Below are 72,089 nucleotides of genomic sequence, written 5' to 3' on the forward strand. Positions count from 1 at the left end.
CCATAAAACATGTGTCACAGGCTGCGAATATCAGTTTTGATTTTCGGGGATATGTGCCTGCCCGGTTGACCTGACCTTGACCCTGACCTATGCTTGACTGACCCCTACATGGAGCTGACACTCTTGTAGGCCTTATATGATGGATTGTGCACCGTTTTGACAGAGTTTATGACGAGAGGCGCCCATTGCGAAGTCCTGAAGTCCATGCTACTGAAAGCCCGATTTCAGGTGTTTGACCTGACCTTGACCCGACCTGTGACCTCAAAATTCAACTTTAAAGTACTCATCTGAAGCGTCTCGTCGCGTTCTTTCGTTTGCCGCCTCGTGCGTTTCGCTGCGCGTATTGGTTCTCGAGTTATCGGCTGGGGGCGTTTAACGCCCCCCCCCCCCAGCAAACGGTGGGTGGCGAAATACCCCAGCAACTGCCGGGTTAAATGAAATTATTGCCTAAAAATGGAGTAAAATGCTACACAACATTCTTCAATCGTTCTCCAATTTCACATTGGACTCTCGCCACCCGAGGAGCGGTGATGTGTCTTTTACCTTCTCAGCTGCACCTGAAATGAAATAGCTAAAATAAATGTTTTCATTAGATATATAAATTCCTGGATATGATTGAAAAATGGTATGATCAACAGCTTGCTTGTTATCAAGTATAGCTAAAAAAAATAATTCCAGAGCATCGATTCCCCTCTCCCAAAAACGTCCCCGAAACTAACCTGCCTCGGGAGGCCTCTCATGCTGTGACGGGCGAGTGTGCGGCAGCTGAAATGCCGGACTGCCGGATTGGCTCCGGCGGTCGACGGCTCAGCTGCGCCAGAGCCGCACACCCGCCTCCGTCAACCTGCCGGTGTAGTAAATGGACAGATGATTATTCCAGCTGATGTATCTATGATATGATCGGCATGTTCCTAGTTGTATTTATTTATTTTTCACGTAAAGGGGACTAAATAAAAAAGGTACACGGGGACGGGACACGGGACGGAACACAGGACATTGACCCCGGGAAACATGTGTATATCATAAGCAGATTCCGCTGGTAAACTCACGCCCGCAGGTGGTGGGCTTGGTCCTGAGGCCGGCGGTGATGGTGGTGGTGCTGCCAAAGCTGGCAGGGGATCTGAAACACAATAGATAAATATTTAGCACTTGCAACATTTGTAGGTATACATCGTAACTCGAAGTTTTTTTTCTTTTGACGACATGACAACTGGCCCAGGTATATCGCTTGCAAGACTCCTCACAATATTTATGAGATGAAGGTAGAAATAAACTAATACTAAGCATACACAAAGCTGTTTGAGATAACTATCAAATCCATTATCAATGTATTGATAACACATACACAATTCATGCGTGCCTGTTCACTCTCAATACAATACTAAAACACTCACGGAAGCTGGTGGTGGTGATTCCGGAGCCGGTGGTGCTGGTGCTGGTGCTGGTGATGGCTGGTGGTGATGGTGGAACTAAAATAAATGGTAATTCTCATCAATACTTGATCACATTTTTATTTCTATTTGCTGAGGCTCTGTAGAAAACTTAACAGTCTGGAGATAAATGACCTCAGTTTTGACGTAACAGCCGAACATTTATGAGGATGTGTTTGTTTCATCGAACGAGCCTCAGCCTGCTAATAAAACAAACACGCAAACAAAGAAACAAATAATCAAATAAATAAACAAACAAACAAACAAACAAACAAACAAACAAACAAACACGCAATCGATATTTTAACCCTCGCCGGCCGAGGGGGGGAGGCGGGTGCCGCCCCCCCCCCCCATAGGGTTTTTTTCGCGATAGCTCCGAACACGCTGGCGATAGAGAGCTGAAACTTGGCATAGGTACCTGACCTTTGATCCAAGCCGGATCTTTTGACACCAACCGCATTTTTGGGTCAGGTCAGGTCACTGACCTATGATGTCATAAGTGAACCTCTGCACGGTTTTCAGATGTCGCAACTTCGCAACGCCCTCACTGCCAGAGGAGATGTCACAGGGAAATGAAACTTGCAGGATCTAGTATCCATTATGAGTCCCACATTTTGTATATCTCGGATTTTTCCTAAAGGTCATATGAGGTCAGGTCATTTTCGTGACCTCACCATTATAAGTCAATGGGGAGAAATGAAAACTGCTATTCTGGCGCCGGGAACAATCTCCACCTATATCAAGCACACAGAATCGTGATTTGCTGCACTCCCTGCCAGGTTAGATGCGTCACTTTTGCAATGTTGACCTTGCGTGACATCATTTATGACGTCATCAAGGTCATATTAGTTTTTCGTCAATAACTCTTGATCAAATTGAGCTAGCGAATCGGGAAAGCCACCAATGGACTCAGGAAGGCCTGCCGAATCGAATGATATGCGATATGTGGCCATTCTTATAAAGAAAAGAACGGAGGGACGCTCCGTCATTTCTGAGATTAGACGGAATTTGGTTATCATAAAAGGACGAAGACGAAAGACGGAACCCGTTAACCCGCGCCCTGCTGGGGGGGGGTGTTTGAACACCCCCCTTGTGGTTTTTCGCGAATATCTCAAAAACGGCGGCGCGGAGCGCCGCCGTTTTTGGTACACCTTATCGTACATCAATTCTACACATGTTGTGAAAATTTCAGACCAAGGTCATTCAAGGTCAGGTCACCAGGTCACTTGAAGTGACCTCACCTCATAAAAACTTTCAATGTCTGTCATAGCTACACCGAGTGACCGATCGCTTTGAAACTTTCAGCGATTGCTAAGAGCAATAGCATGTACAAAATGTATATCTCAGAATTTTGATATCGATGACCTAAGGTCAGGTCAATTTTGCGACCTCCCCATTATAAGTCAATGGGAGAAAATTGAAATGCGCCTCTTTTGGATGAAAGACATTATAGACACTCCCAAACACCGAATTACAAGTGGTTTAGACACACTGAACTTGAAAATGGTGTCCGTGACCCTTGTTTATGCCCTGAGGTCATCTTAGGTCACGAATGGTATCTAACAGTTTTTCGCAAATAACTTTTGATAGAGGCATGCTAGAGCGATGAAAACTCCTTAGATGTGTTCAGCTCGACGATACGGATCGACTGATATGCAACATGACCCTTTCCGGTCAGGTCATGACCTTGACCTGAGATCGAATTTTCAAGTTGACCTTTCAAGGTCAAGTTATAGTTCATTCGATGCGTCTTGACGAGAGGAACACGATGCCGGTAAAAGTAAGCTCGTACAAGGCTTGGGTCAAAAGTTATTGCAGAAAAACTGTTTTCGAAAAAATCTGTTATATTTGCAGTTTTTGCCCCCTGCAGGCAAAACCGTTGACGTTAGGTCAAATCTGAGAGAATTACTCAGAAAGGGCGTTAATAGGGCTATCGAATGCGCTTTTCCGCGGCGCTGTAGCTCTATTGGTTCCCGAGTTATGCGTTGGCTTCTTGGAAATTTTCGACATTCGACCTGGAAATCGGCGAAATTTTGCCTTCAATGACCTCTGGTGACCTGACCTTTGCCCTGACCAAAAAATTGACCGAAGTGATTTCGTCATTATTTTTGACGCTCTTTCGAACGCCGCCTTCCGCGTATCGCTACGTGGCCCAGGAGCCGAGTTACAAGGGGGGGTGTTCAAACACCCCCCCCCCCCCCAGCAGGGCGTGGAAATCCAGGACCCCCAGCAGGGCGCGGGTTAAAAGAACGAAGCCAGATTGACGCTACCCCCACCCAAAAGGACGCGTTTCCGTATCATAAAGAGACAAAGACGCCTCTGGTGACGTAAGACTTTGCGTTGTTCGTGAAAAATAACGCATCAGAAATAGCGCTGCTCTTCAGCAGCGCTTTTTTACGGCATTGATACGATATTTAGCTAGTTGCGAGAGCAACTTGTGCGAAATGTGTTTCAGGCTGCGTGCTAATCGATATGTGAACTGTATGACATTGGTCGGGAGTTATTTCACACGAAAATTAGTCAATTTCACATGCAGACCAAGTACCTATAGACCGCCACCTTATCGTTCTGCAGCTATCGTTGTTTATCGGGCATACACATTAACAGGCAGGATTGGACACCTTGAGATGCAATATCCAGTAAGTGGTAGGTGTTTACTGTTTGCAACTGCCTCCCAGTAGCTCCACCCTCACCTGGCCTGTGTCCTGTGTCCTCTGGCGCCTCGACTGGTATCACGGTTGGAGGTCTGAGTCACGTGGCACTACAACTTCTCGTTAGCACTTAAAGTTCTTGTTTGCACGCAGAGAAATTCGTATACACTCTACCACGCTCAAGCGCTCTCGCTGGACTGTCCTCGCTGTCCCCACACAGAGAAGATCCACAGGCCATTTCTTCCCCCGCTCCCCCTCCCCCCTCTTTAGCGTCAGTTCGTCAAAACAACACCTGCGCCCCCCGTCTCTCTCTCTCTCTCTCTACCTACTCCTTCCCTCTCTCCCTCCCTTTCATCCCGAGCCGCCGCGCGCGTTCGCCGCGCGCCGCGTCGTCCCCTTGAGCGAAAGATGCCTTATCAGTATCCCCTCCTCTTTTATCTCTACCGCTTGTCCCGAGCCGCCACGCTAACTCAGGGTGTCTGCGTTGTTCCCTTACCGCTTATTAGACATCCTATCACTGAGTAAGACATAGGCATTACCACATTTATACGCAAAAACAATCTTTGGTGGGTTTCAGCCTAGCAGGAAAGACTACAACATATTACATACTTCGCCTATCTATATTATCCTTGATCGTAGCCAAGGCCTCTGGCCAAGGCTATGTATCGTAGCAGACAACAGTCCCCGGTCCCATAAAAATTCAAATGTGATCCCAAATAATTGCAGGTTCTCATTTTATTATACCCATATAGCGATCACACAGTATTTTCTTAGTCTTATTGCATTCTTTGTGGCGAAATTTATAAGAAAATATTGCAGGAAATAATTCCTGTTTCATTTACTAAAGCTCTTGATCATTTAGACGAAAAACGCATCCTAGCAAAACAACGAAGGGGGAGGGGTAGAGGGACGGAACCTTTATGATAACCAAAAAGGACGGAATCGTTTAATTCATTGAGTTCTTTTTTCCTTCCGTCCCTCCGTCCTTTTTCTTTATAAGAATGGCCTCTGACCTCTTTCGACCAACTTCGTTACCTGGGGGTGCTGACCTGACCTTGACCTGAGGTCAACACCCCAAGTTGACCTGACCCGGACAAAAAGTATATCATTCGACGCGCCTGAGCGAGGCGAACACGATGCGACCAAAATCAACGCTCTGCGGCCGTTTTTCGAAGTTATTCACCAAAAACTGAACCGTACCTTGGGGCACTTGACCTGACCTCAGAGGTCACCGGTTGACCAAGGACCTTAAAATCGGGTACCAATCTCTGCGTCTCGTTACGGCGCATAAGCTCGTTTTTTCCGCGACGCGCTAGCTCCACCAGGGGCGAAACGGCGAGGGGGGGTCGTACCCGCCCCCCCCCCTCGGCCGGCGCGTATGTAGAAAACCAATAGGTCCGGCGAGGGTTAACGTTAGTTGAAACATACAAATTGAAACAACACAAAGGTCAAAGGTTTGGAAAAGGGGAATATTTCTGGCGCCGCACCTACCTGCTGGTGGTGGACTTGGTGCTGAAGCCGGTGGTGCTGGTGGTGCTGGTGGTGGATGGTCTGAAAGGAAAGAAATACAAATTAACCGCAAATAGATGCATCTGTTATAAAATACAATGGGTTCACCTCTGAACCCGTCTAATGGTCAGAAACAAAACATGCCGGAGTCCGTATTTCAATATTGGAGTGAGGATAGTACTGCAGTTCTTCCATTGCATTGATTATGAAGAAGAAATTACTGACAAAATATCATGTGCAGCATAGGAAAAATTAACAGTCTGGAGATAAATGACCTCAGTTTTACGTAACAGCCAAACATTTATGAGAATGTGTTTGTTTCGTCGTAACGAGTCTCAGCCTGCTATAAAAAAACAAACACGCAAACAAACAAGCAAGCCATCAAATAAATAAATAAATAAATAAATAAATAAATAAATAAATAAATAAATAAATAAATAAACAAATAAATAAATAAATAAACAAACAAACAAACAAACAAACAAACAAACACGCAATCGATATTTTAATGTTAGTTAACCCTCGCCCTGGCAGGGGGTTCGATGCGACCCCCCCTCTAAGGTTTTTCGAAGCCAAATTTGGCACAGCCTATGGGGCAACCTTTTTACAAATGATCTGAAAATTTCAGGCCCGGGTAACCTTGGGTCAGGTCACCAGGTCAGAAAAACCGGTACAAGGTCATGGTCAAATTTCAATTTTATTTTTGCACCTGTCCAACTCACAGTTTTGCACTGATTTCCTTCAAACTTTCAGGATTTGCTAAGTTCACCGAGTTGTATAACATATAGTTCGGTTTTTTTAAGTAACTGACCTGAGGTCAGTTAGAGGTCATTGCGTCGTAATGTTAAGCCTATGGGAAAATACTAAATTCGGAAAATACTGGAGATATCCGCTTCGTTCTATCACTTTTGTGCTTTGAAACCACATTACTTATCAGCAGGTCACTTGGTGCTTCTTTGTTTGGTGTACTTATCCATGGGTCAGGTCAAATGAGGTCAACTGAGGTCAAATGACGTTTTTGCCAATAACTTGGCACATAATGACGCTAGAGCTTAGACAATGGTATCATTGTGTTCCTGGTGATCAGCCAAATCGAATGATATGCGATATGATGCAATTTGATTAACTTGAACTTAATTTATTAATTTAAGTTTACTTAAAATTCAAGAAAAAACTTTAAGTACACTTAAGCAAGCTAAAAAGTATATCATTCAACGCACCTTGACGTGCTGAGTTCACTGGTGTTTTTCTTTTTGCTCTATCTTAATTAGATCAAAAGTTATAAGCGAAAAACTTTTGACCTGTTTTTAGCGAAATTTTTACATTTATACCCCCCAAAACCCCCCTAAATATTGACCTAGAGCAACCAAATTTGCACAGGGACAAGAACTCGAAGGGATCCACCTACCTACCAAAGTTGGTGTTTCTAGGTGCCATAGGAGCCAATCGGGAGGGGGGGGGGGTGTCGCATCGACCCCCCCTGCCAGGCCGTGTTATGAAAAATGCCCTGCCAGGGCGAGGGAACATACAAATGAAAACAACACAAAGGTCAAAGGTTTGGAAAAGGGGAGTATTTCTGGCGCCGCACCTACCTGCTGGTGGTGGACTTGGTGCTGGTGGTGGTGCTGGTGGTGGTGCTGGTGGTGGATGGTCTGAAAGGAAAGAAATACAAATTAACCGCAAATAGATGCAACTGTTATAAAATACAGTGGGTTCACCTCTGAACCAGTCTAATGGTCAGAAAAAAATCATGACGGGATCCGTTATCAATATTTGAGTGAGGATAGTACTGCAGTTTTTTAAAGGCATTGATTATGAAGAAGAAATTTCTGACAAAATATAATCAGCAGCATAGCAAAGAAAAAAATCAGTTTATCGTTTTCAGTTTCAATCAAAGATCACACACTCACGGAGGCTGATGGTGGACTTGATCCCGGAGCCGGTGGTGCTGGTGGAGGACTTGATCCCGGAGCCGGTGGTGCTGGTGGCGGTGCTGGTGATGGTGATGGTGCTGGTGATGGTGGCGGACCTGAAATAATACAAACGTTTCATTTATTAGGTACTTAGAGACCAATTAGCGCCGCATATAATACAGATATAGTAGAAATGCTAATCACACATCATTTTTTACTGAAATTGGTTTGACGTTACATGCGTAGGCCTAGGTATATTGTACCAATTTCTTCTTATATTTTGATAAAAATCCGGTAAAAAACAAAAAATGATAATTGTGGTTATTTGACGCAGAAACACAACCATTCATAACAAAATGAAAATTCAGAACTGATAGTCTTGCAGTTGAAAAAAAAATCATCTAAGATAAAACTTGTATTCTATCAACATTCATTACAATTGCCAAATATTTTATTTCCTATTGACGAGAACAGCGGGAGACAGTGTGCCCGCCGATATCGCGTCTGTACTCACGGAGGCTGGTGGCGGGCTTGGTGCTGAGGCCGGTGGTGCTGGTGGTGGTGCTGGGTTAATGATCTGAAAGGGAAGAAATACAAATTGATCGTAAACCGATGAAACTGTTATAAAATACAGTGGATTCACCTCTCAACCAGTCCAACGGTCAGCAAAATCCTGACGGAATCCTTTATCAGCGGATTATTATTATTATATTTTATCATTTCGGCGTTTTATTTTATTATACATGTATTCTTCCTATTGATCTGATTATGAAGAAGAAATTATCGACAAAGTATCATATGTAACATAGCATGTCATCCTAAAACACCTAACTACACTTCCATCTAGTTTCTGACCAATGATCGACCCTTTATATTCGGTCCTATATATCTGATGCATCGTGAGGAATATGATAGTCGCAAATCTATAATTTCACTTATGACGTCACTGTAACGTCATTTCAATTGAAATCGACACCAAATTTAGACACAACCTCGGCTAGGTACTCAGGAAGATGTGTGCAACATTTCGCTTCTCTATCTCCTCGCGTTGCGACGATATCGTCGCAGAAGTAAAGGGGGGGGCAACTACATGCCCCCCCCCCAGCAGCCGGCGGGTGGCACGGAGGCCCAGCGGCCGCCGGTTTAACAGGTTTTACGATTATTAGCATTCCTGATAGAATATTTGTAACAATACAATGTATAGCCTATCGTAATAGATTTGGTGATAAAAAAAACTAAAAATGTGCCTCGAACTTACGACCAAAATAAAATACCCCCAATTTCATAGTCAATTGACAATTTGTGATAAGACATTTACGGACGCTGGTGACGGGCTTGGTGCTGAGGCCGGTGGTGCTGGTGGTGGTGCTGGTTAATGATCTATAAGCGAAAACTACAAATTGACCGTAAACCGATGAAACTGTTGTAAAATACAGTGAATTCACCTCTCAACCAGTCCAACGGTCAGCAAAATCCTGACGGAATCCGTTGTCAGCGTTTTATTATTATATTTTATTATTAACCTTCGCCCCAGTGGGGGGGGGGGGGCATATGTTACCACCCTGTCGCGTTTTTTGCGTGTAAATAAAAAACCGCGGCGCGTAGCGCCGCGCCGCTTGGGGTAGCTTTTGGTACATCAATTTTGGACAATGTGTGAAATTTTTGACCCCAGGTCATGTCAGGTCAGGTCACCAGGTCAAGTTAACTGGCCAAGCCTAAAAAAAAGTTTGCAATCATGTCCAGCCAGCAGTGTTTGTCGGAAAGGTTTTAAACTTGGTGGATTGGATGATGTTATGGGCGCCTACAATTTGTATATCTCGGATTTTTTATATCCGTGACCTAAGGTCAGGTCAGTGGCGTGACCTTTCCATTACAAGTCAATGGAGAAAAATGAAAATGCCTCTAGATCCGTGTGTACGCATAGGAACAGTCCAACTATTTCAGAATCACAATGATTTGGACCACCCGTGATGACCAAGGTGTCATTTTTGCTGATAGCCTCTAGAAAGGTCATCCGAGGTCATTTGAGGCTACAAACAGTTTTTTGCCAATAACTCAAGATTAGAAAGAGATAGAACGCTGGGGATGGTCTCATTGTGTTTGTCTTGCCGAGACGCATCGACTGATATGCAACATGACCTTTTCCGGTCAGGTCATGACCTTGACCTGAGGTCAAATTTTCAAGTTGACCTTTCAAGGTCAACTTATAGTTCATTCGACGCGTCTCGGCGAGAGGAACACGATTCTGGCAATAGAAATTTTGTGGCTTTTTGTAGTAGAAAGTTATTGTCGAAAAACACTTTTCGTAAAAACAGCTATTTTTGGAGTTTTTGCCCTCTGGAGGCTAAACTGTTGACCTGAGGTCAATTTTGATAATGACCTTATCAAAAGAAGAGTTCAAAAGCTATCGATTGCTGTTCCATGCGTTTTTCTAGCTACCATAGTTCCTGAGATAACCGCATGTTTTCTGAAAAATATAATGACCATTGGCAAATTTTGACCTTTGATGACCTCTGGTGACCCCAATATTGCTCTAAGATGAAAAATGACCGAAATATTTTCAAACGTACGCATTGAGAGCTATCGACTGCTTTTTACCGCGTCTTTCTATCCCTCTTAGTTTTTGAGTTAGAGGTGGGTGGTAACATATGCCCCCCTCACTAGGGCGAAGTTGGCTGAGACCGCCACTGGGGCGCGGGTTAAAGCGTTTTATTTTATTATACATATTATTCTTCCTATTGATCTGATTAATAAGAAGAAATTACCGAAAAAAAATTTCCTATGTAACATAGCGAGAAGAAGAAGTTTTACGTTTTCAGGCTTCAATAAAAAAATCAGACACTCACGGAGGCTGGTGGCGGGCTTGATCCCGGAGCCGATGGTGCTGGTGGAGGTGCTGATGCTGGTGATGGTGATGCTGGGGACGGTGGTGATGGCGGACCTGAAAAAAATACAAGCGATTTATTTATTGTATTTGACATGATCACCTTATCATACAGACAGAGCGGTAGCAATGTCTACGGCAAAATGAACAAAATTGCTCTGACACTTAGGGGAAGTTGGGGCAATGCCGGAGTTGGGGCAAAGCCGAAATTCGAGATATTTCGAAAACCGTAAGACATGGATGCCACCTGTCAGTGATGCTCTGAAGCTTAAGTGACTACAATTATCGCATGTTTGTTACGAGTCGTCATTCGGAATACTTCGACTGTGAGGGCGCCAAGAGCGTTTTCAAGGTACGTTTCCCTTGTACTACATGCGCCTTTGAAGCTGTATTTTTTACTCATTATGCTACCGTTTGTCTGGCCAATTCGGTCAAGTAATCTTTAGCATGTCTTTGCATAAGTGTGCTGCCTATTTGAAATTTATACAGCACGTTGAAAAGTTATGGGCCTGCAAATGAAAGTATGGCTGGCTGGGGTAATGCCGAAAACGTGCGATTACGCACGTGTTAAAAGCACGCTACGTGGACTTTACTGCTGTAGAATAGCAACGCGTATTTTTAGTCACACAAATTACACTTTCAACCGACACAACGGCCTGTTACCTATAAGGAATGATTTACCTGGCATTTTCTTATTATATCACACAATTATAACTTCCAGTGTGCACCGCGTCCTCAAGCTCTTGAAACGTGTGTCAGCTTTGATGAATTCTGGATAAAGTTTGAGATAAAATGGCAAAACATCAATGTCGGGATTCCCCGTAGATCATTTCTCCCATTTTCGGCTTTCCCCGCAGTCCGGGGCAACGCCGAAAAAGTCACTTCTTTGATATTTTTAGTTTGTGCGCTTAACGGTATGCGAATTCATCAAATGCGCCTGGTATGTTTGAAAGGCAAAAGACTGGCCTCTCGAATGACGCCAACAAGAATAGCGTATGTTGTCTACCTTGCGTGCTACGGGCGTCAGAAAAAAAGTCTTCGGCGTTCCCCCAACTTCCCCTATATGCAATACAAACAGTTTCGACACAATATAACAAAACCGTAAAATTTGTAACTGAAAACACAGGTTCATGCTGTTTTTCACACAGATAGAGGACTATTAGAAACAGCAAAGAAGAGTCGCAATTTACAGTTAAGTATATCGAATCTTAAAAAGTGTATCCAACACAATGACGGATCAAATTATTCCATTTGTTTCGTCTGTGTATCAATTATTAACGTCAAGCGTTCCTTTGCTAGAAACTAGCCACGGGCGACAGTGTGCCCAATGACATCGTGTCCGAGCTCTCAGAGACCGGTGGTGGTCTTCCCTATGTATTTACTGAGACCTGCGGTACAGCAATCTTCAGGTGCTGTATGCCAGAGCCATCTGTTGTCGACATAAGAAACTACTGAGTCGTGCGGAACAGCATGCTTCAGGCGCCATATGCTAGAGCCATCTGTTGGCTAACACTGAAACTACTGAGTCGTGCGATACAGCATGCTTCAGGCGCTGTATGCCAGAGCCATCTGTTGCCGACATAAGAAACTACTGAGTCGTGCGGTACAGCATGCTTCAGGTGCTGTATGCCGGAGCCATCTGTTGTCGAGATGACCAACTACTGAGTCGAGCGGCACAGCATGCTTCAGGCGCCTTATGCCAGAGCCATCTGTTGGCTAGCATTGAAACTACTGAGTCGTACGGTACAGCATGCTTCAGGCGCTATATACTAGCGCCATCTGCCGCCTAATTTCAAACTACTGAGTCGAGCGGTACAGGAGAAGACAGTGTGGCCGCCGATATCGCGTCTGTACTCACGGAGGCTGGTGGCGGGCTTGGTTCCGGAGCCGGTGGTGCTGGTGGTGGTGATGGTTGATGACCTGGAAGAGAATCAGCACATGTTGAGTTCAAATTGTGATACACTGTAAGAAAAAGCATCGCTAATTTCTTTTCTAAACACGTCTTAAGTTTTTGGGCATTTCTGACAAACTATTAGTTACAATACAATGTAAAGCCCATCTATCTACATTTTGTGACGAGAAATGAACTACGAATATGTCTCGAAATTACGAATAAAATAAAATGTTAACGCCTTTATGGCCAATATGTTATAAGACACTTACGGACACTGGTGGCGGGCTTGGTGCTGAGGCCGGTGGTGCTGGTGGTGGTGCTGGTGGTGGTGCTGGTAGATGACCTGAAAAGAAGTAGCACATGTTGGCTCCACTTGTTATTCACTGTAAGGAAACTATTGCGCCACTTTTATTATTAACACCTCTTGCGTTCATTAGCACTGCATTCCTGATGAAATATTTGTTACAAGAAAATATATAGCCTATCGATAAAACATTGGTGATGGAAAATAAGATATCAGTGTATCTCGAACTTACGACTAAAATAAAAATATACGCTTTTATGGTCACTTGATAATAAGATACTCACGGAGGCTGGTGGCGGGCCTGGTGCTGAGGCCGGTGGTGCTGGTGGTGGCGGGCTTGGTGCTGAGGCCGGTGGTGCTGGTGGTGGTGCTGGTAGATGATCTGAAAGGGAGATAATACAAATTGACCGTAAACCGATAGAACTCCTATAAAATACAGTGGATTCACCTCTCAACCAGCCCTACGGTCAACAAAATCCTGACGGAATCCGTTATCAATGTTTTATTATTATATTATTCCTATTGATCTGATTATGAAGAACAAATAACCGACAAAATATACTATGTAACATGGCGAAAAGAACAAGTTGTACGTTTTCAGGTTTCATTTAATGGCCACACACTCACGGAGGCTGGTGGTGGGCCTGGAACCGGAGCCGGTGGTGATGGTGCTGGTGATGGTGATGGTAATGGTTATAGCCGGTGGTGGTGGTGGACCTGAAACAAGATAAACGATTGAATCATTCTAAATGACAGACGAAACGATCACCTTGTCATGCAGACAGAGCGGTAGCAATGTCTACGGCAAAATAAACAAAAATGTTCGGACAAGTACATTCAATACAAAAAGTATCGATAACATATAGGAAGACCGTGAAATATATAACTGAAAAAATACATTCATGGTGTTTTTCATGCCAAGTAAAGGACTAGGTATTTATTGATAAGATCAAAGAAGAGTCGGAACTGACAGTTTGGTAGACCGAAAAAATATCAATGTACCCAACGAAGACAATGGAAAAAATCAAATATTTCACTGCTTTTATTCTTATTTTTATTTTTAGTTTTTTTTTTATAGTTTCTGCATCATTCAGCAACGCCAAATGTTTTTTTTTTTTTCAGAGACAAGCAACAGGCAACAGTGGCCGCCGATATCACGTCTGTACTCACGGAGGCTGGTGGCGGGCCTGGTTCCGGAGCCGGTGGTGCTGGTGATGGTGGTGGTGTTGGTGGTGGTGCTGGTAGATGATCTGGAAAGCAGTCAGTAGGTTTTTAGATCAGCGTGTTATGCTCAGTAAGAACAAGCAGTAAGACAAACAGAGGAATTTGGTCAAAATTATGACGATTGGAAAAAGGTTTTGAGTTTTCCATGTTCATTGTCATTTTATGATTCGACACTTACGGACATGCTGGTGACGGGATTGATCCCGGAGCCGGTGGTGCTGGTGCTGGCTGATGGTGATGGTGATGGTGATGGTGATGATGATGGTCATGCTGGGGACGGTGATGATGGCGGAGCTGAAATACAACACGCTAGTTATTAACCCGCGCCGTGCTGGGGGGGGGGGCATTTTTACGCCCACCCCCTCAGGTTTTTCGCGAAAATCTCAAAAACGGCGGCGCGCCGTTTTTGGTACACGTATTCCTACATCATTTCCGCACATGTTGTGAAAATTTCAGACCTGGGCCTTTCAAGGTCAGGTCACCAGGTCACGTCAAGTGACCTTACCTCAGAAAAAAGTTCAAAGGCTTGCTTTAGCTACACCGACTGAACGATCACTTTGAAACTTTCAGCGATTGATATGAGTAACAGTATGTATAAAATGTATATCTCGGATTTTTGATATCTGTGACCTAAGGTCAGGTCAATTTTGCGACCGCTCCATTATAAGTCAATGGGAGAAAATTGAAATGCGCCTCTTTTGGACGAATGTCGTTCAAAACGCTCTCAAACATCGGTTCATAGGTAAACGTGACACACTGAATCGGAAAAATGCACCTGTGACCACTCTGTATGCCCCTGAGGTCATCTCAGGTCATGAACGGTCGCCAGCAGTTTTTTGGCTATAACTTTTGATAGAGACGTGCTAGAGCGGTGAAAACAAGTCAGATGTGTTCAGCTCGACGATACGGATCGACTGATATGCAACATGACCCTTTTCGGTCAGGTCATGACCTTGACCTGAGGTCAAATTTTCAAAATGACCTTTCAAGGTCAACAAATAGTTCATTCGACGCGTCTCGACGAGAGGAACACGATGCTGGCAAAAGTAATGTCGTGGCTCTCTTGAGTCAAAAGTTATTGCCGAAAAACAGTTTTCGTGAAAACGGCTATTTTTACAGTTTTTGCCCTCTGGAAGCTAAACCGTTGACCTGAGGTCAAATCTGAGGACACTCTACATAAATGGCGGTAAAAGGGCTATCGAATGCGCTTTTCCGCGGCGCTGTAGCTCTATTGGTTCCCGAGTTGACCGTTGGCAGTTTCCAAAATTATCGAAATGGACTAAATTTGACCTTCGATGACCTCTGGTGACCTGACCTTTGACCTGACCTTAAAAATGACCGAAGTGTTTTCTTCCTTATTTTTGACGCTTTTTCGATTGCCGCTTATCGCGTGTCGCTACGTGGCCCAGGAGCCGAGTTAGACGGGGGGGGGGGGCGTGAAAACGCCCCCCCCCCAGCACTCGGCGGAAAGTTCAGGCCACCAGCACGGCGCGGGTTAATGTCGTCATTGATATTTAGATTTTAGATACAGCGCTAAAGAAGGGAAATTACACTGACAATTATTTTGAGTTAGGAGGGAAATGGTAAAACAAATAAAAATAGCAACATGCATTGTCTTATAATAGCTGTATTATAATTTACGGTAACTCTAAATATATTGCGCTTCACTTGATAGTGGTTTCGGAAGCCGTGAAGCTGGACCCGGCTGCCGTGGGTGTACTCACGGCTGCCGGTGGTGCTGGTGGTGCTGTCACTGCCGGTGATGGTGACGTCTGTGATGATCTGAAACACCATAGATTTTCGATATCATACTTTTTTTCGATGTTAATAACGCACTCCTTAGAAAGCCCATAAACGGTGAAAAATGCGACCTTTGGCCTGACCTCTGACGTCATCGGTTGCACCTAGGTCAATGAATTTAAATCCCATGGTTTTTACGCGGTGCGGTTATCGACTGCCGTTTGAATTTTAACCCGCGCACCGACGGGGGGGGCGGATGTCCGCCCCCCTGAGGTTTTTCGCGGATAGCGGGAAAACCGCGGCGCGTAGCGCCGCGAAATTTGGTATGACTATTCTCTCATCAATTTTACACATGGTGTGCAAGTTTGAACCTCCTAACTTTTAAGGTCAGGTCACCAGGTCACTTTGAATGACCCAACCTCAAGTCACTTTTTTGCAACTTTGTCACCGTGCCAGAGCTACAGTAGATGTCGGAGGCCTTTGAAAGTCGCAGGATGTTATTAGGTCATTAGTAGCTACAATTTGTATATCTCGGAATTTTGATGTCGGTGACCTAAGGTCAGGTCAATTTCGCGACCTCCCCATTATAAGTCAATGGGGGAAAAATCAACTCCCTGTTTTTACCACTAAAACGGGTCGGAATGGCCCCATATACCATACATGACTTCACATACGATCAACCTTCACTACCTTGAGGTCTGTTTTGCTGTTGGGCAGCTGTAAGGTCATGTGACGTCATCAAAGGTCACCAAAGGTTTTTTGCCAATAACTCCTTACAGGAACAAGATACAGCCGCGCGGATGGTCTCATTGTGTTCAGCTCGTCAAGACGCATCGAATGATATACATGATGACCTCGAGGTCACGTGACCTGAGGTCAACCTTTGACCTTGACCTTTCGAGGTCAACATATATATCATTCGATGCGGATTGACGAGAGGATCACGATGATGCCCTTAGTTTGTTCCTATCTTGACTACTTCGAAAGTTATTCGAGAAAAACCCTCTCCATATCTAGCGCCGCCATTTTGACTTTTTCGACCCCTGTGACGTCATCTTTGACCTGACCTGAAAATGACCTTAGTAAAAATTGTAGACCTTGTCCGTGCGTATCCGATGTCGTTTACCGCTTGTCGCTATCTTGCTTCGTTCTCGAGATCTCAGGGGGGGGGCGGTCATCCGCCCCCCCGTCGGTACTAAGTTGGCGCAGACCCCCGTCGGTGCGCGGGTTAAAATCGGTTGATAACTTTCCGAGATCTTACGGGCCAAAACGCCCCTCCTCCCCCAAACGGATGTCAATATCCCTCTTTCAGTGGATGGCAGGGTTAGTGAATAGCACAGCGGGACGCGGGCTAAACGTGGCCAAGTGGACTGACCTGACTGGCTGGGTTGGCATGCTTCGAGGCTAATTAAGCCTTTCTTAGGGCGTCTGGTTGATTTGTCGATCTCGCTGCTGCTGCTGCTGCTGCTGCTGCTCATTTGATTCTGGAACATGAGTATAATTGCAATTTTTAGGACAGGTGATCTGACAAATGCGCAAAACTTGACCAAATATGCACCAAATTTTTCTACAACAAACAACTTTATAAAATGAATTTATTGAATCCAAAATATTGTCTTACAATTTGAAAAACGGACGTAAAACAACGGTGCAACCCCCAAGCTGATATCTAATAGGAAACGCAATGAATCTCATTTGACCAAATCTGAACCAAATCTGCACCAAAGGTGTGCCAAATAGCCATCATGAAAACGGCTAATGTGAATCTGGGCGCTTATCATGATGTATATAAAATAACTGTCTGTGTGAAAAGGCTCAAGGTCAGGTAAGGGTTATGTCAGGTTAAAGCCATGACCTGACCGGAAAAAGGTCATGCTGCAACATAAATTTTCATGGCTATTGCATGTCTTTATCAAAAGTTATTGGCAAAAAACTGTCGGTACCATTTATTATCTGAGATTACCATATGGGCATGAAGAGGGGTCATGGTTTGCATTTTCCCGATTCAGTGCGTCATTTTTCCCCGTAACCCGATGCTTAGAAGTGTTTATTAGGAATTTCTTTCAATAATGACCAATTTCAGTGTTTCCCATTTGCACATACCTAATGGGGAGTTCGCAAAATTGCTCTAACCTGAAATCAATTGTTTTCCGTCATCTTTAGCCATAACATTCGTAAATCATCTGACATCGAAGCATGTCACTCACCTATCTCAAAGCACTGCTGCTCCTGACACTGCTTCTCCAGCTCCTTATCCAGCTCCTTCTGCAGCTCCACCTGCAGCTCGTGACGTCTGTTGCTGCACTCCTCCAGCAGCCGATTCAACTCCTCTTCAGAGCTTGTGTTCGGGTGTCTGTCCTCCAGGTCTCGTGACTCTCTTTGGTGCTTCTGCTCCAGCTCTTGCCACTGCTGCTGCAGTGTCAGCTGAAGACCTTCCCATAGAAGTTCGTGATACTGATCAAGCTGTTCTAACGGATTCCAGATAGGCAAATTCAGGTATGTGTTGCCCTCACCTTGCTGCTTATGAAGCTCAATGCGCTCCTCATAGTGGCATTTCTCCATGTTCTGCCACTCCTTACCGTGTTCGAGACCCAGATATCGACGCTCCTCTTCGTGCTTTTTGTCCATCCTCACTCTTTCTTCGTGACCTGGATCCTCCAGCTCCTGCCAGAGCTGCTGATGTTGTAGTTCCAGCTCCTTCCACCGCTGCTGATGTTGCTGTTCAATCAGCTGCCACCTCTGTCGGTGTGGGCGAGCCGGACCCTCTGATGTCTGCTCCTCTTCGTCGCAGTGCTGCTCCTCGTCTTCGACCCCTCTGTCGCGGTCACCCTGCGGCGAGTCTGGAACACAGCAGGTCAGACAGAAGTCACACGCTGGGAGGAAGGTCGATAGGCGACCAAATCGAAAGAAAACTGGATCACTATTCACAGTACAAGGTAAAAGACCATGTGTTATGGCATGCCATTATCAGCATGGGCAAGAGAGTTACAAAATCTAGTTACCTACTTCGCTCAACATTTTTTCTGCATTTATTTTTACGATTTGTTACGATTTGTTCAAAAAATGATTTTTTTTTTTATTTTTACGATTTATTCCAATAATGAACAATGCATCGTGCCTCACGGTGATAATGTAACAAATAAGACACTGACTCGCGGTACTGTACATGACTAAAACTGTTCAGTATCAGCGTCATTACTATCGCCATCTAGCCCATGATGTTTGATAACCCGGCAGTTGCTGGGGTATTTCGCCACCCACCGTTTGCTGGGGGGGGGGCGTTAAACGCCCCCAGCCGATAACTCGAGAACCAATAGGCGCAGCGAAACGCACGAGGCGGCAAACGAAAGAACGCGACGAGACGCTTCAGATGAGTACTTTAAAATTGAATTTTGAGGTCACAGGTCGGGTCAAGGTCAGGTCAAACACCTGAAATCGGGCTTTCAGTAGCATTGACTTCAGGACTTCGCAATGGGCGCCTCTCGTCATAATTTCTGTCAAAACGGTGCACAATCCATCATATAAGGCCTACAAGAGTGTCCATGTAGGGGTCAGTCAAGCATAGGTCAGGGTCAAGGTCAGGTCAACCAGGTAGGCACATATCCCCGAAAATCAAAACTGATATTCGCAGCCTGTGACACATGTTTTATGGGTAATTTGGGGCGTAGAACACGATGGTGACATTCATTTTATCATATGTGTACGTGTTTGGCTCAAAAACATGAATTTAAGAAATTCATGTATCATGGTCGTGAAGGAGTCACGAGAAATCGCTAAGATTCTGTTCAAGATTTTGGAAAATGCGGGACAATAATCAATAATCGAAGATAGCCATTTGATTGTTCATGGTATTGGCAGTCTAATGGCGTTTACGGCATGTCTGTATGTCTATTCTGTGATTTTATATGATTTTTTGAACATATGCCGTTTTTGGTCGAAAACTCAGAAATCATGACGTCACTAAAACCTCGATATCTCAAAAAATTTCCGACCGAGTTTTTTGAAACTTTGTCACAATAAACTTCAATCAATTCCCTACAGGTACCAAAAATTTGGCACGCCTGCCGCGCGCCGTTTTTATGCTATGGCCCGGCGAAAAAGTGGGGGCGTTTAACGCCCCCCCCCCCCCCAGCAACTCGCGGGATAAGAACACAAGACGGCAGTCGGTGGACAGGGTACCTACTTAGAGTGGTCGGGGTTAGTTTTTTAACCCTCGCCCACGCATGCCATTTTTCCACCGTAGAGCGCACATGGGGGAGGGGGGCTATACCCCCGCGCCATTTCGTTCCTGCTAGAGATAGAGTTTCGCGGTAAAAACCAACAGATTTCTTTGGAAGAGACAAATCCAATGGTATCCAATTTTACCTCAATGTGCAGTCATTGACCTTCCAAGTCAGGTCAAACTAAAAAATGTTGCTGTATGGGGTCACCGTTGGAATATCACGTGCAGTGCCCATCATATACCGATGACGCTGCAGTATTGGTGCCAAGCCAGCTAGAACAGCTCATTGTTACACTATCCGACTAAGTTTTTACTGACTGGGGTCTTAGGTCAGCTTAGGTCAGGGTCAATGATATGTGTTCAGGGTTACTTTTAAAGGGGGGGAAGAGGGGAATTTCCCCCCTTCGAAAATTCCGCTCCCCCTTTCAAATCGTGTCTGAACGGCTAGGGAGGGAAGGGGGAATTTCCCCCTTTCAAATTTATTTTGGAGCCCATTTTCAATCAATTCGCTATTCAGATTCTATAGTCATCGTTAATCAGATTCTCGTCATCAATCAACGTTGCTGGCGTTAAGATAATTATTAATTTTCAATTTTCGGTTCCATCCAACCATTTTACGTTCAGTGCAGCAGGAACTCCAGATTTGACCCGATACCGATCGGATAGTCGGTGGGACCGTCTCTTGTCTTGTCTCTTCCCAGGGGCGTCGACACCGGTCCAACTTTTCCGACATGTCGGACCACTTTTTCGACTCGGCGGTGCCCTGCTGTGGCTCGCGGGGCCCCTGCTGCAGACCGCGGGGGCCCTACTGCGGCTCGGAGGGCCCTGCTAGAGACCGCGGGGCCCTGCTGCGCCTCTGGGGCCCTGCTAGACACCGCGGGGCCCTGCTGCGGCTCGCGGGGTCCCTTTCTGCGGCCGCGGGGGGCCCCTGTTGGGGCTCTCGGGGGGCCCCCACCGGTGGGGGCCCCCGAGAAAAAGTCGGACCAGTTTTCCTTACGCGTCGACGCCCCTGTCTCTTCCGTCTTTTCGCAATCACTGACATATCGGTACAGGCGTCGGCGTAGAAACCGGCGGGGGACGGGATTACCTCTCCGAACCAAGGGTGGATACAGGGGGAGGGGGGCAATGGGCCATGGCCCCTCCTTTGACGCAAAAAGAAGGTGACCCCCTTTTGGACCCCCTTTTATATTCTGTGTTCTTTCTCAGAAACGACCCATTTATTCACGATTATTTTCACTTTTTCATCGACGCCAAGGCCAGACATCTAAAATTTTTGTCCCAATATGACAATGGCCGTGTTTAACCATCCTCCAAACCGGAATCATTGAAGGAAAAACAACGTTATTTTTGTCCCATAGGCATCAAAGCTTTGAGTAATAAATGACTTTTCTCTTTATGCAGCATTCACGTTCATCTGCTTTGCATGCAGAGCAGGGCGCAAAAAAAGTACCTCATCACAGCCGGCTTTCACAATGGAACTTTCACTGCTCACTAATACTAATAGTAATAATTCAAGTTTTGTGCTTCATTAGTTTTTGTTCGGATATCACTGCCCACCTTGTAGTTGTAGAGGTTGCAGTTTTGTAGCGCCGTCGTTTCTCTACATACACGACCACACAAAGAACTTTGGAATTGCTCGTTAACTGTAGCTTTTGTGAGCGTTTAAGAATTTCATGTTTTTTGCTCATTTTTGCTCGAACAGTTTGACATCAATTACTCCTGACCTAAGGTGACCTTAGACTTGAAATTTTGTGCGAAGGTTTCAAATTGATGCCCGGTAAGGTACTAAAAATTTGGCGGCGCTGCGCGCCGCCGTTTTTCGCTTTTCAAGAAAACCCACATGGGGGCCAAAATGACCTCCAATCAGGGCGCGGATTAACCTCTCTCTTTAGAAAGGCGTTACTTAATGTTTGGCCGGGGTATACCTACTAGTTATTGATACCACTGATAGGTTGATACTACTGATTGGCATTTGCAAGGGCGCAGTCAAGTTGGGACCTCCCCCGCCCCTTACAGCCAAGGTAGGTGCGTATATTTTTTAGCAAAATTATTTTTTGGCAACCTTCCAAAATAAAGTGGCTGAAACCCGAGGAAAGAATAGGATTTGGGGGTAGGTAAGGTTCTGCGGGCTCCATCCTAACGAAAAACCTAATGGTATTGCCGCCCACCCCCCTTTCAGATGCCCCTGGATCCGCCTTTGCCCCGAACTTTATTCCCCCTCTCAACTTTTCCTGTAAAAGTAACCCTGTATGTGTTTATATGTCTGTGTTTGTGTCTGTGTATAGTGATGTGTGCACCGATTGGTTTGTGTGTCCCTGTTACATGAGATCATGAATTGAGAAGCTTTTACCAAAAATGCAGTCAAAAAAACTTAACGAAAAGTAAATTCAGCTTGCCTAAAACGCAATGTTTTAGATGACCTAGGTTGACCTTGAACCTGACCCTGACATCTTTACATCGTTTCATTGACCTTAGATGACCTCGGTTCACTCTTCAAATTTTACATGCCTCAAGGCCAGTTTTTAGAGTTGAATTTGAATTTAGCAACCATATGAAGATTTACGAAGTACCTAGTTTTGGTGCCTTCGTTACATGTTACGAAGCTGTCAGAGGCGGTTGACACCTACAACGAATACCCGGCAGAACCCCTACTGATTGACCTGACCTGACCTGACCTGACCTGACCCGACCAGGCCTAAATGCATGAAGACATTATCTTTGATCAAAAACTAACATCATATTCGTGATCAGCACCCCGAATAACTCATAGTAGCCACACTTAACGACGTTCTAACAGGTCCCGATTTTCCACACTTTTGGGTCATTGACCTGACCTGGAATGTCAAACAATGACCTAGGACCTTAAAGTTGGGTATGATCGGCTTTCTCTCGTCAGTCGTCACATGCAATACGCTCGTTTTTCCGCGACGCTCTAGCTTGATCAGGGGCGAAACGGCAAGGGTTGAGTCCAACGGACCTCCCCCCAGCCCCCTTTTACGTTCGCGGCTGGGAAAACACCAATACGGGCGAGGGTTAACCCTCGACGGCACAGGCCATTTTGCGTCCTTCGACGGCACAGGGGGGGGGGCTGCTACGACCCCCCCCCCCTCGCGTTTGGCCCCTGATCGAGCTAGAGCTTCGCGGAAAAAAAAATGAGCGTGTTGCCCGTCACGAGACGAAGCCAATGATACCCAATTTTAAGGTCCTAGGTCATCGGGTGACCTTCCAGGTCAGGTCAATGACCCGAAAAATGGGAAAATCGGGACCTGTTAGAAAGCGTAAATTGTGACTGCTATGTGGTTTTCCGGGGTGCTGGTCACGAATATCGTGTTAGTTTTGATCAGAGATGATGTCTTTAAGCATTTAGACCAGGTCGGGTCAGGTCAGGTCAGGTCAACCGGTAGGGGTTGTGACGGGTATTCGTAATACGTGTCAACCGTCTCTGACAGCTTCGTAACATGTTACGAAGGCAACAAAACTACTTCGTAAATGTTCAAATGGTTGCCAAATTCGAATTCAGCTCCAAAAACTAGCCTAGAAACATGTAAAACTCGAAAAAGTGAACCGAGGTGACTCGAGGTCACCAAAGGTCAATGACCTGACCTGACCTTCAGGTGACCTTGACACCCACCCTAATGTATGGGAGCGACATCAAATTACATGTTTGAACGTTTGAAACAACAAAAAGCTTGCAAACGCGCGGCTAATGTGAGCCGACATACGCTGAATCGCGATTCCGGCCAAACATGGTCTCAGAAAAGAAGTCACAGTTCAAAGGTCATTGGGGTCAGGGTCATGAAATTTTCAGGGATAGTGTAAAACTGATCAATGCGAGGGTACTGAAGGTTTCGTCGCGATCGGCCGCTTTTTACGCGAGTTATTCGCAAAAAAAAACCTTAGAGGGGTTGCATCACCCCCCCCCCCCCCCTGTGCCGGCGAGGGTTAAACTAGGTCAATGAAATTTGGTCACAATGTAGTTCTCCGCTGGGGCTATCGAATGTCGTTTGAAATTCGAAAATCGGTCGGTAACTTTCCGAGATCATTGGGAGGTGGGGGGAGTCACGGGTGGCAGGGTCGGTTGACGGCCATACAGGGGGCGGGTTAACCCCATTTGAGCTCACCATATAACAAAAAACAGGCATTTTTGTGGGGGGATAGTGAATCAACGAAAAGGGAAGTCCCCCCCCCCCCGGCCAATGCGACATGGGAACGGTGAACTATGCATCCTTCACAATATTGGATCCCGGTTTGGTGGGGAACTCGGCCGATTGGAATGCCCACATTGGTTGTCATGACAACGGTTGCCTGGCAACGGCTTGTATCGGAGAGCGGAGGGAGGGAGCGGATGGAAATGCCGGCGAAAACTGATTCTTGTGTTTTCATGTGGCATTAACTCGAAGATGTGAACGTGATTGAGAGAGATCAGAAAGACGGCCTTCAGGAATTTGGGTCACAACTCGGGTCACGATACGTAAATGGTAAAGTAAATGCTCGAAAATCTTCATAGCTTCATTCATCCTTCTGAATAATATCTAATACATTGTAGGTGTAATAATTGTTTTACTGCATTTTGTACTATTTATTTTTATTTTTCCGCCTTAGATTCTTTTGTAATGCTGACCGCTCGTCCAAGTTCCAACTTTTTTGTTACAAAAAACCAATACCTACTTCTATTTCGTCATGACAGAAGGTAAGCTATCTAAATGATTCTCATAACCCGTACGCCCCGTGAGCCGTGGGGCTATCGCAGGACACTGCCACCCGTAGGGGGGGGCTATTTCGCCCCTTAACCCGCGCCCTGGTGGGGGGGAATTTTTTGCCCCCCCTCCAGACTTTTTGATATATCTCCAGAACCGCTGCGCCGATCGTCACCAAACTTTCAGTACCCTCCCGGACATCAATTTTACACATTGTGATCCAAAATTTTTCCAAAGGCTATGATACGTTGGCCGGAAATGACGTCAGAGTGACGTCATGTTCTGCCGTTTTCGACCCAAAAAAGGGTTTCGCGGGAAGAGCTGTCAGGCCTATAGCTTTGCAAATAGAGAAAAACGACAAAGACGTAAAAGCTGTAGAATTGACAGGGCTACAAAACTACTATCTCGGGTTTTTTTGAAATTTTTGGATTTTGACCCCAAAAAATCAAAAAATAGTTTTTTTGAATATAATAGCCAAAAAATCCAAAAAGTTTTTTTTTTGAAATTCGCAAAAACAGAATATATGTGATAGTCCTTACCTCCTTCTATCCACATACCAAATTTGAGATTGATATCTCTTTTTTGGCGAAGTTATAGCGAAAAAAACGGTTCAAAATTGATGACGTCAAATTTTCAAACTCAATTGTTAGCAATTCTAGACCCCGTAGCGCAAAACAAAGACCACCATTAGACTCCCCGTGACGAGCTGCATCGAATCAATACCCCTTTTATGCAAAACTATCAACTTTAAAATTTGACCTTTTTTGACCTGACCTTGACCTGACCTTCACCAAAAAGTGACCTAAGCCTACCTGATAGTCTTATAACCAACACCATTGAGTTGGAAATGAAAAATTGGCCATAAAACATGTTCGCACTACCTTAGTACCTAAAGTTAGAGTCATGTGACCTGACCTGTGACCCATGGTGACCTGACCTGTGACCCTTGGTGACCTGACCTGTGACCTGACCTGGTAATGTCAGTGAACTCTTATAGCAACATATGTACTAGGCAACTGACGCCCTATCGCTGATTCTCGACAAAATGCGTTTTCTTCGGTGTTATAGCGCATTCCCTAGATGACCCGTGAACGGTGAAACATTTCATCTTTGACCTGACCTGTGACGTCATCGGTGACACTAAGGTCAATGAAATTTGGTTTCCTTCGACAAATTTGACAGCCCTTTCGAACGCCGTTTGAATTTCGCGGATCCGTCCAGTAGTTTCGGAGATATGAGGGGGGGGGGGCAAAAAATAGTCCCCCACCAGGTCGTGTTATAAACAGACCCCCCAGGGCGCGGGTTAACCCCGCCCTGGCAGTACATTTTTCATAACACGGCCTGGCAGGATGGTTGATGCGACCCCCCTCGCGATTGGCTCCTATGGCACCTAGAAACACCAAATTTGGTAGGTAGGCTGGCCCCCTGGATTTCTCGTCCCTGTGCAAATTTCGTTGCTCTAGGTCAATTTTTGGGGGGTATAAATGTAAAAATTTCGCTAAAAACAGGTCAAAAGGTTTTTCGCTTATAACTTTTGATCTAATTAGGATAGAGAAAAAAGAAAAGCACCAGTGACCTCAGCACGTCAAGGCGCGTCGAATGATATAAGTATTTTTATAAGTTTTATTTATATATATATATATAAGTTTTAAAATATATTTTATAAGTTTTCATTTTTCCTAATTGACTTATAATGGTGAGGTCACGAAAATGACCTGACCTCATATGACCTTTAGGAAAAATCCGAGATACCTATACAAGTTGTGGAACTCATAATGGATACTAGATCCTGCAAGTTTCATTTCCCTGTGACATCTCCTCTGGCAGTGAGGGCGTTGTGAAGTTGCGACATCTGAAGACCGTGCAGAGGTCCACTTATGACGTCATAGGTCCGTGACCTGACCTGACCCAAAAACGCGGTTGGTGTCAAAAGATCCGGCTTGGATCAAAGGTCAGGTATGCCAAGTTTCAGCTCTCTATCGCCAGCGTGTTCGGAGCTATCGCAAAAAAACCTATGGGGGGGCACCCGCCCCCCCTCCCCTCGGCTGGCGAGGGTTAATCAACCCGCGCACCGACGGGGGTCTGCGCCAACTTCGCACCGACGGGGGGGGGGGCGGATGACCGCCCCCCCCCTGAGATCTCGAGAACGAAGCAAGATAGCGACAAGCGGTAAACGGCATCGGATACGCACGGACATGGTCTACAATTTTTACGAAGGTCATTTTCAGGTCAGGTCAAAGATGACGTCACAGGGGTCGAAAAAGTCAAAATGGCGGCGCTAGATATGGAGAGAGTTTTTCTCGAATACCTTTCGAATTAGTCAAGATAGGAACAAACTAAGGGCAGCATCGTGATCCTCTCGTCAATCCGCATCGGGTGATATATATGTTGACCTCGAAAGGTCAAGGTCAAAGGTTGACCTCAGGTCACGTGACCTCGAGGTCATCATGTATATCATTCGATGCGTCTTGATGAGCTGAACACAATGAGACCATCCGCGCGGCTGTATCTTGTTCCTGTACGGAGTTATTGGCAAAAACCTTTGGTGACCTTTGATGACGTAACATGACCTTACAGGTGCCCAACAGCAAAACAGACCTCAAGGTAGTGAAGGTTGATCGTATATGAAGTCATGTATGGTATATGGGGCCATTCCGACCCGTTTTAGTGGTAAGAACAGGGAGTTGATTTTTCACCCATTGACTTATCCCTCGCATGTGTGCGGCGTTTTCCAGCTTCTAATGTGTAGGGGGGGGGGGTCGGTTGGACCCCCCCCCCCCCTTGCCGTTTGGCCCCTGATCGAGCTAGAGCTTCGCGGAAAAAACGAGCGTGTTGCCCGTGACGAGAGGAAGCCGATGATACCCAATTTTAAGGTCCTAGGTCATTGGTTGACCTTCCAGGTCAGGTCAATGACCCAAGGTCGGGAAAATCGGGACCTGTTAGAAAGTCGTAAAGTGTGGCTGCTACGGGGTTTTTCGGGGTGCTGATCACGAATATCGTGTTAGTTTTGATCACAGATGATGTCTTTAGGCATTTAGACCAGGTCAGGTCAGGTCAGGTCAGGTCAACCAGTAGGCATCGTGACGGGTATTCGTAGTACGTGTCAACCGCCTCTGACAGCTTCGTAACATGTTACGAAGACACCAAAACTACTTCGTAAATGTTCAAATGGTTGCTAAATTCGAATTCAGCTCCAAAAACTAGCCTAGAAACATGTACAGCTCGAAAAAGTGAACCGAGGTCACCCGAGGTCACCAAAGGTCAATGACCTGACCTGACCTTCAGGTGACCTTGACACCCACCCTAATGCATGGAAGCAACATAAAATCACATGTTTGAACGTTTGAAACCACGAAAAGCTTGCAAACGCGCGGCTAATGCGAGCCGACATACGCAGAATCGCGATTCCGGCCAAACATGGTCTCGGAAAAGAGGTCACAGGTCAAAGGTCATTTGGGTCAGGGTCATGAAATTTTCAGGGTAGGTGTAAAATTGATCAATGTGAGGGTACTGGAAGTTTCGTCGCGATCGGCCGCTTTTTACGCGAGTTATTCGCGAAAAACCATGGGGGGTCCATCCCCCCCCTACACATGCGAGGGTTAAGTTTTAAATCATAACCTTACTTTTGGGACACCCTGTACTTTCTTGGCCTCACACGCCACAACTTTGATTAGTTTCACCCCTGCAGCGTCATCTTTGCACTGACTTGAAAAACCCCGGTGTAAAAATTGCAGACATCAACCGAATGTATCCAGTATCCCATCGTTTTCGAGATCCTAGGGGGAGGGGGGGTCTATCGCCCTTCTGTGCAAAGTTGTCCCATAGTCAATTTTTGTCAAACCACTTTGAGATATGCAAGACTCTGAGTTGTCCATAACGATGACCTCAACATGAGCTAACGACGGGCGGGCGTTTTTCACAATTCAAAGTCCAAACCTTCGGGCCACAGCGCTCCTCGAAAAGCGCTGCCCTCGAGTAACGATGACCTCAACATGAGCTAACGGTGCACGTTTGTTGTTTTGTTCGTTTCTTGTTGTGTGTGCCTATTTGTCCATCCCAGAAATGACAATAATTGCTCACTCAGCTGCACGGTTCGGTCACGGTGACATGTTTTTGTTGTTTCTGTTCGCAGCTCGACTCTGGTGTTTCTGAGAATGATGTGGACATTTCAATCGGTTCCTATTCTGATGTCGGCCCTGTCATCTGACGGCATATTCCGGCACCGACGGCAGCAGATGGGTATCTCTGGATCAAGTCTGAATCTATTCATACGTTATAATTGTATTTAGCACAATGAATGTACTTTCCATCTGCTTAATCTAGTTACGTTGAACCATTTTATTTTATTGCAAATATCCTGGCTACCTACCTACATACCTATAGCTAATCGGAAACGCAAACATGATAAAGAGGTAAATCAATGCAGCAGCTGAAAATGATTCATAATTTGCTTCCTCTATAAACAAGTATGACTGTCATATATTCCCGTTTTGCTGTGTTCGTAGAGTTCGACGCACCTTTCAACGATATGCGTCCATGGGTGGAGCTTTTCCAGGGAAGTTGGTGGGGCAAAAAGTCGTCAAACCCACAATGTCCGATTATAAAGGTGAATAAAATGCCACACTGAATCAATTCCTATCATTGCGGACATATTATTTTGCATCAAACAGACATTCCAAAGCTATTCAATGCGAAAAAAGATTAACCCTAGAACGCCTAGGGGGGGGGGGTTGTATCAACCCCCCCCCCTGAGGTTTTTTCGAAGTGCACGCTAAACGGCTTGTCGTAGCGGGCTGAAATTTTCAATACCCTCTGGGGCAACCTTTGCGCATCTTTTGCCGAAAAAAATTGATCGGGTCATGTCAGGTCACGGAGTTATGACGTCATAAGAGGTACAGCCTCCGGCCGACAGTTACCAAACGTGTGCGCCGAATCCCTAGGTTTTCTGCCGGTGATACCCACATTGTTTGATGGATCATGATGAAACTTCCCATGCATGTTGGGGCAAGCATTGGCTATCGTGTGGTGCAAGAAAATTGACCGGGTCAGGTCAGGTCACGGAGCTATGACGTCACAAGAGGAACAGCGTCCGGTACTATTTTTGAAAAGCGCCCGAACCACTATTTTGCTAATTCTTGTCACCTCAATGGGAATATGCAGCAATATTAGCTTCTATAGGGAGCAAATGGACCTCCCAAATCCAAAAATACAATCAGATTTCAAAAATTTAAATTTTGATTTTTCGAATTTCTGCCGCCGACTGTGACCTTGCCGACTTCCGGCGCTCCCAACGCGCCATTTTTAGAGCTAGGGAAACGAAATACATACCAAACGATAGAGAATTGATTAAGGAACACGATAGTGAAGGTTTCAAGTCGATATCTCCCACCGTTTTGCCGCAATCGCCGCGGAAAGTTGAAAAAGTTTGATTTTTTCGGAAAATTTGACCTTTGACCGGTCATAAGTAGGTCAAATGTTGACCTAGGACCAAAAATATACCACCAATCGCGAGATCTCGTTGAGAGCAATCCGTTGGTTTTTTCCGCTAAGCTCTACGACCTTCCGTTTCGAAACGCCAGGGGGGGTCGTAAACCCCCCCCCCCCCCCTGGTCGTTCGTGTTATGAGAAATGGCCTGGTCGTGCGAGGGTTAATTTGCAAAGCAACAAAGTCTTAGAAATCAGCTAAAGTTGGTGGGGCAAAACGCTTATTGGTGGGGCAAAATACCAAGTTGGTGGGGCAGCCGCCCCACCAACTGTATAGGAAGCTCCGCCCCTGTATGCGTCTCGTTGCCAATAACCCTTTTGTTTGTGATTGCAGCTGTGGTCTGGCGTTACTGTGACTGGTGCTTCCACCTACACAGACATCAGTCGACGGTGCTGCCATCTGTCAAACTGCTTTCGGCACCGACTGCAGCTCATATCTTGGACATTTGTCTCCAAGGGCAGTCTTCCCTACTGAGGCTTTTCAACACCGTGGTATTGGTATTGTATTGGAGGTATGAACGGGATTGCATAAACTTTGACGTCATTTGAGAGATGCAAACTTTACAGATATTCACTAGCATGATATAGCTAAATAGCATTTAGATAATATAATAGAGCCTAGGTACATACATCTAATCATATAATCATACTAATCATAACATCATATCATATAATTCACTTATATATGTAGAATTGATCAATGCCACGGGTCACATTCTGATTCAGGATCGGTCCACGGCCATTGAACAGTCGGTGGTCTCTCGTATTGCCGCTGTACAGTGATGACCAATCCGGTCCAGTGTTGTGGCCACCGGGTGACGGAGTGCACCGCCCACTTGTGTGTGTGTCTGTGTCAGCGGAGGGGGAGGAGCCACCCGGAGTATAATTCACTTTTCATTATAACTCACTAATAAGTCTATCCATGAAAGATGTCTGCGTGGCGTAATAGTTAGCGCAGTTGCATTCCAAGCGAAAGGTCGCGGGTTCGCGGCCGGGCTGGTCCACTTGCTTTTGCCTGTGTTTCTAAATAGCATTTATTCAGTCAGTAACTCGGTTACCAAAGCGAAACCCGCGCGGCGGCGCCGGCGGCGGACTTACCTTGTTCGTCGTCCTCCGCCAGGTAATGCTGCAGCAGCTGCCACCGGTCCGGCCACCGGCCGACGGCCGCGTCGTAGGCCGCGCGCAGCCGGTCACCGGTCAGCAGCTGCTGCAGCCGCCGGCGCCAGAGGCCGGCCGTGGCGACCACCGTCGGGCCGTCCATCTCTGGCAGATCGTCACGGAGCCAGTACTGCAGGTCACAGCTGAGGTCCCGCTCCAACACCTCCCGGCACTGCTGGTAGGTGGCCGGTGGTCGGAAGTTCCCCTCCAAGGCCTCCTTCACCTTCCGGTCCAGCTCTCGCCACACGTCCATCAACCGCGGCACGGCCTCACCGAGGGCCCGCAGCAGCAGCTCGGGCCGCAGCAGCAGCTCGGCCCGGCCCCGCGGCGTGTCCGGCTCGGCGGTCAGGCCGGCCGGCCGCTCCCGGCGACACCAGGCGGCCACCGCGGCCGGCTCACCCAGCAGGGGCACCAGGTCGGAGTCGGTGAGGAGCCGGGTGAGCGGCGTCACGTCTAGCGTGACGGTGACGTCACCGACCGGTGACGTCATCGGCTCGCCGTCCGCCAGGTCCGCCGGGTCCACCACGCTCCAGGCCATGAGCAGGTAACACTGCTGGTAGTGTGTCCCCGAGCACCTGTGGTGGTACCACTGGAGCAGGCGGGGGGCCGCGCGGGCCAGGCGGGGGATGGCGTGACTCCACCAGCTCTCCCAGCAGGGAGCCGTGGGGCGGAGCCAGATACCTTCCAACACAGCCGACAGGAGGAGCGTCCGTCCCAGACGGAGCCGCAGCTGGCGCTCTGAGAGCGGCTCCTTCGGCCGCCCCTCCAGCAGGATGTTCAGGGACCACCGCTTCCCACAGCAGGCCATCAGGAGGGGTGTCAGGTGCTCCCTCACCAGTCTGAGGGAGCCGATGATGGCCTGCCGCTGGTCCGCGGTCAGCTCCGCCGCCACGTTAATGGCCGGGTAGAAGAAGCAGGGCAGCACTCCGTCATCGAGGCGCCGCTCCAGCCAGTCCAGGAGCCGGTGGACGCCGTCCGTGACGCCCGTCCGCGGTCCACCGTGCGTCTCCTGGGCCACCCAGAGCGCCGCCGTCTTCATGAAGTACGACTTTAAGTCGCCAATGGCTACCCCGCTCTCCTTCAGGATGTTTTTAATGGCCTTCAGGGCTGTAACCGCAGCCCGCAGCCCCGGGCAGAGTTGACGGACGGCCAGCAGCTCCGCCCGAGACAGCGAGATGCGGTACTCAATGAACTCCGTCTTACTGCCCGGCCGGCCGGTGGGCACCAGGTGGACCCCGAAACTGGTGTCCCAGGGGGCGCCGTCGGGCCAGACTGGCGCGGGCCACCAGCCGCGCACCAGCAGGCAGAAGACGAAGTCTGCGCCGCCGTCTGTTGGATTACCAGGCCTTTTGACATTGACTGCCGGGCCGGTGGGGGTGATCTCACCACCCATCATGACCCGGCAGTAGTCTACCATCATCCGACGGACGGAGTCGGCCGGCAGCGCCTCCAGCGGCTCCTCGTGGCCGCACCGGGCCGTCCGCACCCAGTGCAGCGTCACGAAGCCGGCGTTGTCGGTCGGCCGGGCCCACAGCTGCGGCGCAGAGCGCGGCTCGATGTCGGCCGGCTCCGCGCCCGGCGGCGCCCAGCGGAAGGGGCCGTCAAACTCCAACATTATGTCGAAATCCGACGTGCCCCCCTTACCGATGATACCGTCATCCAGCCCCTCAGCCATGCTCCCCGACCTGTTACGGGTGACCAGCCGGAGCGGCTGGCGGGGCTGGCAGTGACGACACCGGGCGGCGGCGGCGGCGGCCCCGACCTCCGCCAGCGCCGACAGCAGAGGGCGGCGCACCAGATCACCGACGGCGTCACCGACCTCCTGGCCGGTGATGTAGGCCTGTAGTCCCGGGCCGTGGTTCTTCACCAGGTCTGTGGCCACCAGCAGCGTGTCGGCGACCAGATGGGCCGCCGACCCGCACCTCTCCACCAGCTGCTGCACCGCGGGGCTCAGAGTCCCCACCAGCCTCCTCCCCTGCTCCAGCCTGAGGGCAGAGATAGCGTCGAAGATGTTAGACATCTTGTTGCTGTAAGAGGTCACGAGCAAGTAGCAAATCACACAGTCACTGTGGCACTGTCACAGAAGGACTGGCCGGTGCCGGCCGGCGCCGCTGCTGATATACCGACCGCCGGCGGCGGCCCCGATAAGAGCCGCCGGCCGCCGGCAGCGACAGGCGCGCGGCGCCGACTGGAGCCGGCCGGCGACCACCTCCGGCTGCCGGCGTCACGGCCAACACAGAGACGAGCCGGGCCGGCGCGGGGCCACACACCAGAGGTGTTACCTGCGCCCACTGGTTTGTTATGAAATGGTTCGTTATTTAGTCTTGTTAGTTCAAAACAAACATAATAACCTTGTTCCGTGCTGTTTATACATGATGGGGATGGAAACTACCTCCCCCGTTTGTTTGAGCAAATTAATGGACTCGTCCGTCCATACTGGAACGTCCAATGAGCACCGAGTGCGGTGATGCTGGAACATCAGTGTAAAAGTATTGAAATAAACGACTTCTTGGAACCCTTTGCTGTCTGCTGGGGGGGGGGGGGAGGGGGAGCTAGAGATGGGGGGCACGCAGCTCACACCTATCCTGAAAACTAACGATTCAACATCGTTTGTAGAAAGGTGATTGGCAATTGCTTGGAAGTGAAGACTCAACCATCAAACGTAGGTAACATGCAAGCACAATCATAGGCGTAGGAACAGGGGGGGCCTGCCCCCTCCACTTTCGGAGGTGGGGGGGGGAGAGCAGCAATGTTCACTGCCCTCCCCACTTTTTGCTGACTTTAGTGTCTGTCTGTACCTACCACCCGGTAGGTACTCTAAACACCAGAACTTGACGACTATTCAGCCTCGACATTCCCTTTTGTTTCTACAGCGTTATTGACCGCAATTTCCTTCACTCAATGAAGGAAACCATATCAGACAAAACTGTGTGTTGTAAATAATGTAGGCGACATCTAGCGGCAGGCATTGAATTAGCTTGGGAGACATCTAGCGGCAGGCATTGAATTAGCATTCATTCGAGTTCGTGTCGTGGGGCGGTGCGGTCGCCGGTCACGACCAAGGTCACGACAGTGTCGAGGCCAGAGTATATTGAGTGTGTCGAGGCCTTGGTGTCGAGCAGTTTTTCGTCGTTGGTTTTCGTCGGTCCCTCGGGACGAGCTGCAAGCAATAACGCACCTACCGTTCGTCGTTATCTGTATTGGACGTCAAACCCAATACACTCTGGAAGCCGAAATTATGTGTGAAGTTGAAGTCAAAGTGCGGTGGTTGTGCGCCGGTGATGGTCGCAGAAAATATAAGCACACGTGGTGAAGCAAGCTGAGCCGGTCGTTTCGTTACATTGGTGCCGAAACCCGGGAACAAGACCGGGATTGATTTACTCAGTGTGCTATTCGAGTGTGCATTTCAATTTGTTTTCATTTGTCTTGAGATATGGCAGATCTTGAGAAAGCGAAGAAGAGACGAGTAGCTGCCAAGGCCTGGGTAAGCCGAACAAAGAACAAGCTCTCTAAGGTTCTGGATGACTGTGAACAGGATGTTGATGTTACAAGGATACAGACTGTTCGCAGTGAACTTAAGAGCAGATTGGAGGAACTGGACAGCATCCAGTTGGAGTTGGAAGTTCTGTTCGAATCTGAAGATGACATGCTGGAAGATATAATCAAGGCTGGATTGTTCAGAGATGAAGTGACAGAAGCCATTGAAAGAGCTGACAAGATGGTAGCTGCTGCAGCTGCTGTCTCTGATGGCAGACAAGGTAACGTGCCTGAAGCTGTAAGCTCAGCATCTGTGTCAGCTTTGAGCCCTCAGCTCCCGAGACTAGATCTCCCTAGCTTTGATGGGGATGTACTTAAATGGATTCCCTTCTGGGAGAGATTCGGTGCAGCTGTTGGTGAACGAGAGTTGCCAGACGTGGTCAAGTTTGAGTACCTACAGTCATGCTTGCAAGGTGAGGCGGCAAGATGTGTTGCTGGTCTGTCGCTCACATCAGCGAACTATCAAGTAGCATGCGATTTATTGTCAAAGAGATTTGGGAAGCCTGAAGTGATAATCTTCAATCATGTTCAGCAGCTCCTAGCTATCACTGGTCCTCTGTCTTCAACATCCCAGTCCCTTCGCTCCCTCATTGACAATGTCCTGATCCATGTGCGTAGCCTGTCAGCCCTTGAGGTCACTGGTGATAAGTACGGCATTTTCTTGGTTCCTATGATCCTCAGTAAACTGAACCCTGACCTGAGGATGGAGTGGGCCCGTCTTGGCCCAGGCAAAGAAGCGGACCTCAATGCACTAATGGACTTCCTGGCAGCAGAAGTTGAGAGGAGGGAAAGGTCCGGAGCATTCACCAAGCTGCTGGGGACAACTCAGCCGGCCCGGGACGTCCGAGCAGCTGGCAGGAGCCAGCCTCACAAGGATGTTCGACCGGCTGGGAGGAACCAGCCTCTCGGGGACTGTGTGAGACAGGCGCGGACTCCATCTGGAGCCGCTCTGACTGCATCATCAGGGGTATGTATATTTTGTGGAAAGGCACACAGGTCAGTGGAGTGTCATGAGCTCCTCAAGCTCTCAGTTTCGCAGAGACATGACTTGATTAAGCAGTCTGGGGCATGTTTTCGCTGCTTGTCCGGGTCACACCGGGCGAGGGAGTGCCAGTCAAAGTGTGAGCTGTGTGGCGGTGGCCACCACAAGCTGTGTTGTTTTTCGAAGGGGAAGACTAGTCAGGGGAGGGTAGCAGAGCCCCCTGGTGTGTCAAGCTCTACTTGTCCTAAGGTTTCAGAGACTCGTGTGTCTCTGTCGTGTAACAGTGGTGATGATCAATGTGTTGTGCTCCCCACTGCTCGAGTGTTGGTACATGGAGCGCATGGCTCAGTCCTAGCGACTTTGTTGTTCGACACAGGGTCAGACAGAACTTATGTGTCGGAAGAGTTGGTGAAAAAGGTGGGCGCTACATGGCTCGGCTCTGAGTCTGTCTCGTATGCAGCCTTTGGTGGGGGAAAATCCACTTGTGAGAGGGCTGTGAGGGGGCTCCGTGTGAGTGGAGCCAACTTGTCCAAACCTGTGGAGTGTTTGTTGACTGCTGTGGAAGTACCAGTGATCTGTTCCCCCCTGCAGCGACCCAGAGTCCCTCGCACAGCCCTTGCCTCTTTCGTAGGGGTTGAGTTGGCTGACAGCTACAGTGAGAACCGCGAGATGTCTGTGGATATATTGGTCGGTCTTGACGTGTACTGGAGTCTTGTACAGCAGGGCTTCATTCGATGTTCTGAAGGGTCACTAGTAGCCCAGGAGACCTCACTGGGTTGGATCGTGTCTGGCGTGACCTCCTCTGGACTCTGTGCTGCAGGCAGTACATCGTGCCAGTTGCTGACTCTTGGTGATCTGCACGAGGACGCCGTCCGTAACCTATGGAGTCTGGAAGGCGTCGGCATCCGTTCTGATGAGGAGCCGGCCAGTTCGAAGGTGTTGGAGGATTTCGAGTCCTCAGTCAGCTTCAGCGATGACAGGTATGAGGTCGCACTGCCTTGGAAGCAGGGTGACCATGCCCCTGAGCTTCAGAGTAACCTTCCGGTCGCGAGGTGCCGCCTCAGGAGTTTGACTCGAAAACTTGATAGAGATCCCGACCTTCGCTCTAAATATGATGCTGTGCTGAGTGAATTGGAGGAGTCTGGGATGATCGAGGAGGTCCCGAGTGAGGAGATTGTGGTCTCCCACCCCACATTCTATCTCCCTCACCATCCGGTGGTGAAGGAGAGCAGTGAAACCACGAAGGTCCGCCCCGTGTTTGACGCTTCCGTGTGTGGTCCGAACGGTGTCAGTCTAAATGACTGCTTGGAGGCGGGTCCCTGTTTGATGCCTAACCTGGTCGATGTCCTACTAAGGTTTCGGCGCTGGCTTTATGCCGTGACAGCGGATATCGTCAAAGCCTTTCTCCAGATTGGACTTCGGAGAGAAGATCGAGACGTGCATCGCTTCATCTGGCTCTGCGGCGGCAGAGAACGGGTGATGAGAGTGACCAGGGTCAGCTTCGGGACGTGCAGCAGTCCCTTTCTTCTGAACGCGACCCTCCGTCATCACCTCGCCAGGTATGACGCGTCACGTGCGGTGACCGAGATGCAGTCTAACTTCTATGTCGATGACTTTCTGTCAGGGGCGGACTCTGAGGAGGAAGCCCGTAGTCTCCTTTCGGAGGCTCAGTCTGTCGTGGCTGATGCTGGCATGTGTCTGGCCAAATGCAGGTCAAACAGCACTCTGCTGTTCGACAATGCTGTGTCTGGTGGGGAAGGCCAGAGCATCAAAGTGCTGGACTGATTCCATGGTCGCCCTTGGGTGGATACGAGGTGATCCCCAAAGATGGAAGCAGTTCGTGCGTAACCGAGTGATCGAGATTCACAGTTTGACCAGCCCTGCCGACTGGGAGTTCGTGCCAGGGGAGGACAATCCGTCAGACCTGACGACTCGAGGCGTATCGGCGGAGCAGCTGCTAGCGTCTGATGTGTGGCTGGTGGGGCCTGCCTGGCTGTCGGAGACCGCGGGTCACCCCCCACGACAGATCGAGTCGAAGGTGAGCGAGACTCCGGTCGACGAGGCCGTTCTGGTATCGGCTCCGGGTCCGGCCGAGTCTCCTCGGGAGACCGCGGCGTGTGACAGCGCCGGCGGCGCGGGAGGCGCGCGCTATCTCGGCGAGGCGCTGCTGCCCTCCGGTGAATCTTCGCCGGACAGAGATCTCGTTTCATCTGATTTTGTCAGGGGAGAAATGTTGAAAGAGTCTGAGGAAATCAGCAATGTTAGTTTGTTTGTGACTCAACCTGAGCGCGTCTTTCCGGTAGAGCGCTGGGGAAAGTTTTCAAAGGCGGTGCGAGTCGTAGCATGGGTGCGTCGCTTCATTGAAAACTGTCGCTGCCCTCAGCAGAGGTCCAGGCGTCATGAGTTGTCCTCCATCGAGTTGGCTGAGGCCAAGCGCGAGCTGCTGCGTCAGGAGCAGCGGAGCGAGTTTCACGAGGAGTGGACCGCTCTGGAGAAGGGTAAGAAAGTGTCAAAGGGCTCCAGCATTTTCCGATTGGCCCCCTTCGTGGGTGACGATGGTCTGCTGAGAATGGGCAGTAGGCTACAAATGTCTGACCTACAGTACGAGGAGAAGTACCCAGTGTTGTTACCCAGAGGCCATTTGTCCGAGCTTTTGGTCAGAGAACAACACCTCCTACTGAGTCATGCTGGTGTGAACACGATGGTAGCCACGCTCAGAGGGGCCTATTTTATATTGGGTCTGCGCTGCCTCGCAAAACGTGTGAAACGTGGCTGTGTGTCGTGCCAGCGGCACGACTCGCAGCCGTGTAATGAGGAGGCGGCTCCCTTGCCGGACTGTAGAGTGACCGAGTCGCCGCCATTCACAGTTACTGGTGTGGATTTCGCTGGGCCGATTTTCAGTGTCGATTTCCCGCGCAAAAAGTTTTATGTGTGTTTGTTTACGTGTGCCGTCACTCGCGCGGTACACCTTGAAATGACTGAGGCTTTGTCATTGGTAGAGTTTATGATGGCGCTGAGACGATTCTCGGCGAGGCGCGGTGTTCCCAGAGTCGTTTACTCGGACAACGCGCCGACTTTCAAGGGGGCTGACGCACAGCTGCAGCGTTTCTTTGGACACCTGGCTCCGGAGTGGAGATTTATCACACCTCACTCGCCGTGGTGGGGCGGGTGGTGGGAACGCCTCGTGCGATCCGTGAAGTCAGGACTCCGTAAGACACTTGGGACACGGTGTCTCTCACGGACAGAGCTTGAAACAGTCCTTTTCGAGATAGAGTGCTGCATAAACTCTCGCCCTCTAACCTTCGTCGGTGACGGGCTCGAAGCAGCACCACCCCTGACGCCCTCTCACTTCCTGACTGGCAGAGGGACGGGTTTTCCCGCACGGGTCTTGGAAGACCCGGGTTCTGTGAATCCCAGAGAGCTATCAGAGAGAGCTCGTGTGCGTGAGAAGCGGCTCAACAAGTTCTGGTCGGTCTGGTCGTCAGAATATCTCCGCTCACTGCCGCCAGTTGTCGGTAAGTTCCGGACTCGGGGCAGGTTAGCAGTCGGATCGCTTGTCCTGCTTCGGGAAGACAAGGTGCCCAGGATGAGGTGGGTTCACGGAGTAGTGACGAAGCTTCACATGGGGAGGGACGGGCGAGTGAGATCAGTCGAGGTGCGGACCTCGTCAGGGCTGAAAACTCGTCCTATCCAACGCCTGCACGATTTGGAGGTGCAGTGATACTGGCAGCAGGGCGGGACCGATCACTGTCTTCAGCATTTACTAAATGCGGTGGTGACGTATATGTGTCCATTCTGTGTTTGGTCCGGTGTCGCCTGTGACTGTGGTGGTTCCTTTGTTTATATCGGGCTTGGAGTAAAGTCCGTGAGTGTAGAACCAAATTTGGTTTACTTGAGATTAGTACTCGTTCGGGTCAAATGTAGCGCCCACAGGCTAAACAGGTACTCTAGTTAGACTTGCGTATTGTGTTAAGTTGTCTGCCTCGCCTGCGAGAACTCGTGCTGAATGGCACTTAAGATGTGTTTCGTTGAAGGTTAGCGTTTGAGATACATTGTCGCTCTTGGAGGTAGAGTGTCACTAGCGTATAATTTCACGTATTAGCCGCCTGTAGTCGGATTGCTTGGCGTTTAGACCTGAACTGTCTGTGTACCTATCATGTTAGTTAGTTCGCGGTCGATATCCATATGTTGTAGTGTACGTTAGCACAACCTTATAGCGGCAGTGACCATGTGTTTGAAGTTCTGTTGACTTCAAAGGCTGGGAGGATGTTGTAAATAATGTAGGCGACATCTAGCGGCAGGCATTGAATTAGCTTGGGAGACATCTAGCGGCAGGCATTGAATTAGCATTCATTCGAGTTCGTGTCGTGGGGCGGTGCGGTCGCCGGTCACGACCAAGGTCACGACAGTGTCGAGGCCAGAGTATATTGAGTGTGTCGAGGCCTTGGTGTCGAGCAGTTTTTCGTCGTTGGTTTTCGTCGGTCCCTCGGGACGAGCTGCAAGCAATAACGCACCTACCGTTCGTCGTTATCTGTATTGGACGTCAAACCCAATACACTCTGGAAGCCGAAATTATGTGTGAAGTTGAAGTCAAAGTGCGGTGGTTGTGCGCCGGTGATGGTCGCAGAAAATATAAGCACACGTGGTGAAGCAAGCTGAGCCGGTCGTTTCGTTACACTGTGAGTCCTGGTGGCAGCATTTTGTTGAATACGAGACGCGGAATGAGCGGGCACTGAAAAGGTATAAGACAATACTAGCACGGTGCAGGAGAATGCGTATACAAACGACCAACGCTTGACCGGATCTGCTTGGAGTCGGCATAGTTCGTCAAAGGCGTAGTAGATGGGGGTCAGGGTGACCGTGCCCACTGCCTCGGTTCAAACAGGCTGGGGGCCAGCAATGTCTCTATCTTCCCCTGCCCTTTCCACTTTCAGTGCAGTGGCGGTCGCAGAGGGGGATCAGGGCCATGCCCTTCCCCCTCCAAAGGCTAATCAGGGGGCCATCATATCATTTGCCCCCCCCAACAACCGGCCCCATGGGCGTATGGGGCTCTGGTCCTTTTCGATTGTCACGAGGCATAATAAGAAACCCACGCCAGCTATTTACAGCTCCCATACCAGTCTTTAACCCGCGCCCTGCTGGGGGGAGGGTGTTTGAACACCCCCTTTGTGGTTTTTCGCGAATATCGCAAAAACGGCAGCGCGGAGCGCCGCCGTTTTTGGTACATTTTATCATACATCAATTCTACACATGTTGTGAAAATTTCAGACCAAGGTCATTCAAGGTTAGGTCACCAGGTCACTTGAAGTGACCTCACCTCATAAAAAGTTTCAATGTCTGTCATAGCTACACCGAGTGACCGATTGCTTTGAAACGTTCAGCAATTGCTAAGAGCAATAGCATGTACAAAATGCATATCTCAGAATTTTGATATCGATGACCTAAGGTCAGGTCAATTTTGCGACCTCCCCATTATAAATAAGTCAATGGGAGAAAATTGAAATGCGCCTCTTTTGGACGAAAGACATTATAAACACTACCAAACACTGAATTGCAAGTGGTTCAGAAACACTGAACATGAAAATGGTGTCCGTGACCCCTGTTTATGCCCTGAGGTCATCTTAGGTCACGAATGGTATCTAACAGTTTTTCGCAAATAACTTTTGATAGAGGCATGATAGAGCGATGAAAACGCCTTAGATGTGTTCAGCTCGACGATACGGATCGACTGGTATGCAACATGACCCTTTCCGGTCAGGTCATGACCTTGACCTGAGGTCAAGTTTTCAAGTTGACCTTTCAAGGTCAGGTTATAGTTCATACGATGCGTCTTGACGAGAGGAACACGATGCCGGTAAAAGTAAGCTCGTAAAAGGCTTGGGTCAAAAGTTATTGCAGAAAAACTGTTTCCGAAAAAAATCGGCTATTTTTGCAGTTTTTGCCCCCTGCAGGCAAAACCGTTGACGTTAGGTCAAATCTGAGAAAATTACTCAGAAAGGGCGTTAATAGGGCTATCGAATGCGCTTTTCCGCGGGGCTGTAGCTCTATTGGTTCCCGAGTTATGCGTTGGCTTCTTGGAAATTGTCGACATTCGACCTGGAAATCGGCGAAATTTTGCCTTCAATGACCTCTGGTGACCTGACCTCTGACCTGACCAAAAAATTGACCGAAGTAATTTCCTCATTATTTTTGACGCTCTTTCGAACGCCGCCTTCCGCGTATCGCTACGTGGCCCAGGAGCCGAGTTAGAGGGGGGGGGTGTTCAAACACACCCCCCCAGCAGGGCGTGGAAATCCAGGACCACCAGTCGGGCGCGGGTTAACCCTATTCCTGGCGGGGGGGGGGGGCCTCAGGAGCCCCCCCCCCCCTGAGGTTTTTTGGTTATATCTCCCAAACGCGTTGAGCTAGGAAGCTCAAATTTTCTGACTTTTCCTAAAAGGCTTCTACGCAACATGTCTGAAAATTTTGAGTTGATCTGACCTCAGGTCAGGTCACCAGAGGCGGTTTGGTGACGCTACCTCAGAAAAGTTTGCAATCACGCCAGAGCTAGAGTTTTTGACCGATCAATTTCTTCTCTTCAGGGTTTAGTTAGGGTACCAGTATGTGCAATTTGTATATCTCGGAATTTTGATATCGGTGACCTAAGGTCAGGTCAATTTCGCGACCTCCCCATTATAAGTCAATGGGGGAAAAATCAACTCCCTGTTTTTACCACTAAAACGGGTCGGAATGGCCCCATATACCATACATGACTTCATATACGATCAACCTTCACTACCTTGAGGTCTGTTTTGCTGTTGGGCAGCTGTGAGGTCATGTGACGTCATCAAAGGTCACCAAAGGTTTTTGGCCAATAACTCCGTACAGGAACAAGATACAGACGCGTGGATGGTCTCATTGTGTTCAGCTCGTCAAGACGCATCGAATGATATACATGATGACCTCGAGGTCACGTGACCTGAGGTCAACCTTTGACCTTGACCTTTCGAGGTCAAAATATATATCATTCGATGCGGATTGACGAGAGGATCACGATGATGCCCTTAGTTTGTTCCTATCTTGACTAATTCGAAAGTTATTCGAGAAAAACTCTCTCCATATCTAGTGCCGCCATTTTGACTTTTTCGACCCCTGTGACGTCATCTTTGACCTGACCTGAAAATGACCTTAGTAAAAATTGTAGATCTTGGCCGTGCGTATCCGATGCCGTTTACCGCTTGTCGCTATCTTGCTTCGTTCTCGAGATCTCAGGGGGGGGGGCCGAATCGGCCCCCCCCCCGCCAGTTTCTTGTCCCGGCGGAGCCCGCCAGGAATAGGGTTAAGGGTCCTACACTGATCTCGGAGGGCCCTTCAGTGGCGGTCAAGCGCCCACATTGACGGATGAGGACCCACATTGACTTCTGAGGCCCCTCCACTGGCATTTGAGGGTCCCTACACCGGCCTTAAGGGCCCAGTCGTCGCCTGAGGGCCTCATTCCGGCCTCTGGTGGCCTCATTTCTGTCTCTGGTGTCCCAAGACTATCCTTTAGGTGCCTCTGAGCATGGGATCTGAGGCATGGGATCTGAGGGCCCCGCACTGCGGGGCCCTCAGTTCCCGTGCCGCTATTTTCTCATGCCGGTAAGCCCATGCCAGTATTTTAGGGTCCCACACTGATCTCTGAGGGCCCATGCTGGCCTGTAAGGACCCACATTAGCCCTCGATGACCCAAGTCGGCATCTAAAGGTCTCAAGCTGCCCTTTGCAGGCCCTGTACTGGTCTCTGATTTCTGAGAGCCTTAACCCTCGCCGGCCGAGGGGGGGGGGCGGCAGGTGCCGCCCCCCCCGTCATAGGGCTTTTTCGCGATAGCTCCGAACACGCTGGGGATAGAGAGCTGAAACTTGGCATACCTGACCTTTGATTCAAGCCGGATCTTTTGACACCAACCACATTTTCGGGTCAGGTCAGGTCACTGACCTATGACGTCATAAGTAAACCTCTGCACGGTCTTCAGATGTCGCAACTTCGCAACGCCCTCACTGCCAGAGGAGATGTCACAGGGAAATACAACTTGCAGGATCTAGTATCCATTATGAGTCTCACAACTTGTATATCTCGGATTTCTCCTAAAGGTCATATGAGGTCAGGTCATTTTCGTGACCTCACCATTTCAATAAGTCAATGGGGAAAAAAGAAAACTGCTATTTTGGCGCCGGGAACGATCTCCAACTATCTCAAGCACACATCATCGTGATTTAATGCACTCTTTGTTAGGTTAGATGAGTCACTTTTGCAATGTTTACCTTGTGTGACGTCATTTATAACGTCATCAAGGTCATATTCGTTTTTCGTCAATAACTCTTAATCAAATTGAGATAACGAGTCGGGAAAGCCACCAGTGGACTCAGGAAGACCTGCCGAATCGAATGTAATGCGACATGACCTCTTTCTACCAACTTCGTGACCTGGGGGTGCTGACCTGACCTTGACCTGAGGTCAACACCCTAAGTTGACCTGACCCGAACAAAAAGTATATCATTCGAGCGTGGCGAACACGATGCTGCCAAACTCGCGTTCTGTGGCCATTTTTTGCGAAGTTATTCGCCACAAACTGAACCGTACCTTGGGGCACTTGACCTGACCTCAGAGGTCACCGGTTGACCTAGGACCTTAAAATCGGGTACCAATCTCTGCGTCTCGCAACGGAGCACACGCTCGTTTTTCCGCGACGCGCTAGCTCCACCAGGGGCGAAACGGCGAGGGGGGTCGTACACCCTCGGCCGGCGCGTATGTAGAAAACCAATAGGTCCGGTGAGGGTTAAGAGCCCTGGGTCTGAAAATTTCACAACATGTGTGGAAAAGATGCATGAACAGGTGTATAAGAAACGGCGTCGCTCCGGGTCGACGTTTTTGAGACATCTGCGAAAAACCGCGGGGGAGGGGGGCTATTCAAACACCCCCCGGCCTTGCGCGGGTTAACCCTCGCCCATGTAGGGGGGTGCAACCCCCCTGAGGTTTTTCTTAGCTACACGCCGAACCGTTTCAGATAGCCTGCTCAAATTTTCAATACCCTATGGAGCATCCTTTGCGCAACTTTTGGTATTTTTTTTTGTCAAGGTCGTGTCAGGTCACGGAGTTATGACGTCATAAAGAGAAAAACCTCCGGCCAGATTTACGCTAAATTGGAGATTGCTTCACATTGGTATAAATGCCGACTGACCTGACACACTGATGGATTGTTTTAGAATCACAACTGGCTGATTTGACATTGGCACAATGTCCGTTGACATTTTGAAGGTTACTAAAGGTCAAGGTAAGGTCAGTGACCTCGGTTGACCTGTAATGACTTCTTGCACTTGTATGCCTTTTCGGGGTATTTTGATGCCCTGAATTCGAATTTGCTATCCATTTCAGACATCGTCGGTTGTTTCTTGTAGTTCATTTTGGGTCAGGGTCAGGTCAGTGACGTCACACGCCTGACGTAACCCAATGCACAAATGACCTTGCAGACTTCCGATGCTCCCAACGCATCATTTTTAGAGTTAGGTATGACATCGAAATACACACCAAAACGATAGAGAATTGATCAAGGATCACGAAAGTGAAGGATTCAAGTCGATAGGGGAAGTTGGGGCAATGCCGGAGTTGGGGCAAAGCCGAAATTCGAGATATTTCGAAAACCGTAAGACATGGATGCCACCTGTCAGTGATGCTCTGAAGCTTAAGTGACTACAATTATCGCATGTTTGTTACGAGTCGTCATTCGGAATACTTCGACTGTGAGGGCGCCAAGAGCGTTTTCAAGGTACGTTTCCCTTGTACTACATGCGCCTTTGAAGCTGCATTTTTTACTCATTATGCTACCGTTTGTCTGGCCAATTCGGTCAAGTAATCTTTAGCATGTCTTTGCATAAGTGTGCTGCCTATTTGAAATTTATACAGCACGTTGAAAAGTTATGGGCCTGCAAATGAAAGTATGGCTGGCTGGGGTAATGCCGAAAACGTGCGATTACGCACGTGTTAAAAGCACGCTACGTGGACTTTACTGCTGTAGAATAGCAACGCGTATTTTTAGTCACACAAATTACACTTTCAACCGACACAACGGCCTGTTACCTATAAGGAATGATTTACCTGGCATTTTCTTATTATATCACACAATTATAACTTCCAGTGTGCACCGCGTCCTCAAGCTCTTGAAACGTGTGTCAGCTTTGATGAATTCTGGATAAAGTTTGAGATAAAATGGCAAAACATCAATGTCGGGATTCCCCGTAGATCATTTCTCCCATTTTCGGCTTTCCCCGCAGTCCGGGGCAACGCCGGAAAAGTCACTTCTTTGATATTTTTAGTTTGTGCGCTTAACGGTATGCGAATTCTTCAAATGCGCCTGGTATGTTTGAAAGGCAAAAGACTGGCCTCTCGAATGACGCCAACAAGAATAGCGTATGTTGTCTACCTTGCGTGCTACGAGCGTCAGAAAAAAAGTCTTCGGCGTTCCCCCAACTTCCCCTATCTCTTACCGTTTTGCCGCAATCGGCGCGGAAATCTGAAAAAGTTAGATTTTTTTTCGAAAATTTGATCTTTGACCGGTCATAAGTAGGTCAAATGTTGACCTAGGACCAAAAAATATACCACCAATCGCGAGACCTCGTTGAGAGCAATCCGTTGGTCTTTTCCGCTAAGCTCTAAGACGCTCCGTTTTCAAACGCCAGGGGGGTCGCACCAACCCCCCTACATGGGCGAAGGTGGCAAAACACTGTTTACGGGCGAGGGTTAAATGCTGACAGAGGGCCCTCTGTTGATTGGCAGGGCTCGCTGAAATCGGAAAGAGGGTCCTTCTTAGATAAAAAAGGATTTCTTAGAGCGATCAGTAGGCCATACTTATGATTTTATACCTAATTTTTTATACATAATATTGAAGAGGACCTTTTTTAGATTACCACACCATCCTGCCTGCGGCTCTGGGACTCTGTGGTGTTAGCCCGGCTATCTGACGTCCTTCCTGTCCGGCCGCAGCTGCAGCGGCGCGGTCACCGTTCCTGTGTCGGTGGCGGCGGTTCGGAGCAGCGCTATCGGTGGAGCGGAAGGGCAGCTCACGATTCGTCACCGTCTTTGTCCGTGGCCTGACCGGCTCGGCTCGCTGGCTGGATGTGTACTGCGGTCTGGTGCGCACGTTCAAATTCTTCAAAACACAGTGGCCGAGAGCTGGTGGTGTCAGTTTCAGAAAAAGCTTGTCCAATGTCCGTCCGGAGTCCAATAGGTTGTCCGTCCAAAAATGTCCAAATCAGCCATTTGTCCAAAGATGTCCGAAACCTACGCAGTAGTTAAAAAGCATCACTTTTTTTTCCTTTCAACCCTCACCCGCACATGCCATTTTACCATCCTAGAACGCACATGGGGGGGGGGGGCGGCTGCCACCCTACCCCCCCCCCCCCATTGCCATTTCGTTACTGTTGGAGATAGAGCTTCGCGGTAGTGAGCAAAAAGATTATTTAGGAAGAGACGAATCCAATGATATTCAGTTTTACCTTCGCAGGTCAGTAAATGACCTTCCAGATCAGATCAAGCTAAAAAATGTTGCTGTTTTGGGTCACCATTGTATATCAAGTGCGCCGCTCACCATGCATCGATGACGAAGCTGTTTTGTGGTGCCAAGCAGGCTAGAACCTCTTTGTCACACTATCCGACCAAGTTGTTGCTGCTGAGGTCATTTCAGGTCAAGTTAGGTCAAGGTCAATGATATGTGTTTGTATGTCTGTGTGTGTCTGTGTGCCTATACTGATGTGTTCACCGATTGTTTATGTGTCCATCATACCGGGCTTCTCAAAAAAGTTAGACGATTTTATAACTAACGTATTGAAGGGTGTATCAGTGCAACAAAACATAATTGGGTATCACCTAAAAGCCTCATCAAAGACATTTCGTTTGAGGGGATTTTGATCCTCGGCAGTCGCCTTTCTGAGCCGCGCCGAGGTAATGTTCGAGATGATTCCCTTTTTGCTCGATGCACAGTTTAGCCCGGCGCAGCGCGACCTTTGCTGCAGCACGACCCATGCACGGAAAGCTGCAGACGGCACACCGCTGACATCACTGCATCCTTACGATCTTCGGAACTTTTTGGGTGGTTTTGGTACACCTGGGACTTGAGGTGGTGCTATAGGAGAAAGTCCGGTGGGGTTACGTTCGGAAAATTCGCCGACCACGGGCGTGTCTCGAACCTTGAGATCACGCGCTGCCCGAAGCGCTCCCACAGCCCCTCCCGGTTTTCTTTAGCGGTATTGGCGTCGCACCGTCTTGCTGGAACCATTGGATCTTAAGCGTATCCGGATCTCTGCTCATCCTGATATTGCAGAACCCTCCAAAACGTCGCCAGAGCCACCCGATATCGCTGACCATTGACAGTCTGAGTAGCGCATCTCTCACACGAGTGGTGTTCGCCGTGAGCCTTTGATTGGGTTTATGGCTGCCGCTGTGTTCCTTGAATTGCGTGAACCTATTGTTAACCCGCGCCCCGCTGGGGGGGGCAGAATCTGCCCCCCTCCCGTTTTTCGCCAATAACTTCTAAACGCGTTACGCCAGCGACGTCAAACTTTCAGTACCTTATCATACATCAATTTGACACGTTCCCTGAAAATTTCAGCGAAATCCGTCGGAAAATTTTTGAGAAATTGACGTTTTAGTGACGTCATGTTCGCCATTTTCGCCTAAAAAACGGCAAAATTTCAAACGCCGCTAACTTCTTCATTTTTAAAGGAATCAAGACGTAACAAAAAAGGTTATACGTGATTCTACTTTGTCTATCAAATGGCTATCTCGGTTTTTTAAAAAATTTGGATTTTGGCCAAAATTTTTCCAAAAAACTGACTTTTTTGGGAAAATATTTATAAAATCCAAAATTTTGAGTTTATCGAAAAACCGGAATATATGTCAAAGAAGTGGTCTATGTGCACCTACATACCAATTTTGAGAAGAATCGGTTCAAAAATGTGGGAGTTATTCAAAATTTTATGACGTCACGACACACAAAAATTTTGAAAAATGATTTTTTGGAAGTTCTAGACCTCTTATGGAAATAAAAATAACACCATTCGATTCGCCGTGAAAAACTGCATCGGATAGACACCTTTTTAGGCCTTAACAACCAACTTCAAAATTTGACCTCCCTTGACCTGACCTTGACCTGACCTCGACCTGAAATTCATCCAGAGGTGGTCCATATCACTTATTGAGTGTGCCTATTGAATTCCATGAGTAAAATGACCATAAAACATGTGTCGCACATGCCCTTTTCTATATTTTGTTTTTGGTGACCTGACCTGACCTGACCTGACCTTGACCTTGACCTTTGAACGACATTGTGTGCAACGAATATTGTCTTGGTAGTCTAAGAACACGTTTTGGGCAATCAGTCTCAGTCCATTCTTCGGCAACTACGGTGCAAGGCCGATACTGTAGAAACTTGCATTTTGTACCCTTGACCTGACCTTGACCTGACCTCTGACCTACTTAAGCAAAAAAAATTGGGCTCTTAAGATCCGCCTTGTTGAGAGCTTTCGATTGCCGTTTTCCCCGTCTTTCTACGACCATCGGTTCGGAAGTTAGACAGGGGGGGCAGAATCTGCCCCCCCCCCCCCCCCCAGCAGGGCGCGTATGGCTGAATAGCCCAGCGGGGCGCGGGTTAACACTTCCTCGAGCCAGAAGCTTGTCAATAATGTGGAAAATTTTGTTTCAAGATGTTGCTCTCTTTGCCCTAAAGTGTTTGCGGATCTTACATGGTGTCGAACCGACCGACTTAGTCTGGGAAAGCATAATTTCACGAGTTTTGCTTTTACTTCCTAAGATCACGGCTTCATTTTTTAAGCTCAAACCATGGTGTCATATAAATCTACGAAAAATTCTCCGTTTTTTTACGTGCATTGATTTTCCTTAAATGTTGCTAGGGGTCCTCTATTCGCAAAAGAAATCCGTCTAACATTTTTGAGAAGCCCGGTATTACATGAGATCATGAAATGAGAAGCTTTTACCAAAAATACAGTCAAAGAAACTCACGAAAAGTAAATTCAGCTTGCCTAAAACGCAATGTTTTTAGATGAACTAGGTTGACCTTGAGCCTGACCTTGACATCTGTACATCGTCGAACAACATGTTCGATGATAGGTGGGAGGTAAGACTGGCAAAAAAGGCCAAAATCAAGGAAGCTCACAAGACCCATAGCCAACGAAAAGTATTTGGTATTTGTCATTTGGGTCATGACATGACCTGAAGAACAAGGTCATATCTCCCAAACCAAAAAAACACAGAAACTTGAAATTTATAGTGGACATAAAAAAGGATAGAGGAGCAGCTATACGAAAAATCAGGCTTCTAGCTCCAAAAATGTTGAGTACAGAGCAGAAAAAACTACCTGGGAGGGGGAGGGGGTTTGGCAACCAGCTTCCCCCCATGTGTGGGCGAGGGTGTACTACAACAAGCTAAAAAGTATTCATTTGCCAATCAATGCTATACACGATTACCAAACCCTCGCCGGACCTATTGGTTTTCTACATACGCGCTGGCCGAGGAGGGGGGGGGGCGGGTACGACCCCCCCCGCGCCTCGCCGTTTCGCCCCTGGTGGAGCTAGCGCGTCGCAGAAAAAACGAGCGTGTGCGCCGTTACGAGACGCAGAGGTATCCGATTTTTAGGTCCTAGGTCAACGAGTGACCTCTGAGGTCAGGTCAAGTGCCCCTAGGTACGGTTCAGTTTTTGGTGAATACCTTCGCAAAAACGGCCGCAGAGCCGCGATTTTGCCAGCATCGTGTTCGCTTCGCTCAGGCGCGTCGAATGATATACTTTTTGTTCGGGTCAGGTCAACTTGGGATGTTGACCTCAGGTCAAGGTCAGGTCAGCACCCCCAGGTCACGAAGTTAGTCGAAAGAGGTCATGTCGCATATCATTCGATTCGGCAGGTCTTCCTGTGTCCATTGGTGGCTTTCCTTACTCGCTAGCTCAATTTGATCCAGAGTTATTGACGAAAAACTAATATAACCTTGATGACGTCATAAATGACGTCACGAAAGGTCAACATTGCAAAAGTGACGCATCTAACCTTGCAAGGAGTGCATCAAATCACGATTCTGTGTGCTTGAGATAGTTGGAGATCGTTCCCGGCGCCAGAATAGCAGTTTTCATTTTTCCCCATTGACTTATAATGGTGAGGTCACGAAAATGACCTGACCTCATGTGACCTGTAGGAAAAATCCGAGATATACAGGTTGTGAGACTCATAATGGATACTAGATCCTGCAAGTTTCATTTCCCTGTGACATCTCCTCTGGCAGTGAGGGCGTTGCGAATTTGCGACATCTGAAGACCGTGCAGAGGTTCACTTATGACGTCATAGGTCTGTGACCTGACCTGACCCAAAAATGCGGTTGGTGTCAAAAGATCCGGCTTGAAGCAAAGGTCAGGTATGCCACGTTTTAGCTCTCTATCGCCAGCGTGTTCGGAGCAATCGCGAAAAAAAAAACTCTAGGGGGGGTCGGCACCCGCCCCCCTCGGCCGGCGAGGGTTAACCCTCGCCCGCACATGGGGGGAGGTTGCCCCCTTCCCCAGGTAGTCTATCTGCTCTGCACTCTACATTTTTAGAGATAGAATCCTGACTTTTCGTATACCTGCTCCTTAGGGTGTTTCACATTTTCAAAGTGCCATATTGCGAGTCATATCGATGTTCCCCTCAAATGTCATCTGCTCATAAGTTTCTGTGTAAAATTTCACTTCATTCTGATGATGTTTAGAGGTCGCACATATCTGCGACTTTTCATCTCTGATTTTGTTTCTGGCCGAACATGAGTAGTCTTCCTGCGAACTGATTTGGTTGAGAAAGCCAGGCAGTGGCGGCGGAATAGGGGGTGCAGGGGGTGCAGCTGCACCCCCATCGAAAAACATGGGGGTGCAAACATATCTTTTTTGCACCCCCAAAATCCATACAAGGGGCCCGTTGCACCATTAAATACATTTTCTCCTGAAAAAAACCAGTGATCGGGAAACGAACACTGATGTGGAATCTTCCGGGGTGTCTATTTATGGTCAGGAGCGCCCCATGCTAGTCGGGGCCTCCACACCGGCTAGAAGTGTCCCGAGCCGCGTTTGGTGCTCCACACGGCATCTGAGGGCCCCCACGACGGCCTCAGAGGGCCCTTTTATGACGATCTCTGAGGGCTCCCACCTGAGGGCTTTGTCCCCTGGGGCCCTACAACGGCCACTAAGGGCCCTCGTGACGACCGCTGAGGGTCCCACAGAGACTCCAGGGGCCACGCTGGCCTCTGAGGGCCCCTATGACGGCCTCTGAGGGCCCTTACGATGATCTCTGTGGGCTCTCACGACGAACTCTGTCCCCTGGGGCCCTATAACGACCACTAACCCGCGCCCCGTAGGGGGGGGCCGAAACGGCCCCTCCCTGTCCTTTTCGGTCGATATCTCCTAAACGGCTGGAGATATCGCCACCAAACTTTCAAGACCCCTCCGGGCATCAATTTTACACATTGTGACCAAAACTTTTTCCAGAGGCTATGATAGGTTGGCCACAAATGACGTCAGAGTGACGTCATGTTCTGTCATTTTCGACCGAAAAAAGACCTTCGCGAGAAGACCTGTCAGGACTACAGCTTTGAAGATACAGAAAAATGATCAAGACATAAAAGGTGTAGGATTAACAGGGCTACAAAACTGCTATCTCGAATTTTTGAAATTTTTGAGTTTTGACCCCCAAAAATCAAAAAAGCATTTTTTTTGGATATATTCGCCAAAAAATCCAAAAAGTTTTTTGAGTTTCGAAAAAAACCGGAATATATGTGATAGTGCCTACCGTCCTCTATCTACATACCAAATTTCAGATCGATACCTCGTTTTTTGGCCAAGTTATAGCGAAAAAACTGTTCAAAAATGATGACGTCAAATTTTCAAACTCATTTTTTGGCAATTCTATACCTCGTAGAGCAAAACGAAGACCACCATTAGACTCCCCGTGACGAGCTGCATCGAATCGATACCCATTTTATGCAAAAATATCAACTTTGAAATTTGACCTAATTTGACCTGACCTTGACCTGACCTTCACAAAAACGTGACCTAGGCTGGCCCCAAAGGCTGCCTAACCCACATAATCGCATTTGTCATGTAAAATGGACCATAAAACATGTATCACACGACACATTCATATTGTGACCCCCGGTGACCTGACCTCGCTGTGACCTGACCTGGTATCAGTGACCTCAGATAGCAAAGTATGTGTTTGACGAACAATGTACCATCGATGGTTTTCAATAAATTACTAATTTACTCGCTTTCACAGCACATTTCTTGAATTGCCTGTGAACGGTGAAAATCTGACCTTTGACCTGACCTGTGACGTCATCGGTTTGACCTAGGTCAATGAAATTTGGTCACAAGGTAGTTCCCGGGTGGGGCTATCGAACGCCGTTTGAATTTTGAAAATCGGCCGGTAACTTTCCGAGATCTTAGGGGGGGGCCGAAACGGCCCCCCCCCTACGGGTGGTAGGGTCCGCCGGTAGCCCTACGGGGCGCGGGCTAAGGGCCCTCATGACGACCGCTGAGGGTCCCACAGGACTCCAGGGGCCCCAATGGCCCCTGAGGGTCTCTACGACGGTCTCTGAGGGCCCTCGTGACGGCCCTAGACCCAAATCAAGTCTGAGAGCCCATTTGGCTTCAGGCGGCCCAGCGACGGCCTCTGAGGGCCCCAACACAACCAGGCTGCGGGGGCTATGCTGGCATCTGAGGGCTCTGCAACGGTCTATTGAGGGCGGCAGGGCCCTAACAACGATGGCCTGCGAGTCGTGGAACTCAACCGGAAGGCGCTGCCCAAGCGCACCAAGGAAGGATGTGCCCCTTCTCTGTGTAACGAGTTTTGGTGACAAAAGTGTGCGACCCCTAAATATACTTAAATTTGGGTTTCAAGTGCATCAATCGATTCAGTTTTACGGGTAGAGTTCCGGCAAAGTCGATATGGCTGAGTTTTGAACCAACATTATTTTACCATAGTGTAATGAAACACCCTACTGCTCCTCTATCCTTTCCTGATGTCCACTGAAAATTTCAAGTTTCTATGGTTTTTGGTTTCGGAGATATGACCTGTTTTCAGGTCATATCATGACCCAAATGACCAATTCTCAACATATAGTGCGTTGGCTATGGGCCTTGTGAGCTTTTGACACATCAGTTTCGGCCTTTTTTGCCAGCCTTACCTCCCACCTATCATGGAACATGATGTTCGACGATGCACAGATGTCAAAGTCAGGGTCAAGGTCAACCTAGGTCATCTAAAATAATTGCGTTTTAGGCAAGCTGAACTTACTTTTCGTGAAGTTTTTTGACTGCATTTTTGGTAGAGGAAGCCGGGGGAAGCCCGGGCGCGGGGGAAGCCCGGCCCCCCCGTTTCCGGCTAAATTATTCACAATAAAATGCTCAACTGTTTGTCCTTTCAGCGTGGCAGCTAAGGTAACGCCAGCAAAAAAGTTAAGGCTGACAAAAATTGCATATTGTTAAACAGTGGCGTATTCAGGGGGGCCATGGGGGCCATGCCCCCCCCCTTTCCGCCCAGCCGCCCAGATGGCGCCTCAATTAGCGCCGACTAGGCTGATGCCGTTTTACAGAGGGAACATGAATTAAAGAGTGACGTGAAGGCAGGGATCGAACTTCAATATCTATTTGGGGGTGCCTGGACACCCAAATGTTCTCCAGGACACCCCCAACTAGGACCTGAGCCGCCAGTTATGAAGGGCGCCCCTCCGGAAACCAGAATATACCGAACCCCCAGGGTCGATGGCGCCCCTGAAGAGCCGCTGGCACCCAGCTGAACGGAACAGTCGCTCCTTTAACCCGGCAGTTGCTGGGGTATTTCGCCACCCACCGTTTGCGGGGGGAGGGGGGGGGGGCGTTAAACGCCCCCAGCCGATAACTCGAGAACCAATAGGCGCAGCGAAACGCACGAGGCGGCAAACGAAAGAACGCGACGAGACGCTTCAGATGAGTACTTAAAAGTTGAATTTTGAGGTCACATGTCGGGTCAAGGTCAGGCCAAGCACCTGAAATCGGGCTTTCAGTAGCGTGGACTTCAGGACTTCGCAATGGGCGCCTCTCGTCATAAACTCTATCAAAACGGTGCACAATACATCATATAAGGCCTACAAGAGTGTCAGCTCCATGTAGGGGTCAGTCAAGCATAGGTCAGGGTCAGGTCAGGTCAAACGGGCAGGCACATATCCCCGAAAATCAAAACTGATATTCGCAGCCTGTGACACATGTTTTATAGGTAATTTAGGGCGTAGAACACGATGGTGACATTCATTTTATCATAAGTGTACGTGTTTGGCTCAAAAAGTTCAATTTAAGAAATGCATGTATCTTGGTCGTGAAGTAGTCACGAGAAATTGCCAAGATTCAGTTCAAGATTATGGAAAATGCGGAACGATAATCAATAATCGAAAATAGCCATTTGATTGATCATGGTATTGGCAGTCTAATGGCGTTTACGGCATGTCTGTATGTCTATTCTGTGATTTTATATGATTTTTTGAACATATGCTGTTTTTGGTCGAAAAGTCAAAAATCATGACGTCACAAAAACCTCGATATCTCAAAAATTTTCCGACCGATTTTTCTAAAACTTTGTCACAATAAACTTCAATCAATTCCCTACAGATACCCAAAATTTGGCGCCCCTGCGGCGCGCCGTTTTTATGCTATGGCCCGGCGAAAAAAGTGGGGGCTTTTAACGCCCCCCCCCCCAGCAACTCGCGGGTTAGGTTGATGGCGCCCCTCTAGAGAACCCGGCGCCCCTCTGAAGTTCACAGCTGCCCCAATCGCCCCATTCAAGATCGATGGCGCCCCCTGAAACTACTGGCGCCCCTCTAAGGCACCCGTATTCTCCTTAAGATCACAGTCGCCCTATCCGAGATCAATAGCACCCTCAAGAGCCATTAGCGCCCCCCCCCCTTGAGGCTGAAGTTGTTCCGATTGAGACTAAAGTCGCCATTAAAGCCCAACGGCGCCCCTCCAGAGCGTCCGGCACGCTTCTGAAGATCACAGTCGTCCTCATCCGAGGTCGCTGGCGCCCCTCAAAAGTCACTGGCGCCCATCTAAACGGAGATTACAGCTGCCTCATCTTAACCCTCGCACGACCAGGCCATTTCTCATAACACGAACGACCAGGGGGGGGGGTGTTACGAACCCCCCCCCCCTGGCGTTTCGAAACGGAAGGTCGTAGAGCTTAGCGGAAAAAAAAACCAACGGATTGCTCTCAACGAGATCTCGCGATTGGTGGTATATTTTTTGGTCCTAGGTCAACATTTGGCCTACTTTTGACCGGTCAAAGGTCAAATTTTCCGAAAAATATACTTTTTTCAACTTTCGGCGGCGATTGCGGCAAAACGGTGGGAGATATCGACTTGAAACCTTCCTTATCGTGTTCCTTGATCAATTCTCTATCGTTTGGTATGTATTTCGTTTCCCTAGCTCTAAAAATGGCGCGTTGGGAGCGCCGGAAGTCGGCAAGGTCACAGTCGGCGGCAGAAATTCAAAAAAATAAAATTTAAATTTTTGAAATCTGATTGCATTTTTGGATTTGGGAGGTCCATTTGCTCCCTATAGAAGCTAAGATTGCTGCATATTCCCATTGAGGTGACAAGAATTAGCAAAATAGTGGTTCGGGCGCTTTTCAAAAATAGTACCGGACGCTGTTCCTCTTGTGACGTCATAGCTCCGTGACCTGACCTGACACGGTCAAATTTCTTATACCATATGATAGCCAATACTTGCCCTAACATGCATGGAAAGTTTCATCACGATCCATCAACCGATGTTCGTACCACCGGCAGGAAACCTCCGGCGTTGGCACTCACTTTGTGAAAATCCGGCCGGAGGCTGTACCTCTTATGACGTCATAACTCCGTGACCTGACATGACCCGATCAATTTTTTTCGGCAAAAGATGCGCAAAGGTTGCCCCAGAGGGTATTGAAAATTTCAGCCCGCTACGACAAGCCGTTTAGCGTGCACTTCGAAAAAACCTCAGGGGGGGGGGGGTTGATACACCCCCCCCCCCTAGGCGTTCTAGGGTTAAGATCGATGGCGACCCTCTGAAACCAATGGCACCCTTCTTAGACTACCCGGCGCCCCTCTGAAAATCATATTCGCCCCATCCGAGACAACGCCCCTTGACACTACAGTCGCCCCACCCAAGCTCAAAGCGCCCCTCCAGAGCGTGCGGCGCCCTGCTGAAGGCAACAGTGGCCCCATCCATGCCCAATGGTGCATTCAGCACAGTCTAAAGATCACAGTCGCCCCATCAATCAGAGATCGCTGGCGCCCCTCAAGAGCCACTGGCGCCCACCTGAACCGGGACTTCAGTCGGCCCATCCTAGATCAATGGCGACCCTATGAAACCACTGGCACCCCTCTGAAAATCCCAGTCGGACCATCCGAAATCAATGGCGCCCCGCCCCATTCAAGATCGGTAGCGCCCCCCCCTCTCCTGAAACCACTGACGCTAGGTAATTATTTGACAATGGGGCTTTCTCATCGACACCAAGAGCCTTTTTCAAGATGCAGCAGCCAGGCGGCACCGAGCTGGGCTAGGATGTGCCGAGCGTTTCTTATAAGGCAGCCTCGTTAGTGCCACCCCTCGTTGCGATACCGCCCCTCAATTTGCGACGCCGCCCCTTCACCGTACAATGCCACTCCTCAATGCAAGTGGTACCCCTTAGGCGCAGTGCCGCCCATTATTGCGATGCCGCCCCCGCCTAGCAGTGCGGTACCGCCCCCAGCGTATGCGTTTTTTAATTGAACCTGCTGGGGGTGTTTGAACACCCACTTCTAACTCAGCTTGTGGGCCACGTCGAGACACGCAGTAGGCGGCGTTCGAAAGAGCGTCAAAAACTATTATAAAACTGCTTAGGTCATTGTTAAGGTTAGGTCGAACTGGTCGAAGGTCAGGTCACCAGAGACAACCAAAAATCAAATTTCGCCGATTTTGGCATTTTTCGACAAAGCGGCGCATAAGTCAGGATTCAGAAAGAGCGCCGCAGCAAAGCGCAATCGATACCTCTTTTTATGCTCTTTCTTATTAATAATCTCAGATTTGACCTAAGGTAGGTAAACGTTTTAGCCGTAAAATATATGTATTCGCGGGGGACGTTTACCTGTAATACCTTTTGGTTCAGACCTGCACGAGATTAGTTTAACCGGCATCATGTTCCATTTTTCGAGACTAGTCAAAGGAACTAGAATTTGACATTAACCCTATTCCTGGCGGGCTCCGCCGGGACAAGAAACTGGCGGGGGGGGGCCGATTCGGCCCCCCCCCCCTGAGATCTCGAGAACGAAGCAAGATAGCGATAAGCGGTAAACGGTATCGGATACGCACGGCCAAGATCTACAATTTTTACTAAGGTCATTTTCAGGTCAGGTCAAAGATGACGTCACAGGGTTCGAAAAAGTCAAAATGGCGGCACTAGATATGGAGAGAGTTTTTCTCGAATAACTTTCGAATTAGTCAAGATAGGAACAAACTAAGGGCATCATCGTGATCCTCTCGTCAATCCGCATCGAATGATATATATGTTGACCTCGAAAGGTCAAGGTCAAAGGTTGACCTCAGGTCACGTGACCTCGAGGTCATCATGTATATCATTCGATGCGTCTTGACGAGCTGAACACAATGAGACCATCCACGCGTCTGTATCTTGTTCCTGTACGGAGTTATTGGCCAAAAACCTTTGGTGACCTTTGATGACGTCACATGACCTCACAGCTGCCCAACAGCAAAACAGACCTCAAGGTAGTGAAGGTTGATCGTATATGAAGTCATGTATGGTATATGGGGCCATTCCGACCCGTTTTAGTGGTAAAAACAGGGAGTTGATTTTTCCCCCATTGACTTATAATGGGGAGGTCGCGAAATTGACCTGACCTTAGGTCACTGATATCAAAATTCCGAGATATACAAATTGCACATACTGGTACCCTAACTAAACCCTGAAGAGAAGAAATTGATCGGTCAAAAACTCTAGCTCTGGCGTGATTGCAAACTTTTCTGAGGTAGCGTCACCAAACCGCCTCTGGTGACCTGACCTGAGGTCAGATCAACTCAAAATTTTCAGACATGTTGCGTAGAAGCCTTTTAGGAAAAGTCAGAAAATTTGAGCTTCCTAGCTCAACGCGTTTGGGAGATATAACCAAAAAACCTCAGGGGGGGGGCTCCTGAGGCCCCCCCCCGCCAGGAATAGGGTTAAAGGGTAGTTTGAGAATGTGACCCAAGGTGAAGGTCATCACCTAGCCGGGAAAGGTCATATTACATATTAGTCGATCCGTATTGTCGAGAAGGAAAATAATTATGTAAGGCGTTTCATTGCTCTACCATATCTCTATCAAAAGTTATTGTCCAAAACCTACTGGAGACCTTTCATGACCTGAGATGACCTCAGTAACATAACCCTATTCCTGGCGGGCTCCGCCGGGACAAGAAACTGGCGGGGGGGGGGGGCCGATTCGGCCCCCCCCCCCCCTGAGATCTCGAGAACGAAGCAAGATAGCGACAAACGGTAAACGGCATCGGATACGCACGGTCAAGATCTACAATTTTTACTAAGGTCATTTTCAGGTCAGGTCAAAGATGACGTCACAGGGGTCGAAAAAGTCAAAATGGCGGCGCTAAATATGGAGAGAGTTTTTCTCGAATAACTTTCGAATTAGTCAAGATAGGAACAAACTAAGGGCATCATCGTGATCCTCTCGTCAATCCGCATCGAATGATATATATGTTGACCTCGCAAGGTCAAGGTCAAAGGTTGACCTCAGGTCACGTGACCTCGAGGTCATCATGTATATCATTCGATGCGTCTTGACGAGCTGAACACAATGAGACCATCCACGCGTCTGTATCTTGTTCCTGTACGGAGTTATTGGCCAAAAACCTTTGGTGACCTTTGATGACGTCACATGACCTCACAGCTGCCCAACAGCAAAACAGACCTCAAGGTAGTGAAGGTTGATCGTATATGAAGTCATGTATGGTATATGGGGCCATTCCGACCCGTTTTAGTGGTAAAAACAGGGAGTTGATTTTTCCCCCATTGACTTATAATGGGGAGGTCGCGAAACTGACCTGACCTTAGGTCACCGATATCAAAATTCCGAGATATACAAATTGCACATACTGGTACCCTAACTAAAGCCTGAAGAGAAGAAATTGATCGGTCAAAAACTCTAGCTCTGGCGTGATTGCAAACTTTTCTGAGGTAGGGTCACCAAACCGCCTCTGGTGACCTGACCTGAGGTCAGATCAACTCAAAATTTTCAGACGACATGTTGCGTAGAAGCCTTTTAGGAAAAGTCAGAAAATTTGAGCTTCCTAGCTCAACGCGTTTGGGAGAAATAACCAAAAAACCTCAGGGGGGGCTCCTGAGGCCCCCCCCCCGCCAGGAATAGGGATAAAAGTGGTCACATCACGAGTGAAATTTTCCGATGAAATGTGTCATATATACCTGTATCCCGATGTCTGAGGGTATTTTCGTTCAGAAAAGGAGAGCATTTCAATTTTCTTAACCCGCGCACCGACGGGGGGGGCGGATATCCGCCCCCCCCCCTGAGGTTTTTCGCGAATAGCGGGAAAACCGCGGCGCGTAGCGCCGCGAAATTTGGTATGACTATTCCCTTATCAATTTTACACATGGTGTGCAAGTTTGAACCTCCTACCTTTCAAGGTCAGGTCACCAGGTCACTTTGAATGACCCAACCTCAAGTCACTTTTTTGCAACTTTGTCACCGTGCCAGAGCTACAGTAGATGTCGGAGGCCTTTGAAAGTCGCAGGATGTTATTAGGTCATTAGTAGCTACAATTTGTATATCTCGGAATTTTGATATCGGTGACCTAAGGTCAGGTCAATTTCGCGACCTCCCCATTAGGGGAGAGTGGGGTAAGATGCCCAGGGTGGGAAAGACGCCCCACCCCCTCTAGCGGCGAAACAAAGAATCGAACCTGGAAATTAATGTTCTTAGCGTAAAGCGGAAGCCTGCCTTGTTAACTGCACAAAAATTTGCGAAGCTCAGTTGGGCAACGGCTGGCTGGTGATTGCATGTTTTTTATTTGCTGCTTTCAAAAAATATTTTGGTGTCAAAACATTGTAAATATCAAAGAAGGTAGATAATTTTTGCGTCCCTTGCTATAGTCGTGATACATTAACATGCGTGTACTGTGTCCCAATCAGTTTGTTTCAGGGTGTAGTTTTATGGCTAACAAATTGTACTGATTTAATGTTACTTCGGTACCTTGGGGTAAGATGCCCCCTGTCTTGATGGGGAAAGACGCCCCCCTAAATCCGTAGGCTGTCCTTCAAGCAGCCCGTCAAATCATTTATTACATAGGGGAGAGTGGGGAAAGATGCCCAGGGTTTTACTATGTCATATAATATTCGAAAATGACGATCGGAAAGCAAAAACTTGGAGTTTCAACGGAAGCCGACATCATTTTTCTCCAAAAATATCACACTTTCGTGCCTGAAATATGATAACTTTTTTTGCTATTAAGCATTTTCCTGAAGAAGTCAAAGGGGGCATCTTACCCCACAGGGTGGGAAAGACGCCCCCTGGCGTTGGGGAAGATGCCCCCTGCACTATAAGTGACATAAATGGGCACGTGAATCGCCTGAACGAATCAGTAGTCCCTTCGAGCCTGCAGTAGACACCAAACGTCATCGTAAGGGCCCTCAAAAGTGGTCGTAAGGGGCTTCAGAGGTCATCGTTAGGGCCATCATAGTCCAGCGCGGCCAAACAAGCCTCCGTGGTGGCGTTCGGAGACCACTGTGGGGCCCTTATAGGTCTTCATGATGCTTGAGGGCCCTCGAGCCCATCGTGGGGACCCCAGATGCCAGCGCGGCCCGTGGAGCCAACGTGGGAGCCCTCAAAGGATGTCGTGAGGGGCCCTGGAGCCAATAATGGGGCCCACCGAGGCCATCGTGAGGGCTCTCAGAGTCAGATGCCGCCCAAAAAGTCGCTGTGTGGGCCGAGAGACCGGCATGGGGAGCACCCGATCGTACTGGACTCTCAATAGTCCCAGACCGGCTTTTGTCTCTCATCACAAGCATGTAATAAATCATTTGACGGGCTGCTTAAAGGACAGCCTACGGATTTAGGGGGGCGTCTTTCCCCATCAGGGCAGGGGGCATCTTACCCCAAAGTACCGAATTGATATTGAATCAGTACAATTTGTTAGCCATAAAACCACACCCTGAAACAAACTGTTTGGGACACAGTACACGCATGCTAATGTATCACGACTATAGCAAGGGACGCAAAAATTATCTACCTTCTTTGATATTTACAATGTTTTGACACCAAAATATTTTTCGAAAGCAGCAAATAAAAAACATGCATTCACTAGCCAGCCGTTGCCCAGCTGAGCTTCGTAAATTTTTGTGCTGTTAACAAGGCAGGCTTCCGCTTTACGCTAAGAACATTAATTTCCAGATTCTATTCTTTGTTTCGCCGCTAGAGGGGGTGGGGCGTCTTTCCCACCCTGGGCATCTTACCCCACTCTCCCCTACTTGTGATGAGAGACAAAAGCCGATCTGGGACTATTGAGCGTCCAGTACGGTCGGGTGCTCCCCATGCCGGTCTTTCGACCCACACAGCAACTTTTTGGGCGGCATCTGACTCTGAGAGCCCTCACGACGGCCTCTGTGGGCCCCATTATTGGCTCCAGGGCCCCTCACGACATCCTTTGAGGGCTCCCACGTTGGCTCCATGGGCCGCGCTGGCATCTGAGGTCCCCATGATGGGCTCGAGGGCCCTCAAGCATCATGAAGACCTATATGGGCCCCACAGTGGTCTCCGAACGCCACTTCGGAGGCTTGTTTGGCCGCGCTGGACTATAATGGCCCTAACGATGACCTCTGAAGCCCCTTACGACTACTTTTGAGGGCCCTTACGATGACGTTTGGTGTCTACTGCAGGCTCGAAGGGACTACTGATTCGTTCAAGCGATTCACGTGCCCATTTATGTCACTTATAGTGCAGGGGGCATCTTCCCCAACGCCAGGGGGCGTCTTTCCCACCCTGTGGGGTAAGATGCCCCCTTTCACTTCTTCAGGAAAATGCTTAATAGCAAAAAAGTTATCATATTTCAGGCACGAAAGTGTGATATTTTTGAAGAAAAATGATGTCGGCTTCCGTTGGAACTCCAAGTTTTTGCTTTCCGATCGTCATTTTCGAATAATATATGACATAGCAAAACCCTGGGCATCTTTCCCCACTCTCCCCTATAAGTCAATGGGGGAAAAATCAACTCCCTGTTTTTACCATTAAAACGGGTCGGAATGGCCCCATATACCATACATGACTTCATATACGATCAACCTTCACTACCTTGAGGTCTGTTTTGCTGTTGGGCAGCTGTGAGGTCATGTGACGTCATCAAAGGTCACCAAAGGTTTTTGGCCAATAACTCCGTACAGGAACAAGATAAAGACGCGTGGATGGTCGCATTGTGTTCAGCTCGTCAAGACGCATCGAATGATATACATGATGACCTCGAGGTCACGTGACCTGAGGTCAACCTTTGACCTTGACCTTTCGAGGTCAACATATATATCATTCGATGCGGATTGACGAGAGGATCACGATGATGCCCTTAGTTTGTTCCTATCTTGACTAATTCGAAAGTTATTCGAGAAAAACTCTCTCCATAATTAGCGCCGCCATTTTGACTTTTTCGACCCCTGTGACGTCATCTTTGACCTGACCTGAAAATGACCTTAGTAAAAATTGTAGATCTTGACCGTGCGTATCCGATGCCGTTTACCGCTTGTCGCTATCTTGCTTCGTTCTCGAGATCTCAGGGGGGGGCGGTCATCCGCCCCCCCCCCCGTCGGTACTAAGTTGGCGCAGACCCCCGTCGGTGCGCGGGTTAAACTGCGCCGTGCTTGGGGGGGGGGGTGCGTTTTTACGCCCCTCCCCTTAGGGTTTTCGCGAATATTTCATAAACGGCGTCGCCAAGCGCCATCGTTTTTGGTACACATGTTAACCCGCGCACCGACGGGGGTCTGCGCCAACTTCGCACCGACGGGGGGGGGGCGGATGACCCCCCCCCCCTGAGATCTCGAGAACGAAGCAAGATAGCGACAAGCGGTAAACGGCATCGGATACGCACGGACAAGGTCTACAATTTTTACTAAGGTCATTTTCAGGTCAGGTCAAAGATGACGTCACAGGGGTCGAAAAAGTCAAAATGGCGGCGCTAGATATGGAGAGTTTTTCTCGAATAACTTTCGAATTAGTCAAGATAGGAACAAACTAAGGGCATCATCGTGATCCTCTCGTCAATCCGCATCGAATGATATATATGTTGACCTCGAAAGGTCAAGGTCAAAGGTTGACCTCAGGTCACGTGACGTCGAGGTCATCATGTATATCATTCGTTGCGTCTTGACGAGCTGAACACAATGAGACCATCCGCGCGGCTGTACCTTGTTCCTGTACGGAGTTATTGGCAAAAACCGCTGGTGACCTTTGATGACGTCACATGACCTTACAGCTGCCCAACAGCAAAACAGACCTCAAGGTAGTGAAGGTTGATCGTATATGAAGTCATGTATGGTATATGGGGCCATTCCGACCCGTTTTAGTGGTAAAAACAGGGAGTTGATTTTTCCCCCATTGACTTATAATGGGGAGGTCGCGAAATTGACCTGACCTTAGGTCACCGACATCAAAATTCCGAGATATACAAATTGTAGCTACTAATGACCTTATAACATCCTGCGACTTTCAAAGGCCTCCGACATCTACTGTAGCTCTGGCACGATGACAAAGTTGCAAAAAAGTGACTTGAGGTTTGGTCATTCAAAGTGAACTGGTGACCTGACCTTGAAAGTTAGGAGGTTCAAACTTGCACACCATGTGTAAAATTGATGAGAGAATAGTCGTACCAAATTTCGCGGCGCGTAGCGCCGCGGTTTTCCCGTTATCCGCGAAAAACCTCAGTGGGGGGCGGATATCCGCCCCCCCCGTCGGTGCGCGGGTTAATACATCTTTTCCACACAAGTTGAGAAAATTTCAGACCCGGGTCGTTCAAGGTCAGGTTACCAGGTCACGTCAAGTGACCTTACCTAAGAAAAAGTTTAAAGACTCGCGATAGCTACACCAACTGAACGATCACTTTTGAAACTTTCAGAGATTGATGAGACTAGCAATATGTAGGTATAACATGTTTATCTCGGACTTTTGATATCTGTGACCTAAGGTCAGGTCAATTTTGCGACCTCTCCATTACAAGTCAATGGGAGAAACTATGAAATGCGCCTCTTTTGGACGAATGTTGTTCAATGCCCTCTCAAACATCGGATCATAGGTAAACAAAACACACTGAATAGGAAAAATGCACATGTGAGTTGTGACTCTCATGTATGCTCCTGAGGTCATCTCAGGCCATGAACGGTCACCAGCAGTTTTTTGGCTATAGCGTTTGATAAAAATATGCTAGAGCGGTGAAACTACGTCAGATGTGTTCAGCTCGACGATACGGATCGACTGATATGCAGCATGACCCTTCCCGGTCAGGTCATGACCTTGACCATAGGTAAATAGGACCATAGGTCAAATTTTTAAAATGGCATTTCAATGTCAACGTATAGTTCTTTCGACGCGTCTCGACGGGAGGAACACGATGCTGGCAAAATAAATCTCGTCACTGTCTTGAGGCAAAAGGTATTGCAGAAAACGTTTTTCTTAAAAAGAGATATTTTTGAAGTTTTGCCATCTGGAGGCTAAAGCGTGGACCCGAGGTCAATTCTGAGGGCAATAATCAGATAGGTCTGTAAAATGGCTATCAAATGTGCTTTTCCGCGGCGCTGTAGCTCTATTGGTTCCCGATTTATCCGTTGGCAGTTTCCAAAATTGTTTAAATGGACTAAATTTGACCTTTGATGACCTCTGGCGACCTGACCTTTGACCTGAAAACTAAACAAAGTGTTTCCGTCATTATTTTGACGGTCTTTCGATTGCCGCTTACCGCGTGTCGCTACGTGGCCCAGGAGCCAAGTTAGAGTGGGTCGCGTGAAAACGCCCCCCCCCCCCCAGCATGACACGGAAAACACAGGCCACCAGCACGGCGCGGTTTAACTAATAGGTAATGGAGAGGTTGCAAAATTGACCTGTCCCTCAATGTAGATATTTTGTCTGGGGATTACGCAAGGCGAATGTTCGGTGAGATCAGCAGGTATCTATGGCGCTTATTCAAAGTCGAACATGCACACTCACATCATCAAAGGTCCGCCTTTAACCCGCGCCCCACTGGGGGGGGGGCTATTTATAGCCCCCCCTCCCGTTTTTCTGCAATAACTTCCAAACCGCTTGACGTATCGACGCCAAACTTTCAGTACCTTCGGCTGCATCAATTTGACACCTTGTGTCAAAATTTGAACTTCGTAGCTACCATAGGTCGGCCGAAAATGACGTCAGAGTGACGTCATGTTCGGCCGATTTCGACGCAAAACATTGAACCACGGCAATCGTTCCCAAGGGCTCAGTTTTTGAGCTAGATCCAATTTCTTTGCATGAGAGGACTCCAAATAGACTGCGCTATCAAACTGCTATCTCGGATTTTTGAAATTTTGAAAATTTCGAAAATTTCATATAATGAAATTCAAAATTTACATTTTTACCTTTTTTCAAAAAGTTTTTGACTTTTCAAAAAACCGGAATAAATGTGATAGAACGCGTTATTATGACTAACTCTAGCAAGTTTTAGCTAAATATCTTCAAAAATGACCAAGTTATATGCATTATTGCAAAAAATTCACAATTATTATTTTTTCAAATCAATTTTTCAGCACGTATTTGACATCGTACGCCAATATAAATAGCACCATCGTGTTTCTGAGCTCAAACTGCATCCAATAGACACCTTTTTTGTTGAAAAATGTTACCTTCAAAATTTGACCTTTTTTGACCTGAAAGTGACCTGACCCTAAGCTAAATTCGACTCAAAATGACCTCGAATGACACAGACGACATCAAATTCGAAATCTTTGGCCTAAATGGACCATAAAACATGTGTCACGTGACCGAGGCATGATATAATATTTTCGTGACCTGTGATGACCTGACCTTGACCTGAAAATCAAAGCACAAGTTTGGTACCCTCAGGGTATCTAGAACATCTGTTCACGAGTGTGTGAACCAAAAATGAGCCTGATCTGACTTGTAAGACGGCGGCCAGAGCCCAAAACGTGAACAAGCCAAAATGCTAATAATTTTTACTTTGACCTGACCTGTGACGTCATCGGTGACCTCGAGGTCAATGAAATTAGGTTTCGTTCGACAGTTTTTCCGGGGCTATCAGACGCCTTTTGAATTTTGACGATCGGCCCAGTAGTTTCGGAGTTAGGAGGGGGGGCTATGAATAGCCCCCCCCCCCCCCAGTAGGGCGTGTTATACGCAGACCCCAGTGGGGCGCGGGTTAAGGTCGTCTTTTATACTACGCCGGCCGAGGACATCCTTATACCTTTAACCTTAGTGCCACTATATGGGACAGTCTCACGCCTCATCCATCTGGCACTCATGCAGTCACCCATGTCCACAAGTAGGGGCTGCGCGCACTATAGTTAGACATCGAATTTAAGGTGATTTGTGGAGAAAAAAAAATCCAGAACGTATGTCATGACTCGCCTCTGACTGCAGTCGTTGCTAGTATGACAATCAGTTGGGATCTCATGGTGGATCTTATGGTCTGAAATGTTCAAGTCTTTCCTGGATTCCAATTTCGGCAATAAGTCGCAGCGTGAATCCTTCATACTACGTGCGGTCTTAGATTCTAAGCACGGCCACTCCGGTCGACCACAGGCTGCAGCCCACAGGTCACTTTGGATCAGTGAGTGAACCTGTATATTTTTTTGCAAAGAATAAAAATGTGCTCATCGAGCAATGTATGTTTTACCGTTTCGAATTTGCATGGATGCGTTTTTTTTTTTTTTAATAAAATGTCCGTAGCCTGAGCTGAGCTCGTTTCCTATATCGTGCTAAATATTCATCAAGATCAAGGATTTTTGATAAAACAACACCGGGCTGCAAATTGCATTAGTTGGATTTTATGACAAATCAGCGAAACCTAGTTTTCATACTCGTATTTTGCAGCACCTAGTAAATCATGCATGAACATGACGTTACATTTTAGACTGACGCCCCTGTCGCGAGCTGACAATGGCGCCCCTCTCAAGGGAAAAAGTCGCCCCCTCGAGCACCATGGCCCCCCTTTCGCTGATTTCTGGCTACGCCACTGTGTGTAGCTAGCGAAGTTGTTCAGCACACAAGCTAAAAGCATCTCCCGACATTGTTCCCAATGTAGAAACTGCACACGGCTCACGGCACCGCTCTGCACCACCGTGCTGATAGTGCAGCTGACCCCCCCCCCCCTACACTACCCCCCCCCCCCTCGGCGGACAGTGGAGCGGACCATGAGTCAGCTCCGCCACTGGGGAGCGGGGTCCGAGGCTGGTCACGGTCCGCAGACTCGACCCTTTGCCGTTTATATACACTACCGATAGTATATTTGAGAGGTGCGGCCAAACCGGGGCCGAGTATTGCCCGCGCCGGATCAGCTGGCTATCCGACAGATCACCAAGGCCGATTTGGCAGTTAATTCTACGGCCGATCAGCGCCTCCAGACACTCCAGGGTGACGCAGAAGCTATGCCGTTCCTACTGTGACGCCACTAGTGTGACGTCACACTTACCACACTAGTGACGTCACCATGATGTGTCCAAGACTGGCGGACGGGTACGATACTCGGTCAGACGCTGAACTGCCAACGACCACTGACAAACAGTTGCCCGATGACCGCAGTCGGACACCAGTACCTACTGCTTCGGACCTCTCCAACCCACCAGCCGCTGGGGGCGTAAAGTTACCCCCTTACGTTTTGGGTCATATCACCCGAACCTGATAAGATGTGAACTTGAAACTTCGTGTAGCTTCAAATGAATACCGAGGCCAAACTTGAGAAAAAGTTAGGTGGTTGTAGCTCTGAGGATAGCACCAGAGAGACGTCATAAACTTTGGTCGTTTTCCGATATGGAGCGTGTCTGGTGTCACTGAGCATGACACGCAACGGTAAACGTACTAAACAGCACCTGCTGTCATCCTGGCACATCTTAGTACACTTACAACTATACTTCCTGACCATTCATCAGTCCTATATAGTATATATTCACCATTCGGTCCCATATATCGGATACATCGTTGGTAAACTAAGAAACACCGATATATAATTGGACTGATGACGTCACTGTGACGTCATTTCAAATGGAATCGACACCAAATTAGCGAACACGACTTCGAATAGCTGTACAGGAATATGTGTGCAAGGCTTTGCTTCTACGGGTATATCTCTTCGCACTGGGACGCTATAGTCAAAGGAAACCCGCCCCCCCCCCCCCCGCCCCCCTCTTCTCTCTCGGCCGGCGGGTCAGGCGCGGAGACCGTGCGGCCGCCGGGCTAGATTACTGCGTGCCGAGTTTGTGGTGTCACAGCCAGTGTCCACAGCCGCCAGATATCAGACACAAAGTGTCGCCATAAAAAAGCACATGCTGCTGACCTTTTGAGGCAGCTGTTGTAAAACAACAACCGTTTATCGATCGCCAATCACGCAATATTGGCGACTCGAATCCGATGTTGAAAAACCCTTTTTTAAATGTGATATGCTCAGTTGGCTTGCTTTCATCGAAAAGAAAATACGAGTACGCTGCCATTTATAACTCACAGCGATTGAGCGACTATATAGTTAGGTACTAAGTGCCAAATCGTTGCGAGTAGAGAGTATTCGTCACTAACAGGTCGGTACAAGTTACCGGTGCATTGTCACTCTCCGAGTCTTCGGTAGCGCAGTCTCACTGCCGAGATTCGTGAGAGCGCACACGGCCTGGACGCCGTGATGACGTCACGGTGGCTCTGGGGAGCGGCTGCCGGGCCCACTCTGTTGGGCTGAGCCGCTGGGCCGCCGCTCGGGTGCCGGCCCGGCGCCGATCACCGCCGCCGAGCCGCGCTACTGCCGTCTGGTCAGCCGTGTCGCGTGCGACGCGTCGCTACCGTCGAGAGGGGGCGGCGGGCCCGCACCAATAGGGGGCCCGGCGGGCCCTAGCCAAAACACCAAACCAAAACCATTTAGAAAACCAATAGGTCCGGCCGGCTAGGGTTAACCCTCGCCCGCACATGGGGGGGGGGGGGTTGCCACCCCCCCCCCCCAGGTAGTCTTTCTGCTCTGCACTCAACATTTTTAGAGCTAGAGGGCTGCTTTTTCGTATAGCTGCTCCTCTATCCTTTCTTGATGTCCACTGAAAATTTCAAGTTTCTGTGACTTTTGGTTTCGGAGATATGGCCTTGTTTTTTAGGTCATGTCATGACCCAAATGGCCAATTCTCAACATCTTGCGTTTGCCATGGGCCTTGTGAGCTTTTGACACCCTGATTTCGGCCTTTTTTACCAGTCTTACCTCCCACCTATCATGGAACATGTTGTTCGACGATGTACAGGGGTCAAGGTCAGGGTCAAGGTCAACCTAGGTCATCTAAGATAATTGCGTTTTAGGCAAGCTGAATTTAATTTTTGTGAAGTTTTTTGACTGCATTTTTGGTAAAAGCTTCTCAGATCATGATTTCATGTAATATGGACCCAAAAACAATCGGTGCACACATCAGTATACACACAGACACACACAGACATACAAACACACATAATTGACCTTGACCTAACTTGACCTGAAATGACCTCAGCAGCAAAATTCTGGTCGGGTAGTGTGACAAAGAGGTTCTAGCTGGCTTGGCACCAGAAAACAGCATCGTCATCGGTATTTGATAAGCAGCGCACTTGATATCCAACGGTGACCCAAAACAGCAACATTTTTTAGTTTGACCTGACCTGGAAGGTCAATGACTGACCTGAGAAGGTAAAACTGGGTATCATTGGATTCGTCTCTTCCCAAAGAATCTTTTTGGTCTTTACCGCTAAGCTCTATCTCCAATAGGAACGAAATGGCGCGGGGGGGGGGGGGGTGGCAACCACCCCCCCCCCCCATGTGCGTTCTAGGATGGGAAAATGGCATGTGCGGGCGAGGGTTAAAACCCGCGACCGCCTGGGGGGGGGGGGGTCGGATCCGACCCCCCCCCCTCCGTTTTTCTTGAATAACTCATGAACCACTTTCGCTATCTACTTGAAACTTGGCATACCTTCTCCCCTATCAATTTGACGTCTCCTGTGCAATTTTTATGAAAAAAATTCTAAATTTTGTTGAGATATATCGATTTTAGTGATGTAACTACATGGCGTTTTTAGTCAAAAATGGGTAAATGTTTAAAAAATCGCCAAAAATCAGGGTTTGAAGCAAATTGCAAATTAAGGACTTGAAAAGACGAAGCTCAACAAGTTCTTTAAAATGGCGATCTCGGATTTTCCATAAAATGCGTTTTTTACCCCTAAAAATTCAAAAACTATATTTTTTTTGGAAAACAGCTAATAAAAACCAAAATTTTGGAAAAATTTCCAAAAAACCGGAATATATGTTGTAGAGCTCTATAAGAACATTAGATGCCCCAAATTTCAACTTTCTATCTTGATTTTTGACCCCCAAATTGTAAAAAAATAGCTCCAACATGCATAGGGCATGGTGACGTCATAAGCATTTTCGTGAATTAGAGGCACTTCTGAACATCGCATGTGAAAACAAATGGCACCACTAGATTCCTGGGACAAAGCTCGTCTAGAAAAGTGCATTTTTATGTCAAAAATAAAAAGTTGAAAAATTGACATTTTTTCTTAGCCCTCGTTTAGTGATGTATAGTATAAACGATTTTTTATGCTTTCAATGCACACTCATCACCAGCACAGTGACTTGGGGTCACATATAACCATTACCATCGGATTCGGCGTGAAAAATAAGCCATAAAACATGTGTCGCACGCCCATGTAGCAGAAAGTGAAAATCGTGACCTTTCGTGACCTGACCTGACCTTGACCCGTGCTTAGTATGACCCCTATACGCACATGGTACCTTCACTAGGCCTTTGAGGTCATTTTTGGTGAGTTTCGAGCAGCAGCTATCGATTCCGCTGTCCGTAAGCCGATTCATGCAAAACCCCTGAATTTGACCTTTGACCTGACCTTGACCCGAAAGTTGACCTCAATCTTAAAATCTTAAGAGTGCTTTGCGAAGGTCTCGTAGAGACCTTTCGAACGCTTCCTCGCGGGGCTCGATACGACCATTGGTTCTCGAGATAACAGGGGGGGTCGGATCCGACCCCCCCCCCCCCCCCAGGCTGTCGTGGGTACGGAAATAGCCCAGGCGGTGCCGGGTTAACCCGCGCCCCGCTAGGCTATTCAGTCATACGCGCCCTGCTGGAGGGGGGGGGGGGCAGATTCTGCCCCCCTGTCTAACTTCCGAACC

The 72,089-nt window shown here is 48.3% G+C and overlaps 2 protein-coding genes across 2 annotated transcripts; one reads left to right on the forward strand and one right to left on the reverse strand.

Moving 5' to 3' along the window:
• Nucleotides 1-16,968: 16,968 nt before the first annotated feature.
• Nucleotides 16,969-33,186, reverse strand: LOC122383971. Its single transcript, XM_043370876.1, has 3 exons — nt 31,051-33,186; nt 17,757-18,389; nt 16,969-17,033 (listed from the first exon to the last, which is right to left on the reverse strand). The coding sequence occupies exons 1-3, from the start codon at nt 33,128-33,130 to the stop codon at nt 16,969-16,971; spliced, it is 2,778 nt and encodes a 925-aa protein (XP_043226811.1). The 5' UTR covers nt 33,131-33,186.
• An 863-nt stretch (nt 33,187-34,049) lies between these two features.
• LOC122383972 lies at nt 34,050-37,414 on the forward strand. The gene is made up of 3 exons (XM_043370877.1): nt 34,050-34,868; nt 35,329-36,609; nt 37,189-37,414. The coding sequence occupies exons 2-3, from the start codon at nt 35,351-35,353 to the stop codon at nt 37,412-37,414; spliced, it is 1,485 nt and encodes a 494-aa protein (XP_043226812.1). The 5' UTR covers nt 34,050-34,868; nt 35,329-35,350.
• The last annotated feature ends 34,675 nt before the right edge of the window (nt 37,415-72,089 follow it).

This window comes from Amphibalanus amphitrite, unplaced genomic scaffold (genome assembly GCF_019059575.1).
Source record: "Amphibalanus amphitrite isolate SeventyFive unplaced genomic scaffold, NRLGWU_Aamphi_draft 000178F_arrow, whole genome shotgun sequence".
In the NCBI taxonomy this organism is placed as follows: domain Eukaryota; kingdom Metazoa; phylum Arthropoda; class Thecostraca; order Balanomorpha; family Balanidae; genus Amphibalanus; species Amphibalanus amphitrite.

Bases quoted from the DNA above. Each gene is read 5' to 3' on its own strand.
- LOC122383971 (XM_043370876.1), bottom strand. From the start codon at position 33,130: ATGTCTAACATCTTCGACGCTATCTCTGCCCTCAGGCTGGAGCAGGGG. The intron at 18,390-31,050 runs GTAAGTCCGCCG...GCTGTGTTCCAG, and splicing joins GGCGGAGGACGACGAACAAG to ACTCGCCGCAGGGTGACCGC. The intron at 17,034-17,756 runs GTGAGTGACATG...CTCATGTTCCAG, and splicing joins GCAGCAGTGCTTTGAGATAG to AATCAAATGAGCAGCAGCAG.
- LOC122383972 (XM_043370877.1), top strand. From the start codon at position 35,351: ATGGAGTGGGCCCGTCTTGGCCCAGGCAAAGAAGCGGACCTCAATGCA. The intron at 36,610-37,188 runs GTATGAGGTCGC...TCACCTCGCCAG, and splicing joins GTCAGCTTCAGCGATGACAG to GTATGACGCGTCACGTGCGG.